We start from the raw sequence: 69,414 nt of genomic DNA on the forward strand, positions 1-69,414 counted from the left end.
CTGTGGCCAAGGGGGGGCCCAGGCTCCCTTCTCCCTCCTGGGGAGAGTAGGCCCCGAGGTTATGTAGCCCAAGATGGGCCCTTGCTCCCCGCAAGACAGAAGGAGGGCCTCGGCCCTCCTCTCCTCCCTCCCTCCCCCACAGTCCTCTCCCATCCCCCACTGCACCCAGAAAGGCCTTTCAGAGCAGGGGGAGCTAGAGGTGTCACGTTTTCCCAGAAAGGAGTGAGGAGCGAAAGCCAGGGCCCAGTGAGGCCCGGAACAGAGCTGCTTTCACAGGGCTTTTGGCTGAAGCTCCCCTCTTGGGAAATAAACCGGCACAAAAAGAAAGGGCTCCTTTGCCCGGGGAGCAGGAACGACAGCCTTGGGCCTCGAGGGAGGAAGGGGGGGACCTGGAAAGGAGGCTGGGTGCCCTCCCCAGCCCTCCCTGGAGGCCTCAGTTGCTGCGTGGGGAGGGGGGCCGGGCATGAATCACCCTCTTCACCAGCTGAGCGCAGGGTTTCCCATTGGAGGCTGAGCCCAAGAGCGAATCTGGGCCTGCCCGCTGGGCCGGGCTCCGGGGCTTGGGAGGGGCAGGAGAGCAGGAAGCTGGGAGTGTGCCCCCTCCCTGCATCAGGGCCGGGCGTGGGGCAGGGCGCTGACTTCCAGAGGTGCCGAGAGAGAGTCCAGGAAGCCACGGGGGGTTGCTGGACTCTGGGGGCTGGTTCTAGAAAAGGGGTCTGTCCCTCTGAGCCTCAGCTCCTAGGGGTTTAGAGACACCCCACATGCACCAAGCTGTGGGGCCCCGCCTCTCCCCTAGCCCAAAACCTAACACCCGTCTCCCAGGACCAACCTGGGGACACAGCTGGGGGTCTGGCAGCCTTTGAGAGCCCCTCCTCCTCCCCAGCTTTTCGTCCTTCAGGCCGGGGGTAGCCTTACTGCCCACCCCGGTGACACCACGTGCTAGGCAGAGCACGCTGGCCAGCGGGGGTCGGGGGACCGGCTGCAGGCAGAGTTCAGCCTGGGATGCCTCAGGGAGAGCTGGCGGGAGGCAAAGCAGGGAGGCGTCACTAATCTGGAAGGGAGGGGGACACAGCGCTGCAGGAGGGGGCCTGCGCACTTTCTAAACCCCAAGAATTGGTTTCTATTTATACAAACTACTCAGACTGAAATCCTAGAGCTCTGTGAGTAATATAAGGCAGGCCTGATTCTTCCCGTTTCTCAGGGAGAAATTGAGGCACTGGTGATTTCTCCAAGGCCCCCCTGGAAGTAAGTTTCTGGCCAAGGCGGGCTCGCTCTTTGATGTGATGTCAGGCTGACCCAAAAGGAAGGTACACTGGGCCTGTCCAAGAGGGCCTGCTTGGACAGAGAGCTTCTCCGTAGAAGCATCAGAAGGGAGAAGGGGATGCCCCCCGGGACTAGACGGGGCCACCCTTCACTCAGTCAACAGAGGCCCCATACTTCTGAGCCCAGAGCTGGTGAGGCAGAGTGAGGGGTTGGATGCGGTCTCGCTCTCTGGGAGCTCCCAGGCTTGTGGGAAGGCGGAGACACAGGGATGACCCACACTGCCAAGAGCAAGTGTCCCTGCCCTCCCTTGGTTTCAGGTAGGAGGTGGTTTCAGGTGTAGAGCAAAGAGGGCTTCACAGAGGGCGCGCCAGGTAAGCCGTAGCCAGGGGAGGACAGGTATTTCAGTTTACCTGGAGTCTTGGGTCAAGCAGAGGCTAGAAGGATCGTTCACAGCCAGCTCCCAGTGGGCACCAAACACCAGACGAAGGAGCTCTGGCTTGATCTGGCAGTAGGGAGCCAGTGAAGGTTTTGGAGCCAGGGAGTGCCAAAATCGGAGCTCACCCTGTGAGGAGACTCGGCTGGCTGTGCTATGGGGCGTAGCACGGCGCGGTGGAGCAGTCCGTGGTGGGGTACCAGGTGGCCCCGGACAGATGACTCTCTGGGGCAGAAGCTGGGCAGTTCAGACCCCTCTGCCCACCCTCCAAATTTGGGACCCAACCAAAGTGTTTAACCCCAGCATCGTGACGAGAGGCTGAAGGTTTGGGATTCTGAGAAGCCCACCTTGGTGTGGGATTACTTTGACAGTAGCCAGTCAGTGAAGCAGTGGCCAAAAATACAGGTAGCACACGTTATGTGGTCCGAGCCGGAGGGCCCACAGCCGTCCTGGAGAGAGCTGGACCCTTCCCCTCGAAGGAAGGCCGCCTCCTTCCCTGGGTGATGCATGGAGCCGCTATGTTGTGTCCTCAGAGCCCAGATAGCAACACCTCCAGCTGCTGGCAGTGCCTCCTCCCACTCTGACACAGGAGCAGTCCTGGCCTGTGCAAGGAGCTTCTTAACTCATTCTCAGCGCGTTCCTCATCCATCTTAGCAGAGGCGCATGGGGGCTGGGTGGGGGGGGACACGCCAAGATGACAGCCGAGATTGTGATTGGCTGGGTGGTGTTGAGCTCCTCCTGCTTGCCCCTCCTCCCAGCAGGGACCCAGCATCTGATCCACCCAAGGGTGCTGGCTGCTCCCGTGTATCACAGGCAAATGCTGGCAGGCCCAGGAAGTCCGAGGAGAAGACTCCCTGGGTTCCCCTTTGCCTTGGGCACTGAGTTGGCACAGAGGGCAGGACACTCCCTTATCCCCAGCAGGGGCTGAGTATTTCACTTGGCTGGAGGGAACCTTTGGCCATTCAGCAACTCGCACTGGAATCTGAGCTGGGTTTTGGCACCTGGAGGGCGGGCAGGGCTTCTGTTGGGAAGCAGGGGTGCTGCTTCCTGGAGACGGTTGGTGCCTGGTGGTCAGAGAGGGGCCCTGGGGGCCCCAGGTTTGTACCGTTCAGAGCCTTGGGCCAAGGGTCCACATGGCTGCAGGTGCTCAGCTTGGTCCAGAAGCCTTCCAGCAGGCAGCAGCTAGAGTGTCTGCAGGAAGGAAGGTGTTCTTGCAGGGGCCGTCTCTGGGAAAGGCCACGGGCCTGGGCACACAGGGAACCAGTGGGGGTGAGCGCGTGGCCCATGTTGTTTGGGCCACTGTCCTCTTGCAGCCTGTGGTGCCGGTTTCCGTCTGAGGCAGGAGGGCCCGCAGATGGACCCTGGAGTAGGGGGACACTCTCGTCACATCTTTGTAGATTCTATGCAGTCACAGTCGTCGTGGTCCTCTCTGCCCGGCAGGGGGCGCCTTGGGGCAGGCCAGCCACGGCGGAAGCTGTGCAGGGAGCGGCGCAGCGAGCCCAGGCGCTTCCAGAGCCGGAGCTGGGGCTCACTGGGGCTCCCCGGGTGGTGCGGCATGCACTCGCAGGCCCAGTGGCGCCTCGGCTCCAGCGCAGCGGGCTTGCAGAGGGTCATGAACAGCAGACAGGTGGCCAGCAAGAGGAAGATGCAGGCCAGGGCAATGAGCACGGGGATGGGGTCAACTGCCACTGAGAGCCTCCCCGGAGTGGCAGGAGCTGTGAGGAAGGCGAGGGGGCTGGGGCCCTCTGTGCTCATGGCTCCTGCAACAAGAATGGGACAGGAACAAATCAGGTGGACTTGGGACTGGAGAGGGAGGGGAACTTCGATGGACTCTAGACACAGCTAACCTAGCTGCAGATAGCATTACGGTCATTTTACAAGTTAGAACAATGAGGCTGGGAGAGGTAACAGGTCTAAGGTCACACACTGGGAAAGTGATGGAGCTGGACGTGAACTCATGGAGGAGGCACGAGGGTAGTGCCTTCCGGCATTTTAAAGTCAATTTTCATGAATTACAATAGTCTTAGACTGAAAACTTGGGATCTAAGACCAACTCCATCACTAAGGTGCTCTGTGACCAGGAACGATTCATCAATCATAGGAGGTTGCAGCAGGCAAGGACCCTAGCAGTTATCTAATGCCAAGACTGCAAACTGGGGACGCACCAGTGTGTTTTGTTGGGTTCTTGCAGTGTTTTTATAAATTTAAATTAATTGTGAATATTTTTAAAAAACAAAAGGAAACCAAGATATTTCACATAAATATCTGAACGTCTGGCTTCTCTTGAAATTTCAGAATTTCAACACTGGCAACATGGGGCCAGGCACCCAGTGGCCGCGGCTGAGCCGTAGCTGCCCCGTTTAGACAGGGTGCTGGCCCCAGCCCATCGCACTCCCTGCCCTCAGGCCCCCTGCACACCTGTGTCACCTGCCTGGCCCTGGGGGAATTTCTATTGGTGCTTCCTGAGGAAGACCAACCTGCTCCCTTGACAAGTGAGGAAACTGAGGCCCAAATAAGGGACTGCCAAGGTCACACTGTGAGCCAGTGGGCAAGCAAGACCAGGACCAGGTTTCCTGACTCCTGGCCCAGTGGCCTTGCCACCCCGTTGGCTCCCAACTCTCTCCCAGGACTCCCTGAGCAGCTCTGAGAACAGGTGGGGAAGAACCCACAGAGAGCAACTGAGTTGACAAGATGGGGCTCGAAACCCTGACATAGTCACCTGTTATCACTTAGGATCATCCCACTAGAGGGAGGACGGCAGGTGGTCCTTGTAGCTGGAAAGTCAAGCTGAGCTTCTGGCTGCAAATTAAAATGCTTACAGAGCGCAGATGGTAGATAACGTGTGACCAGCGGGACAGGTGGGCAGGCCTACCTGGAGAGCAGAGGCCGAGGGGCCTCGGCCAGGCTGATGGAATGCCGGAAGGCAAGCCCCTGTGGTCCCCTTCCAGGTTCCCGAGAGAAACCAGAAATCTGGACTTTTTAGGCAAACGTTCCTGATGTTTAAATATTGGCAACTAATTCAAATCTGGTTGAGAGAGAGAGGGGGGAAAAAAAGACACTGCAAAGGACAAACAAACTTGATTTTTTAAAAAATCGAAGTGAATTTTCAAATATTTAAAATACTACAACAGGCCAAACAAAATGCATAAGGAGGCTACATCTAGCTTCCAGGCCAGCGTTTGTGATCTGTGATTTCTACAAACACAGGACAGGAAATCCAAAAGGGGGGTCTAATAAGAAATAATCATCTATTTCTCTTTGACCTTGGAGACTTTCATGAGCCTGATGGGTAACAGATTTCCCTCCTTTTCCCAACTTGCAGCTTATGCTAACTCAGTCAAGGTCTAGCGCCAACACTAGACAGAAGGAAGGGCTTTAGGTCGTGCCCTGCCGAGGCTCTGCATGTGGGCTGCAGAGTCCAAATCAGCAGGCAGAGGGGAGTGGAGAGGGGCGGCCCAGCCCCACGCTGCCCAGGCACTCACCAGCAGCCACAGGACCTAACTCCCGGCTGCCTGTACACAGCCTCCTCCCGCCTGCAGCCTCTCCTGTGCCCGGCAGCGACTGAGGGCATCCAGTGCACCCCCACCCCCCACCCAGTTCCCACCACACTCCTTCCAGCATTTCCAGACAGGACATGACCTCTCCCAGCTCCCAGATGGAAACTCTCATGCCCAGCTAGCTGCCCAGGGCCTCTGCCTGTCGGGCATCAGGCCTAGAGAGTGCTCTGGCCGGGCCATACGTGGGTTGGCCCTTCCTTGAATCTGAGCAGGGAAGGAGGATGGGGTATGCCCACCACCGTGTCCCATGAGGAGAAAACTGCCCGTCCGTCTGTCCTACCCAGGGCAGTGCTTGGCTGGGAGTAAGAAAAGGGCATTCGGAAGTGGGAAAAGTCTCAATCCTACTAGTCCTAATGTTATTTCAAGGCCTTCCCATGGATCTGGAGACCCTCTCAGGCCAGCAAAGCAGGTCCAGGCTTCAGTCCTTGGGGCAGCGCTTTAAAAAAAGATAAGTGAGGCTATAATTAGCATTCGAGTATTTTCCTTCAAAGCAAGAGGTTCCAAAGTGCTTGAAAACATCAAGCCATCCCCCCGGGACGCACAGCAAAGCCAGCTGCAGGCCCCCTTGATACCCTCTCTGAGCAGCCAGCAGGGACCCGTCGTTCTGGGGAAAGGAGACCTCCATCAGACCAAGGCTTGGAATGATTCTGAGAGCGGCTGAAGCCTCTCCCTGCCTGTTGGAGTCCAAGGCATGCCGGCAGGCCTTGCTCTGGACATATCTCTGCAAGCTTAGTCTAGAACCTTCTTTCTTCATTCAGAGCTCCATAGAGCAGGGCACGCTGTGAGCAGAGGGGACTGATGTCAGCACGGCTTTCTGTATAGCCTCGGACTAACCACTGCTCCTACTGGGCTTTTCCGCTCTCCAGAAGAGTGGAGGGATTCCCCAGGTCTGAGCACGCCCTCACATTCTCCCTAAAGTACCCCAGGAAGGGTGCAGCCCCGCTTTCCTGCAGTCCCCCAGCACTGACCTCTGAGCCAGCCCTCAGCAGTCCCCAGCCGGGCGAAGAGTTCTTCTCAGCTGTCCAAGGGAGGCCCCAGGAGCACCGGGCACCACTGTGACCCAACCTGCCCTAGGCTCTGCCTTGCCCTGTGCCCCTCAGCCAGCCAGGCAGAGTGGCCTTCGCCCCTCACTCTCCAGTTAGACCTGGCTTTGTCTGGGAGAGCCTGGGCCCTGCCTTGAGGGAGGGGACAGCCAGGAGGGTAGGGATGGCAACTGGGCTGGGAGAGGGGAGCGTTGCAGAGGAGTTGGGAGCTCCCGAGCCTTCCCACGGCCTCACTCCAGCCTGTCTCCTTGGAGCCCTCTGGAGGGGCGGAGGCACTGGGGAGATGCAGGGGGAGGGTTTCCCTGCCTCTGCACCCACAGCTCTCACCTTCCTGTTGGATGTTTGAATAGTATGGTCAGGGGCAGCCAGCGGCTTGCTATTCAGTGCCTGCCAGCCTTCAGGTTACCAGGGAGAGGGGCTACAAGCCACACAGCGGGAGGGGAACAGGCAGAGAGATGGGCCCTGATAATCCCCAGGCCCCCCTCCCCTCAGCTTCCCAGCAAAGCACCTCCCTTTGAGGGCGTCTGGCTGCAGAAGTGAGGGAGAGAGGCATTTTCAAAGGTCAGAGAGATAACAGGGCAGAAAGCACAGGATTGAGAGACAGCCAGGGCTGTGGGGCTTGTAGTTCGGGTGGGCCCTTGGAGACCCTCCAGGTGGTGGCTGCACACACCTCCCCCTCCCCCTCCCCCTCCTCTCCCCCTCCCCCTCCTCTCCCCTCCCCTCCCCCTCCCCCTCCCCCAGCCTCCCTTCTTCCTGGAAGCCAGCACTTCCCTGGCAACCAGCTGCCTGCTTAGGAGCCTAAGTCTTAAGCAGCTTTCCCATCAAGGACCCCCAAGCTCCCAGAGATATAACACGGAGGTGGGGAGTTGTGGCTCTGCCCAAGACCTGAGCCTGGGCTCCACCTGCTTGTTTGGAGCCTCAGTTTTTGGCATTTAGCTCTTCCCTCCTGCCCTTAGCCCTTGACAACAAAAGAAGTATCCTCTGCATAGCCCCAAATGGATAGGATTGTCAAAGTCCATTAGACGACTGAGGGGTCATCTCATCCATCCCCCTGTCTCTCGGATAATGAAACTGAGATCTAAAGAGGTGTGGCCTGGCCAGGGTCACCCAGCAAGTTAGTGGTAGGATTTGGTGCTTTCCCTGAAAAGCGTGGGCAGGCGTGGGCACCAGGCATCTGGTGCTATGAGCTGCATCAGCCTAAGGATGTTCCCACTGCCCAGAGCTCCCACTGGGATTCCTGCATCTTACACCTCGCCCTTCAGTGAATCTCATTTTCCTTCACCTTCTCTTCCCAAGCTGACTGCACACCTCATCTATGGCCTTCATTCTTCTTAGATGGTAGGAGGCAACACTCCCAGGGTGGTGCAGGCTGCCAGGGGAAGTCCCAGCACAGATGGAAGACACCCAAGGACATCCACTGGACAGCTTGGCCCTCTCCCCTGTCCTGAGCCCTTCCAGATCCGGACTGTTGAAGTGCCCCACTACATCCCTCCACCTATTAGCTCTTAAGACTTCTCATGGGAGAGAAGAAGAACTCCACAGCAAGGGGCAACCCAGCCATACCACCTCCAGTATAAATCAAGAGGGCCTCCCAGGAAAAGGTGGCCTATCTCATAATGTCCAGCCTTCAACATCTATCTCTGCACCAGGCATCAGACCAGATGCTTTGCAGAGATTATTTCTAATCTTCCCATCAACCCCGCAAGGTTGGTTATCATTGTACCTACTGAGGCTCAGTGGGGTTACGTATCTATGGCCACATAGCCAGTAAGTGACAAAGTCAGGATTCACGCTTGGGTCTCCCTGACCCAGTCCCTCTGTTCCTTTCACACCAACAGACTTCCCCTTCTCCCCACCATCAACACACTTTTCAAAATCCTTAGACGCACAGCACAGGGTTGAAGTGATTGGCAGAGACAAGAGGGCAGATCCAGAAGAAGTGGGAGGGTCCCAGGCATTACAAAGCAAGTCACACGTACTGTGGCCCCATGGGAGCCTGCCCAGCCAGGCAGGCTCGGGCCTCTCTCTGTATCACTCTGCAGGGGAGTTCTCTGCTCCTTTCCGGTATGTGGCAGGTAGAGGAGGTGTTCAGCTCGCAGTTTGACAGGACACACCTCAGGGCCAGCTGTGACTGCCAACAGCCTCAAGGCCAGACTCCTTGTCAAAAGGGCTAAGCAGCGGGCATTCTCAGAGTGAGAACAGCATACCCCAAGTCCCCCTGGAGATAGTCCATAAGCCTGAGGTACAGCCGAGCAAGCTGGGTGGGCTGGAATGCACTGGAATGATCCTGGTGTGAATGGCCATGGAACCTTTGGGAGGTGGGATTTCTGGGTCTCCCCAGTGTGGCTGTTATAGTATACAGTGCCTGGTTGGGAGCCAGTGTGACTAGAATAGCTTCAGACCAAGGAAGTGTGGGCAAGGAGCAGTCATGCAATCCACCTACCCCAGGTGAGGCTCCTGGAATCTCAAAAGGCTGAAGGAGGGAACTGTGGAGGGCTGAGCTAGTCAAGCCTGGATCCAGAGAGCTGCAGTGCTGTCACCCACCTTCTCCTCCGTGCTCCCCGAGAACCTGGAGGAGGGTCAGGGAACAGAGCTGGCAGGTGCCTCGCCATGGACAGGGCAGCATGGGGCCACAACAGACAGGTTTCCTAGTGGGGGATGAGAAAGATGTGTCTCTCTCCTCTCCCACACCCCCAGCCTCGTGGGAAACCATGGGTTTAGGCAGGACGAGCTGGGAGTGGTGTGAGGGAAGGGGAGGGACTCCAGAAACACCTTCTCTGCCTGTGAGTGGAATTCAAGGAGTAACCACGTGTCTCATTCTCCCTCAGCTAACAGCCACGGATGCGGACGAGGGCGAGTTTGGGCGTGTATGGTACCGCATCCTTCACGGTGAGTGGGCTGACCTAGGATGGCGGGGAGGGGGCAGGCCCTCCTGCCTGGCGGGTAGCAGAGCTTCTCTAGGCTGCCAAGGGTTTGGGAGGTGCAGCCAGAGAGGCCCCAAGCGCTGTACACACAGGGCGGGCAGGTCAGAGGGAGGAACCAGGGATGTTCTACAGTCATCTGCGCCAAGTTTGTTGTATTCTAAGTGAGGATGCATTCGATTGCTATGCTCCCCAAGTTCCTCATGTCCCATGGCGGGATATCACCCTGACAGAGGGGGCCTTGGGGAACAAGGCAGCCCCTGGCAGTGAGCTCCCAAGAGACTGAGCCTCATTGGCCCAACATGTATCCTATGCCCATCCCTGAACCAATCACTATGGCCTGAGACACTAGGACAGCCCCCCAGTGAGCTCCCCAGAATGAGTCTCACTAGACCAACTGGAATCATGGGACCATGCCTGAACCAATCCCTATGGCCAGAGACTAAAATGTGCTGATCTGCTCACTTCTGCCGTCGGGTGAAATCACCCCTATGCAAAGCACACGGACTGAGAGTGGAGGTGGGTGGATCCCAAAGGAATAGCAGCGTCCACAAGATGAGGAAATGGGAGCTTCCCCACTAAACCCCCAACAGAGAATTAGATTTGGGTTCCTTTCTTTGTAATGCCTCAGAGTCCTCTGAAATATTGAATCTACTGACACCGCTGGGTATGGGAGTCTCAGGGGACATGCACGCCTTCCATAGGGGTCACAGAGTGAGCTTCTGCCCCGTCCCTCAAATCCTGCTAGGCCAGGGCAGCATCAGGCAGAGGCTTCTTTGCCACTTCAGGCTTCAGCCAAGCTCCTAAGACCTCGGGGCAGGGTCTGCATTCTGTGGGTCTGGGCTCCCCAGCTTCTCTCCCACCACCACCACGATCCCACAAGCATCCTACTCCGGGGCAGAGCCCATGCTTATCATCTATCCCTCCACGCAGGTAACCATGGCAACAACTTCTGGATCCATGTCAGCAGTGGGCTTCTCATGCGAGGGTCGCGGCCCCTGGACCGGGAGCGGAACTCGTCCCACGTTCTTATAGTGGAGGCCTACAACCACGACCTGGGCCCCATGCGGAGCTCCGTCAGGGTGAGGCGGGGGGCGCTCGGGCTGGGCGTGTGGGTGGTGGGGATGCACACGGGGACAGCTCTCGGTGAAGCCCTGCGCCCTGTTCAGCGCCGACCTCAGGGCTGGGCCAAGGCCTCAGGTGGGCCAGAGCTGGCCACCAGGTGGAACCCGGTGGGGGCAGGGCCACCCCAGTTTAGGTGCCACATGACGCCTGGAGCTCAGGTACGGTGGGGGAGCCTGGGATCTTGGACGTGTCCTTTTGCTCTAAGCCTCAGTTTCTTCAGATGTAGAAAGGGATCAGTGATACTGATGTCTATCCTAAGGGATGAGGTGTCCTTACTATACTAACCCTCTGCATCCACACGGCTCTTTAGGGTGGGCCAAGGAAATCTCACATACGTGATCTTGGAGCTGTAGCTGTTGCCAACTTCATTTTCCAAATGAGGAGACTGAGGCACAGAAAAGTCACTCGTGATAGAACCAGGACTTGAGCCCAGGTCTTTGGGTCCAAGTTCGGTGTTCTTTCCATTGGAAGTGTCCCCCAGATATTCCAGTCAGCGCTCCCAACTGCCCCAGTAGATATATTCGTTTCTGCCCACCCTCACTCACCTCGGGCCTCTCCACTATGGAGCTAAAATCAAATCGACCTTAATCTTCCCGAATGGTCAAAAATACGCACCCAGATATTCTGCCGGCTGGGCTGGTTGATGTACTCTCCTGCCCGTAACAAGGGGATGACTGAGATGAATGAGATACCTTCAAGTCACCCCCATCCTGCCCCCACTGCACACTCAGCAGCTCACAGCCCCTTCCCCTTAACCAGATGGAAAGTGAGTCAGACCCTAGAGGTGAAGAGTAGGAGGAAGATGGGAAAAGACGGGGTGGGGAGCAAGCAGGGACTTTCACCCAGAGCTGAGTGGGGCTGAATCAGCTCCTCTTATCGCCCCATCTCTGCCCCACTGTTTCCCTCAGGCTGGAAACAGTGAACAGAAGCCTGCCTCGGGTCACCATCACGAAGGAGGTGCTGGGGAGCGGGTGACTCAGCGTTGGCCCGTCTTCTGATGTTGCCCCCGCAGCTCTGCCCCAGGAGGAGATGGGAAGGGAAACCTGGGTCCTTTTAGGCTGCCCCTCTAAGTGAGGTCTTCCCAGATGGAGATGGCTGAGGGGGTCAGATCCCTCGGGTATTTATACCTTGGGACTGCTTGATTCCAGGGCCCTGGTGACTGAGGGTGAGACAGTTACCCGAATGTGCACCAGGGCAGCTCCACACAGCCACGCTCACCTGCATGACTGCGAGATATTAAATCAGCACGTGAATTACTTATTGAACTCATTTAAGCCTCATAAAAACCCCATGAGGTAGGCACTGTTATTATACCCATTTTATAGATGAGGAGACTGAGACAAGGAGGGCTTCGCCAATGTGTTTAGAGTCCCATGGCAGTAAGGGTAGACAGAGCCAGCCTTCACACCCAGGCAGTCAGCTCAGGGCTGTTCTCTTAACCATGGTACTACGCTGCCTCACGGAAGGTTCCAGAGCACAGAGGCCACTGCTGCCTTATCCCCAAAGAGTAATTTTTAAGGTGGGAATTTGGTCGCTGGCCCTAGGGCCAGGACTTGATGGCCCTTACAGTAGCCAGCTCCCACACCCCTGAGCCCCAGGAAAGCTGGGGACCCTCCTGAAGACAGTATAGGGACTCCCTGGACTCATTTTCCCAGCAGCAGCAGACCTGGCTTGTAGGGACAATCCATATTCTCCTGTTCCTGCTTCAGAGACCAGGACAGCACAGATGAGGGGCCAGGGAGTGTGAAGTGAAACGGTCCTCGTAGAGACCGGGGCCTCATGCGCACACCGCGCAGGTGCACACGCACACACATCTCCTGCCTCGTCGCCTTTGCGTGGCACAGCGTTGGACAGAGAGTGGGGCTGGGAACCCAGGGAGCCCGGCAGCTCAGTCGCTGAGCCTTGCTGCTCAGCAAGAACTTGGCAGACCTGGCTGTTTCCTGTACATCTGTGTCTCTCAGGTTTGCAAACCACACAGCATTTTACCTCCTGTCTCTGCTGCTAAAAACAAGGCTGAGACCGGTTAGAGGACAGTGGCATGCAGCCAGTCTCATGGAGGGCCACACCCAGGCTCCATGCCACCTCCCTCTGTTTATTGCGCTGTCAGACTAGCTCTGTGTTTTCCCCGCCACCCTTGGAGTCAAGGCCATTTGGACAAGCAGACTTGGGAAGGGGAAGGTTCACAGTTTCAAAAGATGGATGGGCAGCTTCTGTTTACGGCAGGAGAGTTCCTGAAGTTCATCCATGCAAATCCCCCCAACACCCACCCGCCCCACCCAGGATCTCCCCAGCCAAGTTCTTGGTGAAGCCAGACTTAGAAGGTTCTGGCTTGTGAGCAGCTGTGCTCTGAAGTAGGCACGCTAGTTTGCATAGTGGGTTCTGGGTGTCTGGACATGAAAATTCGATGACATAGCAGGGCTACACGGGCCCCAAGAGCAGGGAAGTAGAGAAACCTTAACCACCATAAACGTCTCCTCCCCGCTGGCTCTGCCACCCCACTCACCTCACAGTTCTCCACTGCTCAGGGCACCATTTCTACTTATACCAACAGAAGCCCCTTCCCTTCTGTCCAGCTAATTCCCAGCTAACCCTGGAAGAGAAGCTGGGGCTGATCTGAGAGGAGTGATCAGATCAGAAACCAAATATGTGTGCTCTCAGACGAGGCCTCGCACCACCATCAGTGCTGGTGACCACACCTGTGAAATCCACGCCACGTGATTGCCCCTACCCCATTGACTCCCCACCTGCTCTGCTGACCAGTTCCTGCTGGCCCTGGCTCTTCTAGACTGGAAGTAGGGTATCTCTCCTGTTTCGGGGCCAGCTCATCCCCAGGATATAGTGAAGAGTGGTAAGGTTGCTAGACCCGGAAGCAGGAGAAGCCCCACTCTCTTTCCAGCTCTCGGTGACCATGAGGCCTCGGGCAAGTCCCCCCATCTTTGGGCCTCTGTTCCCTCATCTGGGAAAAGAGGCAGGAGCCCTGGGCCTCCTTGAGTGCCACCACTCTCTGTTCTCTGCCTATAACTCCCCTCCCCACCACACTGATCCTTCTAGACATAGCCCTGGTCCTGCTCATACCTGGACCAGACCCTCCCATGCTCCTGTGTTGGGGGCGGGGGGGCGGATGGAGGTGCACAGAAAGAAGGGTGGGGTGCTGATCTCTAGCTATAACATCTCTCTCCATAAACATCTTTTGAACTGTTTTTTGTTGTTGTGTAAGACATACATGTTCATTAAAGAGAAATTAGAAAATGTAAATAAGCAGTGATGAAAATTATGCATAATTCCACAATTCAGACATAGCCACTGTCTTGGGCAGGGTCTGCAGAAGCAAATCCTGAGACAAGGATTGGTGTGAAAGTGATGAGTGGGAAGTATAGGAAGTGTTCCCAGGAAAAGCCGGAAGGGGCTTGGGACCCAGGAAGGAGAGGCAGCCAGCAAAGTGGAACACAGGAAACTGTGACTCAGTCCCACAGGGAGCCCTGGAGAGAGTCATCTCAGCTGCCCCGTCAGTCAGTGGCTAAGGGCTGCCTTAGCCAGTGTGGGACGTAATTCCCAGGCACCTCCGGCTCTCTGGGTGTCTCTGGCTCCGGCAGCAGCGGGGGCTGGGGTTAGTCCCCAACAAAGAACCACAGTTCTGGCCGCTGGCAGTGAGAGCACCAGAGAAAGCACAGGAGAATCTAGAGTAGTCTGAGCACCAACGTCCTCTGCTACCGCCATACTTAACGTTTTCATTTCTGTTCTCCCAGATGTATCTTGATAGTTGAATGGGGTCCCTTTAAACTTTTCAGGCGCTTTTGCAAGACCCTGGCTCATTTTGTCTTCATAATCATCCTAGGAGTAGGACAGGGCGTGAACTGTTAAATTGATGTTACCCGTTTCATAGCTGAGAAATTGGACGGCCCAAGTTTCACTAGTTAGCCACAGGTTCCCACAGGATTTGCAGCAGAGCCAAGAGCAAGACAAAGTTTGTTCTCTAACATGACATTTAAGCACCTGCCATGCGCCAGGTACTGTGCAGGGTGGGGGAACATGGTGACCAACCGGACAGCCCTAGGCCCTCCGTAGGGAGCTCACAGCTGGCCCAGGAGAGCAGTGACCAGACACGCAGGCTCGGGTGGGTGCAGCCCTGGTCTTGCCCAACCCCACCCCCACCCCCCCGACCTTTCATCCCTGGCCCGGCTCGTGCAGGTGATAGTGTACGTGGAGGATGTCAACGACGAGGCCCCAGTGTTCACGCAGCAGCAGTACAGCCGCCTGGAGCTTCGCGAGACGGCAGGCATCGGCACGTCGGTCATCGTCGTCCGAGCCACGGACCGAGACACTGGTGAGGCTGGCAGGAGGAAGCCGGGGAGTCCATTCCCCAGAGTGACCCGCCCCAGCTCATGCCTCCCTCTCCCGCGGGGCCTGTCATCCTCAGGATGCCTCGGCTCCCCCACTGAGTGGCTCCCAGGTGGGGAGGGGCTCATGGGACAGTCTTGGTGGCATCCCCACCAGATTCCCAGTCCCAGGAGGATGGGAGTCATGGGGAGTTGCTCTGATTTCTGGGCAGAGAGAGGAGAGGTCACAAGCTTGGGAAGTCCGGATTTGTCGTCCCAGAACCTGGCAGCTCCTGGCTAACCTTTGGCTAAGGGCTAGGCAGGGCTGGGGGGGATAAAGGACTTGTCCAAAAGCTGGCTGAGGCCTGCTCCTCCAGCCAGCGCAGCCCAGGGCCTGGCACACACACATTTCACAAGAGGCAGCGTCCTGTTCTACAGGGCTGTGGCCATCCCTGAAGGCAGCCCGGACCTCGCCGAAGGCCCCGAGCCCTAGAGGTGGCTACCGTTAGCAGCACAAAATGAAGGAGAAAGATGACCAGGTCACTGTGGGCCTCTTCACAGTGCCTGGCTGTCTGGGCCTGTGCCGCAGGCCAGGGATACAGCCAGAGAAAACCTCCTTCCTGTGCTGCTCATTTCCCAGCTCCTGCCCTTCTTTCATGTCAGCTGCTCTGGTGGCTCCCACCCCAGCCCCTGTCAGCACCCCCAGCTCACCTGGAGCACGGGATGGAGTAGAGGGAGAAATAGGCCTGAAAACTCCCGAGCGACTGTGCTCCCTTAATAAATGGCACCTTTATACAGTTCAGATCACGTACATGGCTGGAGGCTAATGGTTCAAGACATTTTCTGGGTCAGGAATCTGTCTGAGAAACTAGTGAAAGCTATGGGTCCCTTCCCAGCAAGAATGCATGCCCAGAGTTCTGCAAATAATTTCAAGGAAGTCTGGGATTTCCTGAGTGATTTTATAATCATTCTCTTTGAAGTATGTGGACTTCAGCTAAGGAATCCCAACTGTAGCTCCTGGTTGAAGCGTGTATTCCAAGGCACAGGAATTGGGGGTGGAGGGAGTGGGGAGAACAGAGAAAGGTGACCCTGGCACTGGAACCCTTTGGCTGTAGGGACCAGATGAAGGCTTAGCCACTTCTGAGGATGCTGCCCCGGTCGAACGCTTTCTAAATCAAAGCCTCCACTACAAGGGATCCCTAATTTCCCCACCCTCTCCTTGTGCAGATACCCAAGGGAGGTGCTCGAGCTTGAATTTTACAGCTCCAGGAGCAGAACCAACCCGCTCTGGCATATCTCTCATCTCAAGGCCAGGCCCCAGAGGGCGTCACCAGTGTGTGCTGGGCCTTGCCGTCCTTAACCTTGACCCCGTCCTTGACAGTTTCTCTTGGGACGATCGGACCCAGAGGCGGGGGGGTGGTGCACGCCGGGTAGGTGAGCCAAGGCCTCTCACCCTGTCCCTCTGGGACAGCAGTGGGTGTGCTGGGGCAGCTTGTAAAGCCACAAGGCAGCCCACCCCCACCCGGGACTGCATAGCCTCTTGTGCCCTCCTGTAGGGGATGGTGGCCTGGTGAAGTACCGCATCCTGTCCGGCGCGGAGGGCAAGTTCGAGATTGATGAGAGCACGGGGCTTATCATCACCGTGGATTACCTGGACTACGAGACCAAGACCAGCTACCTGATGAACGTGTCCGCCACCGACCAGGCACCGCCCTTCAACCAGGGCTTCTGCACTGTCTACATCACTCTGCTCAACGAGCTGGACGAAGCCGTGCAATTCGCCAACGCCTCCTACGAGGTTGCCATCTTGGAGAACCTGGCACTGGGCACCGAGATCGTGCGGGTCCAGGCCTACTCCATTGACAACATCAACCAGATCACCTACCGCTTTGATGCCTACACCAGCGCCCAGGCCAAAGCCCTCTTCAAGATAGATTCCATCACGGTGAGGGATGGCACAGCAAGGGTTCTCTCTGAGGGCAGGAAGCTCAATTCCTGTAAAGCTAACCAGCATTCATTGAGCTCCTTCTCTATGCCCAGCACTCTTCTTTGTCATAAACATCCCCGTAATACATCCCTTTAATATGCAGGGATAAGGTAAAGTTTATACACAGGCAACCTGCTGTCTTCTTGTTACTAGATAACGAAAGCTGTGCGAGTCATGGTGTTTCCCTTTGTACCGTGGCTCAGATACAAATTTCATGCCTCACTGCAGTAGCTAGTAGTCTTCGTTAGGTGTCTGGTGCAGCGATGTCTTATCTACTGCCTGGATCTTACTCCTCCATCTTTGCGTTAGTGTGTTTTCTCTCAGAATCTCTTCATTGAAAATAAGCACAGTAATAATTGCTACAATGTGCCCCACCTTGTTCCGGGGCATGCTGGGGACACAGAGATGAACAAGACCCTTTGCAGCCCTCAGAGAGCTCTCAGGCTAGGAGTAGAAGTGGGAATAATCAAGGATGCAGGTCAGAGCATCACAAGGGAAGAGATGAAAAGATCTACAATAGAGGTGTAATGGAGCGCCTTCGGGGCCCAAATAAAGAGAGCGATCGTACCTGGGTGGGGAAGCGGGAAGCCTGCATGGAAGAGGTAATATCCGAGTGGGATTGAGAGAGAAGTAGGATTTCAGCGGACAGAGCTTCACGGAGAAGTTATGCCAGCAGAGGGAGTAATGTGAAGGTGGGAAAGTGGACAGAATGTCCCGGGTTGGCAAGGAGTCTAGTTTGGCCAGGGCACAGGACTGCTTGGGATACGATGTCACTGCCCATCTGACCCCCTCCCTGCAGGGTGTGATCACCGTCAAGGGCCTGGTGGACCGGGAGAAAAGCGACTTCTACACCTTGACGGTGGTGGCAGACGATGGCGGCCCCAAGGTGGACTCCACTGTGGTGAGTGGATCCCCGGCCGAGAGCCCCACGGGTACAGCCTGTCACCGCTCCAAGTTCCCCCAAACTGACATCTTCACCAGCCACCCAGCATGCAGGCAGGCAGTGGGTGAGGGTTTAGGTAGCCCAGGAACGGCACTGCAGCCGTCCATGCCACACCTTCCCGGGCAGCCTGGGCAGGGCTGAGACCTCAGGTGGGGGGAGGGGTGGCATCCTCCACAGACCACTGCTTGGAGTGGGGCTGGAAGAGCTGGGACTGCTAACCGTCTGCATCTTTGCCTTTTCTCTCCCTTGGCCACCTCCTGCCGCCTCTGCCTACAGAAGGTGAGTAGCCCATGGCCTGGTGCCCTCCCCTGTGAGTTGTCTGTGGCCAGTGCTGGCTTGGGCGCTGTGTGGCACTGGGCCTTCCTGCCTCTCCTGGGGGAGAGGGCACATGGACAGGACTGCAGCTGGTCCCTGCTCAGACCCCTCCCAAACTCCCCCACCCATCCACTCTCACACCTGAGCCCAGGCCCCTCCCGAGCACGAACTCCACGTCCAGCTCTGTCCCCTCTGCCCTCCTTGTCCTGTCTAGCCCCCCCCCAGTGGGTCCTGGGGTGGGCACTGCACTAACAAGGAGTGTGTGGAACACACAATGGAGGGAACACTGAGGCCTCATCCCAGCTCTACTCCTCAGCGGCTGTGTGACAAGGCTAATTGCTCAACCTCTCTGTGCTTCCTTTCCTCGGGTCTAAAGTGGGTATCATACCAACTGCCCTGCCTTCCTCAGAGGATGTGACGGAGCTGGCCGATAGGAAGCCTTTGTAAACTAGGAGGGGTGATGGGAGCGGGGTCTGTAAGGGGGCCCCCTTCCCTCTCTTGGGGTCAGTGTTAGGAGTATGTTACAGTAGTCGTGTGAAGTGGGGCGCCAGGGCCAGGGGAGTGTGGGCAAGGGCAGCAGTGGGCATATGGTGTGAGTCACTGCCCTTGAGGGCTCTAAGTAAAGGCACAGAGACCTTGTGAACTTCGGGGAGGTTGACTGCTGAGGTCAGAGGTGCAGACAAGACTCCTAGAAGGGTAGAGAAGTGGTGACCTCAGGCTGGGGGTGGATATGAAGGTGGGCCCCAGGGGCGGGTCATGGGGTGGAATCCTGCAGCGATAATGAGAACATTTAACCATCGATTCGGCTTGGGCCCCAACCAGGCAGGTCTGAGGCCATCTGTAGACCACATGGGTGTCCAGCTCATCATCAGCCTTGGTTACAGCCACGTTTTCACCCCTGCTGAGTCCTTTTCACCTTAGCCGGAAGGGATAGACCAACCCGGTGTCCAGGCTAAGAGCCAAATGCAGCTGCTTGGCATCCTGTGCCCCATGGCTCCCTCAAGGTGCCGGCTCCAGTGGCCCTGGTTGTGGCTTGGCCGTACCCAAAAGGCCCCTCCATCCACGGGGCGAGCCGGGGGTGAGCGAGCAGCAGTGAGCCCCCACAGCTCCCCTCGACCCCCCCGGGTCCCTGAGGGCAGCCAGTGAGCAGGGCCCTCCGGTGGTAGATGGTGGGCACGTGCCCTGTGTCCCACAGCTCGTGGCGAGGCTCCTGGTCTTCCCCACCAGAGGGTCTAAGGCTCAGGGGGTTAAGTGGAGCCCTCTCGCAAGCCTCGACAGCCTCGTCCATAAAATGGGCCCAGTCTCCCCTCGCCCCTGTCGTGCGGAGTCGGGGGCTTGAGGCCAGGTAGAGCCTGGTGAGCAGTAGGGCCGTCCCTCCCCAGGCTGCCGAAGCCCCCCGTGGACCAGGCAGCCACTTCCTGTGCTGGGGCTGGCGAGGGCGTTTCAGAACACACACTCCTCCGTGGGCCCCTGTATTGCCCCAGTCCCTTCACCCTCTTCCAGGAAGCAGGACCCACCCCCCTTTGTTCTGCCCTGGCTTCCTCTCAGAGGCTCCCAGGGGCCACTGCCCCAGATACACCAGCCCTGTCAGTCCCAAACTTGTTGGAGGTGCCAGGGTGGAGGCAAGCTGAGGGACCTTTTAAAGGCACCACCATTTCCTCTGTGAGGCCGGAACCCCCAAACCACAGCTCACCTACACCTGATTCCTCCTCAGCGCCAGCAGCCCCCATGGCCCTGAGAGGGGTGGGGAGGCAGCAGAAGGGGCAGGCTGGGCGGGGGCGGCTGGGGGGTTACTCAGAGCCATAGGAGCTCTGAGTAACACCCCCGGGCTTTTGGGGGATCAGGGAGGGAGATTTGGGCCCTGAGACCCTGGGTGGGGACAAAGGCCCATAGCTCATTCCCGTAGATCTTGGTACCTGCCTTCCTAACGCACTCACTGATGCAGACTCCCCACTGTTGGGAATACCTCATCAGAGCAGCAAATGTGGAGGGAGCACCTACTGCGTGCCAGGCTCTGGGTTGGGCTCAGGGTACATACAATGGGAAACCAAAATCAGACGTGGCTTCTGCCTTCACAGGCATCAGATAGAGTAGGGGAAAGACACTGATCAAACTACCACACCAATAAATATATGCCACGAGAGAGTGGATAACAAGGCGTCGGGGAAATCAAGGAGGGCTTCCCGGAGGAAGTGACTCAAGCTGAGCTCCTCAGAAAGCATAGGAGTTTACACAGTAGAGAAGGAAGAGCATTTCAGGCAGAGGGAACAGCAGGTGCAGAGGCCCTGTGGTGGGAGGAAGCATGCGGAGTCCCAACAAGGCCTTGACCAGAGTGAGAGAGTTTGGGAGGGATCAGATTGCGGGGTCTTGTTTGTTTTCTTCCTGAGAACAGGGTGGTAGACATTATTATGCCCATTTCACGGGTGAGCAGACTGGGGCTCCGGGACTCCACAGAACTCCCTGACCAAAATTTATGATGGGTGGGCAGCGTCTTGGCCGGTGAGATCCTGCCTGTCTGTCAGGCCAGAAGCAGGACAAGGACCACATTTGTTGGCTCATTTATTCCTTCCAGCCTCCTGATTCTGTAGGTGTTCTCGTTCCTACTTTCATCTGAGGAAATGGAAAATCAGAGAGGTTGAATAACTTTTGCCAAATCACACAGCTAGTAAGTGGTAAAGCTGGTCCTGCTGTGAAGCCTGGATTTGTTGCCTACAGTTCTGACAGCTGCCTGAAATATGGAAGCGTGGCTAGAACTGAGAAGGGGATAGTCCTGATTAGGAAGGAGGGGGGATGAAGTGGAATTTTCTCTGAGTCGTGGTGAGGTTCCACAGGCTCCCCATGGAGTCCTGTGCACACCAGGAGGCAGGTAGGCCTGGGAGCCCCGGAGCCCCAGGCCTGGGGAAGGAGAGGATGGGATCTGGCCTGGAGCAGGGTGGTGGGAGAAGGCCTGGCTTGGGATTGCTAGAACCTGAGCCTCCTCCCCTCCCCCCACACTGCAATCCCCTCATCAGTGAACCCGAGGGGTACCTACGACTCTGGCTGTGTGGCCCATGGCCATCCATGGGCTGGAAGCTGCACCCCCAGCCAGGCCTTCTCTCCAGGCTTGCTATTCAAACCCTGCAGGAGAAGCCTGAGCTGCAGACACAAAACAATGTGTTCTTTGCGTGCAACTTGCATGTTCCCTGTTTTTATCTGGTAGTTGGAAATTCCCCTCTCTTCCCCATCTGCCCTCTCCCCACTGGGACCACCAAGCCACCTTGTGACCCCTCTCCTGCTCCTGAGCCCTGTTTCCTTTCCTCTGATCTAAAGGTGAAAGTGAAGAGGCCTTTGGGCAATATCTGGTTGCCAGATGTGTTTTAGCTGGCCCACAAAAAAAATTTTTTTTTACTATCACCACCTAATTCCACATAAAAATCTGGATTCCTAGTTCCTTTTGAAAAACAGGAAGCTCTGCCCGTGCCAGGCTGACACACCCTCACGGATCTGGAGCCGAGTAGCCTCCGTTTCCTTTAGCCAGGGCCCATGCCTTCCGGTTCTCCGAGGCCCCACCACCTCTGAGTCCCCCCAGCAGGCCCCAGCACTTGAGTGTGTGCAGCCCTCCCCCACCAGACTTCCAGAAGAAATGCGTTCAGGGCCTCCGTGTAAAGTCAGGGTTGGCCTAGGCAGGCTCCGAAAGCTTGCTGACCTTCTGGAACTGATTGGAGGTCCGGTCCCCACTGGGCCCACAGCGGGACCCTGTGTTTGGGGTCAGGGAGGGGAAGAAGGTGGGAGGTCTCTGGGCATGTTCACACGCAGGTCTACATCACTGTGCTGGACGAGAATGACAACAGCCCCCGGTTCGACATCACGTCCGACTCGGCCGTCAGTGTGCCCGAGGACTGCCCCGTGGGCCAGCGCGTGGCCATTGTCAAGGCCCGGGACCCCGACGCCGGCAGCAACGGGCAGGTGGGCACCAAGTGAGGTAGTCCAGATCTGCCCTGTCAGTAGGGGCTCCCACAGCCCCTCAGCTGGAGGGGACCTCCAAAGCCATCCCCTCCCTGAGCAGGAAGCAGAGTCATCCAGGCTCTGCCGGGCCCTGAGCAGGTCCGCCCTGCCCTCACCGCAGTCCATGGTCCAGGGAAGGAGACAGAGCTGTGCAAGCTGTCAGCCCTGCCTGTGTCCAGGGAACACGAGGCCCAAGGCTGGCCACAGCTCAGTCCCCGTGGCAGGCTGAGCACAGAGGGGGTTTAATTTCCCCAGTGACTCCTTGGTCACCTCATCCATGAACCACACAGCATCTCACCCCTGTGTGCCAGCCCTGGGCCGGCCCTCCCCACGAGGACCCAGGGCCCCAAGAGATCACACTCCTCCCCCTGCTTCTCAGGGCCCCCTCCCTGTCCCCTGGCAAGAAGTGCTCCCCACCACAGCAGGTTTGGGCACCCCCTGAGCACAAGGAAGAGGGGTGACAGAGCACACCAGTCTTCACACCACTTTGATCTGTCCTACAAATTGAGGTGTGTTTCAGGAGGTTTCCACTGGTTTTTATTTATTTATTTATTTATTTTGCGGTACACGGGCCTCTCACTGCTGTGGCCTCTCCCGTTGCGGAGCACAGGCTCCGGCCGCGCAGGCTCAGCGGCCATGGCTCACGGGCCCAGCCGCTCCGCGGCACGCGGGACCCTCCCAGACTGGGGCACGAACTCCCGTCCCCCGCATCGGCAGGCGGCCTCTCAACCACTGCACCACCAGGGAAACCCTCCACTGGTTTTTAAATGCTTGCACACCTCTAGGGGACCAAGAGATGCTGGCTCTGGAGTTGGAAGCCTATGGGTTCAAATCCTTGTTCTCTTGGGCCCTTGCAAGCTGTGTGACCTTGCCAGTGACTTCTTGTTCCTGAGCCTCCTCTCTGAGCTGAAGAGAACAGCTCCCTTTGACAGGGTCGCTGTGAGAGCCGAACAGAGCCCGTGTGACACCAGGGCCGCGCCTGCTCCCTGCAGGGGGGCTCAGTGCTTCCCTGCCCTGGGAAATCTCATGTGGGACTCGCACCTGGCCCCAGGCCAGTATGCTCGCATCCCCCCCACCCCTAGCCTGTCATAGGCCCTGCGCCCGCTCTGTGGACCTGCCACCCTCATTTTGAAGGATGTAAGCACTTCTGAATAAAACGCATTCTTCTCACTCTCCCAGGCTGAGCAGAGGGCTCAGGTGGGCGGGCGGGTGCTCCCTGGCCTGGCCAGCTGCTGATCCTCCCCGCTTCTTCACCCCTCGCCCCTCATCCTCTCTCTTCCCTTACAGGTGGTCTTCTCCCTGGCCTCTGGCAACATTGCCGGGGCCTTTGAGATCATCACCACCAACGACTCCATTGGCGAAGTGTTTGTGGCCACACCCCTGGACAGAGAAGAGCTGGACCACTACATCCTCAAGGTGAGCGCCAACTGCCTTCCATCCCAAGAGAGCTCAGCCCATCAGCACGCCCTGGCTTTCAGCTTCCTGCTGTCACCAAGTGCCGTGGGCAGGCAGAACCCCTTAGGACCAAGAGCGTGAGTGAGGCTGACCTGGAAAGGGCATCCTGGAAGGGGTTTCTGGACCCAGAGCAGGAAACAGCAGAGGTGTCTGTGCCTGCTGCCAGAGCCAGGAGAGAAAGCCTGGCAGCTGATAGAGCGACTCCTCCACAGACACAGTGTGACCTTGGGCAGGTTGTTTACTCTGTCTGGGCCTCAGTTTCCCCTCTTGTGTAATGGGCAGAAAAACCTGGCTTCCTCTGCTGAGGTGAGGAATAACGAAGACCACCACTGTTGCTGAATTGCTGAGGCTACCGTGTTTCCTGAGGGGTCTCTGGGGACCCCAGGGCCATGCTTCTGCAGGCGTCTGAGCTCTAGAACACTTTCTACAGGCCTCCAGGAAACATCAGGGCTCCTAGGGACAGGCTCAGGCTATGGTTAGGACTTCAGCTCATCGCCCAAAAGATTATTTGAGACTGTTCCCCTATTGGCCAGAGACCAGGTCTGAGTGCATGGAACAGAGGCCTTGAAGCCAAAGGCAGGAGCCCTGGGTCTGGTTGCAGGCCCAGGGTCACAGTCAGCAGCAGGATGGGGAGGTAAAGACCGTGCAAATCAGAGTCAGATTGCAAAGGACGGTTACCAAACAGACAAGTATTGGGCAACGGTTGTTTGCAGCATGGAGCAGAAGGTGAAAGCCTTGGGGAGACCCCAGGGGGCAGGGGGCAGGGATGGGCCAGCAAGTCTCTCTTGCCTCTCAGTCCCCCCCACACCCACTGAACAGGCAGCCCATTTGGACTCCATATTGCTGATCCTTTTAGCCCTGACTCCAGTCATCCCCCTCCTCGCAGGTTGTGGCATCCGACCGTGGCACCCCTCCACGGAAGAAGGACCACATCCTGCAGGTGACCATCCTGGATGTCAATGACAACCCCCCGGTGATCGAGAGCCCCTTTGGATACAATGTCAGCGTCAACGAGGTGAGGGTGGCTCTGGTGCCCATATAGCTGGACGTCTGGAGTGGACAGTGGGTGTGAGCCGACCGTGAAGCACCTGTTTAAATATCTGCCTGGGGACTTCCCTGGCGGTCCAGTGGTTAAGACGCCATGCTTCCACGGCAGGGGGCGCAGGTTCAATCCCTGGTTGGGGAACTAAGATCCCACGTGGTGTGGCCAAAAAAAAAAAAAAAAAAAGCATAATTATCTGCCTGATCCATGGTTTGTCAGATCACAGAGATGGGGTCTTGGCTTACTCATTCATGATTCTATCCCTAACACCTAGGCCAGGTCCTGGAATGTGGTAACTTTTTGTGGTTCAGATGGAAAGGAGAGGGGAAGAAGAAAGTGGCCTTTCACCATCAACAGGAAACTGAGGTTTACCCTGGGAGAGCTGCTTTTAAATAAAACAGCTCATTTTTTAAAAATGGTATTGGAATATAGTTGATTTGCAATGTTGTGTTAGTTTCAGGTGTACAGCAAAGTGATTCAGTTATACATGTATTCATTCTTTTTCAGTTTCTTATATAGGTTATCACAGGATATTGAGACCCTGTGCTATACAGTAGGTCCTTGTTGATTATCTAGCTTATATAGAGTAGTGTGTACATGTTAATCCCAAGTTCCTGATTTATCCGTTACCCCACATTTCCCCTTTGGCAACCATAAGTTTGTTTCCAGTATCTGTAAAAACAGCTCATTTTTTACTCGTAGTAAGATTGAGTCATGTCAGGAGAATTTTTGCCCAGGCACTGCTGGGTGTCATGCCCGGTTGGACATTCATGAAGGCCTCCCTCAATTCAGACCCTGGCTGTCCCACTGACTGGCTGTGTGATTTGCACGCATTCCGTCCTGGCGCCTCAGTTTTCTCATCTGTGAATGGAGTTGGCCTAATCTGTCGCATTATGGAGAGGATTTGATGCGTTCACTCAGGCCCCCGGCATGTAGCAGATACCCACCGAATGTTCGGCACCGTCATCTTTATCTTCCTCCTCGTTGCCCCAGGGTAGTCAGAGCAGAACTTTCTAGAGGTCCAGGTGCAGCCCTTGGGCTCTCAGGAACAGGAGCTAGACTTTGCCCCAAAGGCCTTGAATCTGGAATGACCGCTTTCCTGCTCTCCCCCCAGAATGTGGGCGGGGGTACCGCTGTGGTCCAGGTGAGAGCCACTGACCGTGACATCGGGATCAACAGCGTCCTGTCCTACTACATCACTGGGGGCAATGAGGACATGACCTTCCGCATGGACCGCATCAGTGGCGAGATTGCCACGCGGCCTGCACCACCCGACCGTGAGCGCCAGAGCTTCTACCACCTGGTGGTCACCGTGGAGGACGAGGGCACCCCTACCCTGTCGGTGAGTGATGGGGCGTGGCCTCGGGGAGAGAAGGGTGGGGGAGGGGCAGCTCCGCCTTCAGTGTGACAGGGACGAGATGGGTGGGAGTGGAATGCCATGCGCCGATGAGTCCTCCACAACTCCTTTATCGCGTCTTGAGTCCATCAGTCTACAAGTATTTATGGAGGGCCAGTGTGTGCCAAGCTAGGGTGTCGGTTCACCCACCTCTGCAGCCACTCAGCCTCTATTTAGCCGTGTTTGCTTGCCCAGTGCAGCTCTATGGGATGGTACAGATTAAGCCTGAACCTCAGGGCCTGGCCAGCCCCCACTCCGCCTGCCAAGCTGTGCCGTGTACCTGTGGGGCCTCTGTGCCAAATGGGAAAAGGTGCCCTCTGGCCTCTTCCCCTGCATCACGTTGGTGTGACACGCTGTGGCAACACATCAGGGTCGGAAAGCGCTGACGTCCGTGGTCCAGTCTGATGCGTGAATGGGTAGGGCCACTGCCCAAGGCAATGTGCAGGGTCCACAAAGTTGCAGAAGGAGGCGGGGCCTGCAGGGCTGGATGGTGACGCCGCTGTGTGGGGTGATGGGCTGGGGGATGACGATGTCTACTGTAAGCTGGCTTCGTGATTGTGAGCAAGTCAGAACCTCTCTGAATACTGGTTTTGTCATCTGTGAAAGAGAGATAATATCTCCTGCATAGGTGGTGTTTGGGGAATTGAGTTAGCTCTTGTCTGTGGAAGCGCTTGGTAAACCTCGAGGAAGAGGAGTGTATCAGCTACCTATCGCCACAATGACCCTGCATTATAAACCAAACAGAGAGGCATAAAACAACCATTGACTTAGCTCCAATTCTGCAGGCTGGCAATTGAGACCTAGCGGGGTGGTTCTTCTGCTGTCAGCTGGGCTCCCACATGTGTGCATGGGCAGCTGTGTGTCGGTTGGATGGCTGTTCTTTTGGGGGTTGGCTGCCCATCAGTTGGGATAACAGGGCAACTGGTATAACAGTTGGGATAACAGGGCAACAGGTGCCCTGGGATAACAGGGCACCTGTCTGTCCCCTTTCAGAAGGCTGGTCAGTGCTGGTTCTCATGGAGCCAGAAAAGGTCCGGGGGAAAGAGCAGAGCATGCAAGGCCTCTCAAGGCCCAGGCTTGGAACTGGAACAGGGTTATTTCTGCCACATTCTGTTTGCCAAAGCAAGTCACAAGGCCAGTCCAGGTTCAAAATATGGGGAGATAAACTCTCTCTTTTGAAGGAATGAACTGCAAAGTCATGTTGCAAAGAGTATAGATACAGGGAGGTGTAAGGATTGGGGACATTTGTATAATCTGTCTACCCTAGGGACCCTGATTGTAAATGAGGCCTCAGCTCTATCCTTCTGCCCCCAAAAGGTGACTCTCTTGGACCCGGTCCTCTCCTTTGGCAGTGGCACTGTGGACTGTGGGATCAGAGCAGGCCTGGGCGGGGCTTTTTATCTGGAGTGACTCTGGGGAGGATGGTGGAATGGGGTCAATCCCAGAAAACCACATTCTGAAAAGCCCAGGATAATACTAATCACTTCAGCCAGTCATACCCAGTGGGCCAAACGGAGACACATTTACAGGGCACATGTAACTAACTGAGAGGAGGACAGGGGTATCGTTTATTGTGGCGACATGGAGGGACTCAGTTTTGACATAACCCCTCCTTGCCTGCACCTAGCTTCAGAGTGAATCATCTTCTTGGTCATCTCTCCAATAGCATTTACAGATGTGTTTGACTACAAGTAACAGAAACTTAACTATGGATTCGTAAATAAATGAGAATGCATTTTTCTCGCATAACAACAATCCCAGAGAGAATTACAAACGTTGATTTCATGCTCAGTGATGTCAGAGCTAATGTTTCTTGGCCTTTCCTTCATGGTTGCAAGATGGCTGCTATAGCTCCAGCCATCATGTCAGAGTTCAAGGCAGGAAATGACAAAAAATAATAAAGAGCTATGCAAGCCACCTCTGCCCTTTGGCTAATTACTTGGGGGCCACATATAACACTGCCTCAAATAAAAGCAGGGCTCTGTTAGTGAAGAAGAGGTGGGCAACTCATAGCATCCGCCATGCTGCTCTTTTTCATCCTGACCTAGGCCAGTGAACACACCACTCTTACCCCCACTCCCCACCCTCCTCTATAACACATAGTCCTAGAGTTTTCCAGGGAGGCAGATGGTGAGACCCATAATATTCTAAGACCCTGAGTTCGGGAGGCAACATCTGGTTTCCTTTTGGTCCCCAGAAGAAATGAGAAATAGAGAAATGTGAAATCACCCTAGCCACATTTAGCCACCCTGAATGGTGGGCCACTCCCCAAGCAGTCCCTGCAGAACTTGGGACTAGTCCCCATGGCCAGAAGTTTCATCTGTTGACCAAACTCTCCTTAGAGATCCACCCTAGCCTGGTGGAGACCTGTGAACACTGCCTTCTCACACGCGGGCCGCTGACATTCTGGCCCTCCTTGAAGCAGGTCTTGGCCTGTTCCAGCTCCCTGGTAAGAGTGTGGGAAGTTGGGTGGTGAGAAATGCAGTCTCCCTTTGTCTACCTTCCTCATCTTGGTCATCACCGACTCTGCTCCAAGAAAACAACTTCAGGATGACCAAGATCAGGAATTGGGTATATGTATATGTGTGGATATGGTTCCTGGGCTGTACTATAATAACACAGACAAACAGCATCAGGTACCAGCTGGAAAAACATTTAAAGGAGAAAACTTTTAAGTCAAAAAGTATCCATCCTTGGGCTTCCCTGGTGGCGCAGTGGTTGAGAGTCCGCCTGCTGAGGCAGGGGACGCGGGTTCGTGCCCCGGTCCGGGAGGATCCCACGTGCCGCGGAGCGGCTGGGCCCGTGAGCCATGGCCGCTGAGCCTGCGTGTCCGGAGCCTGTGCTCCGCAATGGGAGAGGCCACAACAGTGAGAGGCCCGCGTACCGCAAAAAAAAAAAAAAAAGTATCCATCCTTTCCATTTTTTTTCTGCTTCTTCATGATGGGAAAAGATCACTTTTATTTGATTTTTGTTGGTGACACCACAGTGAAGAATTACAGGGACCACAGGGGCGTTGTTGAGAACTTAGCACTGGACCATATTTGTTCGTGTATTCATTTATTCATTCAGCCAGTGTTCCCTGAATACCCTCTATGTGCCAGGCCCCAGAGATACAGAGGTGAAGGCAGTGCGGGTCCTGCCACGATGAAGTGCAGCTGAGTAAGGAAGGCCATGAGGACATCCCTGTGCAGGGCCAAGGTGCAGATGGGGCACTGAGAAGGCCTCGAGGAAGACTTCCCGGGGCAGGTGATACCTGGGCTGTCTTGTCAGTCAGTCACAGTTAGCACAGCAAAGGGGGAAATCATATCCTGGAACTGGACATCGACCTGAGCAAAAGCCTAAGAGCAAGTGATAATCCGGGGTGGGTCCAGGGAGCTGCAGGTGGTCTAGACCCGTGGCAGCATTCAGCGCCCAGAGCAGGGCTCTGTACCTACATATCCTCACCACATTCTGTCTGTGGCAGGCCCCAGGGGCCGGTCCCAGTACTTTCCCAAGTGCCCCCTCCACTCCCTCCTGGCCCCGCTAAGCCAGGGCCCTACAGCCAGTGCCCCTCCATGATTGGCGTTTGTCTCCGAGGAGTGCTGGACCCTTGAAGGTTTGCTGCCACTGGCCAGGCTGTTACTTCTGGGCAGTGAACACTCTGGGGTCATGAGTGCCCCCAAGCCAGAGGGGACCAGAGGAGGGACCTTGTCTGCTACTGGGCAGATTTCACTGGCTGAGTGTTGAGGAGGTAGGATCACTCCAGCGTCTTCTAGACCAGCCAGAGCCCTGAGAAGCCTCAGACCAGCCATCTCGAGGTTCCAAGAGAGGTCACCGTGGTTTAATAGGGGTGCATACGTCTGTCCAGAGACGTCACACGCCGTCCTCTTGTTCCCACCTACAAGTACCTGCCTGGTTCAAGCAAGCCCTCACTGGCACAGGACCAGCCTTCCTGTTAGACAAGGGCAAGTAAGAGTTATTCATTCATTCATTCAACACCAAGTATGTGCCAGGCCTGTGCTAGAGGCCAGGAAGTCAGAAATGAGTTGGACACAGATCTGCCCTCAAGGAGCCTACAGTTAGTGGGGGAAGTGGACACATAACAGAGAGTTGACACTCTAGGATGTGATAGAATGCTAGGAGGTCAGAGCCAGGAGCTAGGGAAGGTTCTGGACAAGGCATTTGCATCATGTCTTAAAGGATGAGGCTTTCTAAGCAGCGGGGTGGGATTCGGCTACAAAGTCTCCCTAAAACCAAGAGAAATCCTATATCCGAGGCCTCCCATCTCTTCTTTTCTCCCTAGGGTCCCCTCCCCCACAGTTTCCTCAGAGCAGAACATTCCTGCAAGTAGCCCAGGCCATCCCCACCCAGCTCTCAGCCCCGTATCACCCAGAGCTCAGAACAGCTGTGCTGCAAGGGGCATCCGGGCCAGCCTAGGCCTGTCACACAATGGTGTGCGCCCAGCAGGGGAAGTCGTAGTACAGCCTCGGCCCTCTGCCTCACTCCAGGCCACAGACAGGGAGGGCAGGCTTGGGGGAGGGGTCCAAGTGGCCGTCAGGAGACCCCTGCAAGAGGAAGGGCTGGGCCCAGGGAGGAAGGACGGAAGGCAACTGGGAGGTCAGGAGCTGAGCCCCAGGCACAGAGGTACCTTGGCAGGGGGATGGGGAGACGGAGGTTCTCGAGGGGGGCCTCCCTGCCGTGCGAATCACAGCCAGAGGTTAGCAATCCCAGATAACCAGCCCTGGCTTCTCAGGCTGGTGGGGGCCTGCAGAAGACACCTGTCCAGGCAGAAAGACAGAAAATCTCCCACCAGCCGCTTCTGGTACAAGAGCCGGCAGCAACAGCCCCACGAAAGTCTGTGCGCAGGGGGTGCTGCTCTTGGCAGCTCACCTCATATTTTTAGAGCCGAGGCTCCTCTGTTGATTAAACTTGGACCCTGCTGCTGTTTGTGAAGCCCGCTTCCCCTGGCTCAAGCTCAGGAAACCCCAGCCCGGCCCCTTCCCTGTGCTGCACACCAAGTAAGCCGGCCTTCTCTGGCCCAGCAATGACTAAATTCAGACCCTTCCTGTAGCCCTGCTTCTTGAGAGTGTTCTGCAGCTGCTCAAATGCTACATATGCAACTGGTTCAGTTCCTCCAAGAGACCCTGGGGCTCTGCAGATAGATGAGTTTCTCCCTTCCCCATTCCCCTCCCGCAAGCAAGTGGGGTGCACGGGCCGCCATGCCCACCAGGAGTCCTGTGGTTTCAGGGCTGCCAGGCAGGAAGGGGAGTGAAAAGACTGATGTGGAAGGAGTAGAACCACGGGCTTGTGGGCACAGGTTCATCCCCCAGGGCCCGGTATGTACTGTGAGCAAGTCCAAGTCCTGGCCTGTGATGCCACTCGCTTCAGTGCAGAGGAAGGAGCGCAGACCTGGGAAGCAGGAGACCCAGGCTTCAGTCCCAGTTCCGCATTCAACTGTGACAAGACACAAACCTTTTGGAACCTCAGTTTCCCTATGCATTAAATGGGACAATAAAACCTTCCAGGGTTTTCCAGGGGAGGGGTGGGGAGGAGTAGGAACCAAAGAAGTAATAACACCTGGTAAAGCATTTTGGAAAGCACAGTATTATCACAGAAGAGGCAAAGATATGGAACATGTACTGCCCTTGCCTATCCTGTGCCCAAGGCATGCATTGCTAGCGGATGTCAGCACTTTCTCATTAAACTATATTGATACTTCAGAATCCCTCTTAACATATATTCCAGGAAGCCATACCAAGAGATCAGAATTGCAAAACAAAATGAAACCCATGCCCGTTGCCCTGCAAAAGCTCAGGGCATCATTGCTGTCGAGGAGAGAGCCCAGACGAAGCTGCTGGGAACTCGAGCTAGCCGAAAGGCAGAGGTGACCCTGCAGATCGTGCGTGGTCCAGAGGACAGAACCCTGGCATCCTGGTTCAGCCCCTCACCCAGTGGCTGTGTTTCAGTCCTCAGCTCTACAACCAGGTCCAAAGGGCAGGCTGTTATTGGATCCCTACCATAGAACTCACAGAATAGTTAGGGAGCCACAGCGTCCGTGCAGGAGAGGTGAGCATGCAAAGCGGGTACAGTGAATGCCCAGTGAAGGGGCTAGATGGTCAGTGCTCTCAGTGGGCTGGACAGGTGGTGATCAGGGCTGTGAGTGTCAGGTTCTCGAGAGGACTTTGCACCTAGCCTCCTGGCTGCCAGGCCCAGTTCCTCTTTCTGCCATTGTTATTCCCTCTGAGTTCCCTGAGCAAATCTTAGCCCGGCCCCCAGCACAGTTAGGCCAGCCCTGGAGAGCTCTAGCTGTCACCCAGGAAGGCCTCTTCAAGGAGGCAGGGCCGCAGAGCCCCAGCTGGGGTGGAGAGTGATAAGACCTCTGTAACCCCCAGCCCCACCTCGTCTTCCCAGTTCCCTCACCACAGAGCACTCCGTGAAGAAGGCGACGCATTAGCCCCTCTATCCCAGGCTGCCGCGTGTAGGAGGGAGCTCTGGCCAGGCAGGAGCCAGGGTATCCCCAGGGCTGGTCTTTACAACAAGTGGCCCGGGGGTTCCTGCACACCTACCCCAGTCCATCACCACAGACCCCCAGGCAGGGCCAGCCTGATCCAACAGCAGCATATCCAGTGGCCTCTGCAGTATGTTTTCAGAGAGGGTCAATTCCATCCCCTTAGTTTATCACTTGACGGAAATAAAGGCTGGAGATCTTTATTAAATGTGATCAGGAGATAGGTTACAGGTCCCAGAATTCCTGATACATCTCTTAACAATGACTTAGTGCCTAACAATGACTTAGTGCCTAAAAGCACAAATTTCCCTCCCACGGCCTCAGGCAGTGCCATGATCCGTGAGCTTCCTGCCTCAGTTGCACCCTGCCCAGAAGGCCCAGGGCTCCTCCCAGCCCCCTTGGAGGCAGGCACCGTGTTCTCGCTCCCCTATTCCGTGCCATGCACCCCAGCCCACAGGCACTGAGCCTGTAGGAACCGGCCACCAGAGCTGGCATCTCCAGAGGCGCCACCACCCTAGGGCGAGCACAGAGGGATACCCTAGTGCCCTGCCCCTCCCCACAGCATCAGGGAGGGTGCCTTTAGGGTTGCTAGGGGCAGGGCGTGTTGTCATGGATGAAGATGGAGCCTGGAGCTCAGAGTAAATTTCGCTGAAAACAGGAAACCACGAAGCGATACGTTCACTAGTAAAGGGTCCAGAGAAGGAGAACTTGAGGCCATGCAGGAGGAAGCTGGGGAGGAAGTGTGGTGTCTTTCTGCTGCGGGGCCTCCGCCCTCCTCCACACAGAGCAGCTGGCCCTAGGGTCTGGCAGCCAGTTTCTTAGAAGTTGTCTCTGCCTTGAGGTCAGAAGCTGAGGTTTGGGCCAGGCCAGCCTCCCCACTGGGCAGGAGCATTCTTTCTGCGCTGGGGCGTGAGGAATCTGGTCCATGGGCTTGTCCTTCAACCCTAGGGGTAGCCTGGCCCTGCCTCTAGCAGGTATCAGCCTACCCATCCCTGCTCCCTGGGCCCCCACAAGCTGTGAGAATAGCTCCCTCTTTCTGCGGCAGCTGGCACTAAGAGTCCACAGCAGCAGATGAAACCGAGGGGTAGATCCCCAGGGACAAAGCAGGAGCCAGGGTTTGGCATTCCGGCCACGGGAGGAGTCAGTGCAGAGTCCTGAGGCCCGAGGCCCGCGCCCACCTTCTCCTCAAGGCCCCCGGGCACAGCTAGAGGCCCACGTTGACCTATGGTCTTGGGCCTGAGAAGGGAGCGTTAGGAGGCAACCAAGGGGCTCCCTGGCTTCAACTGCAGGCCCGGGGCTCACTGCTGCTGGAGAGCCTCGAGCTGTTCCCTTCTCCCACCCCAACTCCCATCCCCAACCAGGCCAGGCGGGCTTCTCCCTGCCTGCTGGGCCCTTAACCCTGGCCTGAAGCCCTGGCTCTCAGCACCCAGGCCTGGCTCAGCAGAGCCAGCGTAGGCTGCTGGCAGATGAATGCCCAGTTGAAATGACGCCCTCCACAGTGCAGTGCCCGGGGCTCCTGTCCAGCTCAAACTTCCTCCTCCCCTTCTCAGGCCCCACCACCCGTTTTCACCCCACAGTGTACAGAGACCCCTCCCCACGCCTCTCCATGCTCTAAAACTCTTTAATCGAAATTCCACAAAGGATTCCCCTCATATACGTGTGTAAAAACAAACTGGGGTCATGCCCTGAAGCAGAAGATGGAGCAGAGGGTCCAGAGCAGAGCGGGCATAAGACTTTCTAGGGACACGCCTGCTCCTGCCACCCGGCAGGATCACACTGCAGTGAAGGCTCAGCACAGATTGACTGGAACAGAGGACCAAAGACTGGGCGGTGGGGGAAGAGGGCTCCCTGGGCCTCAGGCACCTCGGAAGCAGGGTAGGGATTTCAACCCAGCTCTTACGATCCACCCACAGGTTTTGCACTGTTGCACAAGTAGTTTTGAATAGCACCCCAAGAGTGTCAGAGGTTGAGCAGTACATTATGTGGTGACCATCTCTCTTGACCGCAGGGGGCAGGCGGTGGAGCCCTCTCCTCTCACCTTCCCAGCAGGCCCCTGGCTCTCCCCTCCACTCCCATCTGTGGTGGGTGGTGCAACCTCTGGCCTGGTTCCCATTGCCCAAGATGCCAGCTGGCTCACAGTGGCCACCGTGCCGCAGCATATACTTCCTGTTTTGGGGCTTCTGGCCAATGAATCCTGGGGACCAGAGTGCAGGCAGTGGGAGCCCCAGATTTGTGTAACCTGCTGACGGCTCCTCAGAGTTGGCTGCTAGAAGGCAGCTGGGGAAGGCTCCCATGGCCCAGGGTCATGCAGGCCCAGCCCCAGAGCCTCATGGTTACAAAGAGGTTTGACAGACGAGCAGTCTCAGGAGAGATGGGGGAGCTGGGTCCACCACAGTGCGGAGGAGTCTCTCCACATCTTGTCCTATCTTGTCCCTCATGCCTGGAGGGTGGCACTGGGGAGTCTGCCCAGTGCCCATCTCTGCTGTCAGGTCCCAAGGCTTAGGTCCCGGGAGAGAGGCTGCCACACAGCTGGCAGTTCTGGGGCTTCTAAGATGGAGGTCAGGTGGCATCAGTAGCTGGTGAATTTCAGGTCTCTGCGGCGGGATCCCAGCACCCCACCATCCTTGAGACAAGGGCTGAGCCATCCAACATCTTCTCCCTTCTGCCACGTAGCATCCAGGGAGGCTGAGGGTCTGGCCATCAGGGGTATTTCAAAGAGTCTGAGCTTAGAGCAGGAGGAAAGAAACCAGGGCCAAGGCCGAGGGACCACTTAGAGGGCCAGCCCTAGCTCAGATGCACCTGCCCCAGGCCCAGCCACAACTGCCCACGGCCCCCAGCTGGTCTAGATGGCCTCAGAGTTTGGAGAGTCAGGGACAGGGTCTGCAAAGGAAAGGAGAAGCAGAGTGAAGTGGGGGTTCCTCTGTCCTTCATCCCCCCAACCCCACACCCTGAGGCTGTGAGGACTCCCCAGGGAGGGCGGGGAGTGAGGCTGATGGCCTGCACGCCATGGAGAGGTCATGACCTTGCGGGCCATAGAGCCGTGAGGGAAGAGAAGCACTTACCTAGGGAGGGGAAGAAGACATCCCCGGGGCCTGGTGGAGACAGAGGAGTGTTGGGCTCAGAGAGCAGATGCCGCCCAGACTCAGAAGGCTGCCTCCGGGCCATGTACGTCAGGGGTTGCCTGGGCTTGGTCTCTGGCATCCCATGGGAAGGTGGAGAGGTCTCAAAGCCGGGGTTTTCGATTCCTTGAGTGTTGTTGCTAGAGAATCAGAATTGAAGGTCATCCGTGCTGCCTGGGGCTAGGCCTCTGCCCTCCCGCCTGCCTGCCTTCTCTGCTCCCTTCCCCTCACCTGCCTTCCCACCCCAGGCGTCAGCAGCCTCTCCTAGCAGGAAGGGAGGATCCAGGGCCAGAGAGAAAAGGCCATGGGCTGCCCTCGCCACCTGCCCTGAGCTGAGGGCATCTGACCCCAGCTCCACCCTGTGGTCTGACCATCTGCCCCAGGCCCAGGAAGGAAGCCCAGGGTCAGAGGCGCCTCAGGAATCTGGGGACAAGTCTCTCTTTGGTCAGTAGAGTTAATGGCATTAGCACTGAATGTCCCCACAGCTTGTCTTGAGCTGAAGGGAGGCGTTCTTCCTGCTTGGGAGTGGGACAACCTCTGAGGACCCCTCCAACTCTAAGATTCTAGCAGGACTTCCTGTGACCCGTCTTGAATATCATCCCTTTCAAACATCAGGGAGGAGCTCTGAATTTAGTGTTGCATGTACCGGGGCCAAATTTCTAAATGTGGCTCATTCCCAAGCACGCCCTCCGTGCCAGGCTCCATGCCAGCTTCCTGCCCAGAGTGCACCAACACACATTCCCTTTCTACTCTATCCCCAACCTGCCGCCTCCATCTGAGCCTGGTCAGCCTCTGCCCTTGTAGCCTGACAGCCTTCTCCTTGGGGTGCCCTGCAGGGAGGGGCCACAACTCCAGATGTGCTGGCCTCCTTTGCATGTTTCAGTGTCTGCCTGGGCTCAGCTGCTTCCTCCCCTCCCCCACCCTGGCCTGGCTGACCACTGAGGCCCGAAGGTGGGTGCGTAGTTCATCCAAGCATCCTGGAGCTCAGACTGCTGGGTGAGGGGTGGCAGGGAAAACAGCCAATCAGCACAGATGTGTAGGCCTCGGTGGCAGGTGGCAAATGCTCTTCTAACCAGCTGTGCCAGGCGGCTAAACAGGGGCCCTGCTGCCCAGAAATATCTCCTTCCTGACAGCTGGCCCAGAGCACAGAGAGGACCAGGGAGGCCACACCTGTGTTCTCAGCCCTGTCGTGGTATAAGCAGTGACCAGAGAGGAGAGGGGAAGAGATCCTGGTGAGGGTGGCAGAATCAGTCTGTCCTGGCTAAAAGATCCCCCTCCCCCTTAACTGCTGCAGAAGGAGTTTGGGTGTAGATGCTGCCCTTCAGAGATGACAGCCCAGGGAAGAGACACGGCCTGCCAAACTCTGAATCGGGGTGGCACAGCTGCTAGCAGTGTTCTCAGGAAGGTCTCCATGGGCCTTACCTGTCCATCCGCACCAGCTCCTGGGCACCTAGGGACAAACAGACAGAGAAGCTAGTCACAAAGGGAAGGCTTCCCTAGACAGCATCCCTGCCCTCACTGGCCAATGTCCCTCGGGGAACAGGAGCAATCCTGGACAGGGCCGTGCTCAGCCCTGGATCCCACTTCTGTTCACTCAGGAAGCCCGTATGGCAGGCAGTGCTCTGCGTGTCTACCCAGCAGGTGAGGCCCCAGTGAGCGGCCCCTTTTGACCAGTGATAAATGAAATTTGGGCTGCATTTTACAAGTGTCTGGGACAACATTTGTTGCCAGGAAACGAAAGGCAGCCAGTGATTTCTCCCATGTCTTCACTTGGTGATGTTAGACATTCACGAGCAACCCAAGGCCTGGCTCCTGAACTTGCCGTTTCCTGTTTGGCCATTTGTCACGTTCTGGTCGTCAGCCATGATTTACTGGGCAGGAGTGTCGGAAGGTCAGCTCCTAATTAGAGTTCCTGGTCCTCTCTGTCCCGCCCTCTGCATTGCCTCATAGGGTGGCTTTCAAGGCAACATCTCTTAGAGGAAACTCAGGGGGCCTGAGACCCTCTCACTTCCAGCCATGCTACTACTTTCTGCTCTGCAGCCAAGCTGCTGCCACCCTGCCCCGCTGTGCGGGTTCCCCACCCCCCAAACTGGCCACCAACCAGATGCAGTGACCCCAACTTCCCTCTTTCTTGCAGCTCCCCACGTACTCCCACAGATCTTTCTCGTCTTTTACGGGCTTTGCTGCTGATTACGATGGGGAAACAAGCGGTAGGGGAGGGGCACAACACCACCCACGGGAAGTTGCACACAAGTTCCTGAAATCTCTGAGGTATCAGAATCATGGCTCCTTGTTTACCGAGTGACTGCGTGGGGCTTCGTGCGGGTTTCTGCGTCCCCTCAGCTCATCCTCTCCTCTGTCCTGGGGACACCGAGGCCCTGATACTAGAGAGGTTGCAACACCCATTGGCCTCCGCAGCACGCTGCCTTCCTCAGTGCTCCCAACCCTTTCTCTTTCTTTTTTCCTGAGTTTGGCTCATTCCCAAGCATACTTTCTGTTCCAGGCTCTGTGCCAGGCTCCGTGCCATCATCCTGCCCAAAGTGCACCACACACGCTCCCGTCCACTCTGTCTCCGACCTGCCTCCCCGCTGCCCCGCTCTGGGCCACTCGGCCTCTGCCCTGTGGCCACACTCCTGGCATGTCCCAGGTGACTTCTGTTGCCATAATTCCAACAGCTGCTTCTCTAGAGTCTAGATCAAGAAGAATGACCTGAATCTGCACTCCCTCTCCATTTCGCACCTGGTTTCTCTAGCATCGTCCCCTCTGGCATCTCTTGTGTCTGTCTCTAAGCCTTCGACCATGCAAGTCATTTTTTTTTCTTTGTGGAGAGGACAGAGGACTGGCCTCAAAAATACTTTTTTTTTTTTTTTTTTTTTGCGGTACGCGGGCCTCTCACTGTTGTGGCCTCTCTCGTTGCGGAGCACAGGCTCCGGACGCACAGGCTCAGTGGCCATGGCTCACGGGCACAGCCGCTCCGTGGCATGTGGGATCTTCCCGGACCGGGGCACGAACCCGTGTGCCCTGCATCAGCAGGCAGACTCTCAACAACTGCGTCACCAGGGAAGCCCTCAAAAATACTTTTATTAGGAGATAGATGATTGATACCTTCCTGTTACTGCATATATTAAACCTGGGGAATGGTGCTATGAAGTGGCTTCCCATCACAGAAGTGGGGCTCGTTTAGAGTTTCAGAAGATGTGCTCAACAGCCCTAGCCGGCCCACCGCACCCCCTTGAGCCTTCTTTCAGTGCAATTCTTCAGCACCCAGCTCATCTGTCCCTTCCTCTGCGAAGCCCTCAGTCTGCAAGTGTCCCAGTGCGTGGAATAGGAGATACTGGGGGCTGACCCCGGCTCCCCGTGTCCTCAGGACACCCCACAGTGTTCTGGCCTGGGGATCTCCCCTCTCTGTTTTTCCTTCCTCCAGCCCGGGACAGGGGCAGAGCCTTGGCCAACCCCCTGGAGCCCTGTAAGGAAGGCTGTGAGGCGCCAGAACAGGGTCAGCAGTGCACCTCCTCCACCCAACGCCGTCCTCTGCCAGGAATTTGTTTCCCAGTTCCCGTTCCCTGACGGAGACAGCCCTGTGGTCTGGAGTAAGGGGGACAGAAAGCACCTCTTTTGCTGGGAGCCAAGCCTAGCTGAGCGTGGCCCCCTCCTCGTCCCCTTCCCACCTCCGTGGAAGTGCTCCACAGACGAGCAGGAGCTGAGGGCAGCTCTGCAATGATTTCTCTCCCTGATTGACCCCCGGGGTTCCTCTTTCTACTCCAACCCCTTTACCCTCCCCCACCCCGGCGCCAACCCCAGGGTATCTGTGTAGATAGACTGTGGTGGATTTCATGAGAGGAATAAGGGCGTCCTGAGAGGAAGGGAGAGGTGGCCACAGCCTCTGAGTGACCCAGTGACAGAGGGACAGAGGGGTGTCAAGTCGTTACAGTCCAGCCGAAGGCAATCAGGTGTAAGCCAGAGCCTTCCTGCAAAGGACAAGAGGGGAAGAGGTGGGGGAGGCGAAGCGAGGGCCCACACCCTCCTGCTCTTGGAAGACTGAGACAGGACGAGGCTCATGGGTGGAGTCAGAGGAAGGGCAAGGTGCACTGTCACCCAAAGAGACGGGTGAAAAGGTATTTGTGGTCACAACTTGAAACCTGGCTCCACCACGTACTCGCTGTGTGGTTCCTTAAGGGAGTTACTGAATGGCTCTGTGTCTCAGTTTGCTCAGCTGTAACATGGGGCCAATGGTAGGAGCAAACTCTTAGAGGGGTTATGAGGAATATGTGAGAGAACGTATATAGCAAGCTTGGCGTGGTACCTGGCACAGCAGTCCTACTGGTTAGGGGTCGTCTGCTATGACGCGCATGCTGACGAGTGTTTTTATTATGTGGTGGGACTATATTCCCTGAAAAGCGTGAGGTGAAAAGCTCTGAGTCTGAGTCTTAGCTCTTCTGCTTACTAAGTTATATAACATTGGGTTAGTTATTTAACCCTGCTGATCTTAGGTTTCTCACCTGTAAAACGAAAGAGCTGAATCAAGTTATCTCTAAGCTCCCTCGCAGTTCTGATAATCCAAAGGTCATTTTGTCCCAACAGTTGCTACCAAGACAAGCCTACCCATACATTAAAGCAGGGCCCCAAACAGTCTCCAGGCGGTAGCACTTTTATAAGCCAATTTCAGCTACTCCGTATGATTATTCATTCATTCAACAGTTATTCATTGAGCGCCAAGGGGCTAGTGGATCCCCTCCTCTCTCCACCATTGAGCCCAACTCCTTGCAAGACCTGTAGCAGCTCCTGTCTCTTGAAGAGCAGAATTGTGCCTGCCTTTAGCCTTTGCTAATCCCCGTGGCTGGAGGGGGGGGGGGCTGGGGCAGGTCACTCACACACCCACCTAGCCCAGGCGGGCAGGGATACTCACGGCGGTTGGAGGCCACCTGCCTTTGCTTGTAGACCAGGAGCAGGATGAGGGGGAGGCAGAGGATGCCCACGATGCAGGCGCTCGTAGCCAGGGCAGCAGCCGTGATGCCTGAAAGGACAGAGGCGGCCAAGGTGAGGCCCCGTTCCCACTGCACCTCCTGAGGGGAAACTGAGGCCCAGAGAGGGAAGGCCTGGCAACAGGGGGACCCACCTTTACCCACGCCCCACAGCCAGACCCTCACTGACTTGCAGAGGCACGGAAGGTCTGGGGACCCCGGGGGGGCCAGAGCACCAGAAAGCAGGCCAGGCGCTTACAGCTGAGGCAGCTCAAGCGGGGAAAGAGAAGGGTCCTCATCCCAGCCCACGGGGAACAGCTCGACCACGGGTGACAGGCTGTTCCCTGAAAAGGGAGAGCAGGCCCTTCACAGACCTCACGCCACAGAGTTCAAGGTCAGAAGGAGCCCGAGACATGAAAAACTTTTGGAAATAGTTAGTGGTGATAATTGCACAACACTGAGAGCATAATTAATGTCACTGAATCAAACACTTAAAAGTGGTTAAAATGGGGCTTCCCTGGTGGCTCAGTGGTTGAGAGTCCGCCTGCCGATGCAGGGGACGCGGGTTCGTGCCCCGGTCCGGGAAGAACCCACATGCCGTGGAGCGGCTGGGCCCGTGAGCCACGGCTGCTGAGCCTGCGCGTCTGGAGCCTGTGCTCCGCAACGGGAGAGGCCACAACAGTGAGAGGCCCGCGTACCGCAAAAAAAAAAAAAAAAAAAAAAAAAAAAGGTTAAAATGGCAAATTTTATATATGTTTTATCTCAATGAAAAATAAATGAATAAAAAGCCCTATTTATCCCCAGAGAGACTCCTTGGCTCCAGGATGGGGCCTCTGAACTGATCTCACATGTACAATTCACGGGGAAAACTCTTGGGGCAGGAACTAGGGAAATGGGAATCCTTGTCCAACATTTAAATTTTTTTTAAACTTTTGAAATTACACAGAAAAACATTTACAAGTTAAAAAAAATTCAAAAGTTTCTTCCTCCCCCTCTACCCAGGTCCCCTCCAAAGACATAATCCCTGTCAGCAGTTTTTTTGTGTTTAGTCTAGATACATTCCCCGCATGCAGAGCATACATGGGATCACAGGACAGTTGCTTTGCCCACTTAGCACGGCTTAGACACCTCTCTGTATCGGCGCAGAGATCTACCTCATTCTGCCTAGGGCTTTACCACGTGGCTCACCCAAAATTTATCGAAACAGTCCCCTACTGGTGCGTAGGTAAGTTTCTTCCATTTTCAACATAACTAATAAAGCAGCAATGAACTTCTCGTGTAGGCATCTTTGCTCACTTGGGCAAGTACATCCGTACATAAAACCCTAGTAGTGAAAGTGCTGAGCCAAAGAGTAAGTGTATTTTCTTTGAGGCTATTGCTAAATTGCCCTCTAAAACAAACTCGTACTGCTTCACGACCCCATCAACAGCATGGGAGGTTTGGTTTATTTCAGTCCCTCTGCTGACTCCAGGAGTTTGGCTGGGAAAAGACGTGCCCTCAGAACCACAACCAGTGTAAATGCATTTCCTTCCCAATTTCAGCCCTTCCCTCTGACAGAAAAGCCACGGGCTGGGATACCTCGTCACAGCGTCAGCTTGGCTTCAGGGAGCTTTGGGGAGGTGAACGGGCTCAATGTTGCCTTTGCACTACTTATTTGGGAATAAAGGCTGTTTTCATCTCATTGTATTGCTGAACAACCTGACGGTGTAAACAAGCTTTCAGGGAGTTTGTTCAGACCTCAGAAGAGAACAAGCTGTTTTCAGGCGCTTTAGAAGTACCCGCTGGTACAAGAACAGTCGCTGTGCTGTTACAAAGCAAGTTCGACTCCACATTAAAGCAGGTTCCCCACAGATCTTAGCGAGGCTGCACTTTGAGAGTATTGAAAGTTAAATGTTCTATAATTCAGACATTTGAGTATCTCTGAACCCCATCACAGGACCTTATTGTGGGCACTGAGAAACCGGCTGCACGGCGCTCTTTTATGGTCGTCAAAGCAGGTCTCCTCCAGACTGGTACTAGGCAGCATTTGGTGTAGTCAGTCAGTGATCACTGAGTCCAGCTCCCTGTTGGCTGTGGGTGGCTTGGCCCAGCCTCTACCCGACTCCTGTCCCCAAGCAAAGACTCCCTCTCTTCGGCCCCTCCAGGGGATCAGGGCTTGGTTTACTTACAGCCTGGCCTGGGAGTTGAGGCTAGGGCCAGGGGGCAGGGTTTGGGGAGAGTTCTGTGGGCCAGTTGCCCTCCGACACCGTGGGCTCCTCTGCAGAGCACAGCCTCTCCACAGCTCCCCAGCCCTCCCGCTACGTGTGGTCAGTACCTGGGGGTGAGGTTGGGGGCTCCTGCTCTGTAGCCATCCAGAGCCAGACTCATGCTTAGGAGGTGATCAGGCACCGGCAGAGGCACCTGCCTGGCGAGCAGCAAGCAGTGTGCCAGGCCCTTACACAGCGGGGTGGGATGGGAGGGGCCCAGCGAGTCTTTGTCCAGGGCCTGCCAGTAGTACCCCGAGGGTGTTTATGGAGGAAGGGGGAGTTCAGTAGAGCTGCCCGGTTCCAGGGACGGGGCTGGATGAAAGCAAAACATACGTCCTGCTGTGTTGAGGGGGGGAGGTTGCTTCTTAGGGAGATGGGCTGCCCAGCCCCCTTCCGAAGGTTCAGTGAAAAACCACAGCCCCCAGCAACTCGGGGCTCCTGGGCTTCTTGGGTACCACCTTCCTCAGCCCCACTCCTCTCATCACCTCCCCTGCCACCTGAAGCTGCTGTGAGCATTCAGAAGATTTCATAGACCAACTACCCTCCTCCTCCCCAGAGATAACGCTAGGAGGCTGGGGCTGCAGTCAGAGCAGGGAAACTCAGAGAGCTGCTTGGCTGAAGCATCATTAACTGATCAGGTACCAAGACCGGCTGGGGGGCACCTGTCTTACAGCAGGGACTGGGATCTTTCCAAAGGCAAGTGGCAGTGGAGGGCAGTGCCCAGCAGTCAGCCCTGCGGCCTACTAGGCACATGGGTCACCAGGCAAATGTTTCGAACTGTTGGAAAACAGGATATGTGTCCACTGCTGCTGCCATCTACTCGCCATCCTGCCTTGGCACAGGGGAATGGATGAGATGACGGGAAGCCAGGCCTAGAAGTAATAGTAGCCAACACATACACAGCACTTACTCCGTGCCAGGCACGGTTCTTAGCGCTTTCTTTACACAGAGGACCTCATTTTAGCCTCATAACAACCTGGAAAGTATGATTGTAACTGTCATCTCCATTTTACAGATGAGAAAACTAAGGCACAGGGAGGTTAAGCAACTGGGCTGATTTCAGGATCTGTGCTCTTACCCACTTTACCACACTGCCTTTCACTAGAATGGACTCAGGTTGCAACTATGGCCGACACAGTACTTAATTTTTATTTAATTAGTTGCCAACATTTTAAAATTCAGGGAGTTCATGTAAATTCTGGACTTCTGACTTTGCTTGAAAATTCAGTGGCTCTGGCAACCCTGGGCCCCCTTCCTGGCATGTGGTGGTTGGAACTGCAAGTACAGACTGGCAGCTGGGTGCTCACCACAGTCTCTACCCCTCCCTACTGTCCTACCCACCAGCTCCCGGGCCCTGCGGGCATTTAGTTTTTGAGCCCTGACTCAGCACCTTAGATAACACAGGGGGCCTCCCTGTTAGTTGGAAAGGGACACAGTTGCTCATGTTGTTCAGTGGACACACGATACCCGGAGAACTGAAGTACTGTCCGAAGCCCGCACACCCCACCCAAAAGCAGAGCCGGGTTTCTCTTCATCTGAGACCACTTCCGCCTTAGCGCCAAAACTCCACCACAGCTGTAGTCTGCAGACCTCCAGAACCAAGGGCCTGGAAGGGGATCGAAAGGGGACTCCAGAGATCATTGACGCTATCCCCCTGCCCTTGATGCCGAGACAGAAGCAAACATGTCCCTTTGGCCTTTAGCCAATTCCCTGTAGATAGTAGTTCAGGGAAGCAGGGAGCAGAGTGAGCTGCACATCCCGCAAACTGGAGAGGAGGAAAATGTCAAAACCTGAGAGCAGAGGTGCCCGGCAAAGGAAGCCTGACCCTTAACAGTCAAGTTCAAGGTTCTGCCTCACTCTTGGGCGCTCCTCAGCCAGACTCCTGGGATTTCCCGGGTGACTCCTGTTCCTTAATTCCAGCAGCTGCTTCTCGAGTCTAGATCAAGATAAACGACCCAGATCTGCACTCCCTCTCCATTTCACGCCTGGCTTCTCTAGCACCATCCCCTCTGGCATCTCTTGTCTCTGTCTCCAAGACTTAACTCATACAGCTAATTTTCAGGAAACGAGTGTTGACAGAGGGGAAGGCCCCAGTGCTCAGGCAGGGTTTGCACACTGAGAATCAGGCACTCTGGCTTCTCCTCTTGGCTCTGGGAGACTGGGAACAAGTCCCTTCACCCGTGTGAACCCTGGTTTCTCCATCTGTGAAATGGCGGCTGTGGCGGAGGTGTTTCTGCGGGAGCAGAAGTGGGACTAGGGGGTTGCTCAGAGTGGAAGGGGCGATGGGGAAGTAAACACGCAGGAACCCCACCACGTGAGGCTCACCCTGTCCTGTGCACAGCACACGTGTGCGCACACAGTCATGAGGCTGCTGCATGGGAAGGGAGGGGCTGCTCGGGGTGGGGGGCCGCCTTTCCACCCTCCCCAGGGAGCTGCCAGTGGAGGAAGTGAGGAGGGGCAGCGGCTTGGTACCGAGGCCACACACGAGCTCTGCGGTGTGCAGGAAGAGGGGCTTGTTCTTGGTTCCGTGTGGGTCTAACTCAGACCCAACTGTGCGTTCTAATTTTGTTCCTGGCTGGTCCATTTGTTGCTTCAAAAAAAATGAGTAGTTCGAATAGAAAGTCACCACAGCCTTTGAGTGGGGCCTTGGCCAGGGCCGTAGCTGAGCTCTTCCCATTCCTGGCTTCAGTTTTGGTGTATGTCCTCCTGGAGGGCAGGGAGGAGGCCTGCACTTTTGTGTCTCCAGGGCCTAGGCCGGGGCTGGTCCACACTGGATGCCTGATAAATACTAACAGAGAGAAGGCTGAGGAAGCCAAGACCCCTCCTCTCAGAAGAGGGGGGTGTCCCTAAGATGTCCTCCCTTTGCCTCCTGCTGTCTCCAAGCTGCTGGGCATTCTCGCCTGGCCTCCTAGTGCCCAGGCACCTCTTTTTTTTTTTTTTTTTTTAATTTTATTTATTTATTTTTGGCTGCATTGGGTCTTCGTTGCTGCGTGCGGGCTTTCTCTACTTGTGGTGAGCGGGGGCTACTCTTCGTTGCGGTGCGTGGGCTTATTGCGGTGGCTTCTCTTGTTGGAGAGCATGGGCCCTAGGCATGCAGGCTTCAGTAGTTGTGGCTCACGGGCTTAGTAGTTGTGGCTCGCGGGCTCTAGAGCTCAGGCTCAGTAGTTGTGGTGCACGGGTTTAGTTGCTCTGCGGCACGTGGGATCTTCCTGGACCAGGGCTTGAACCCGTGTCCCCTGCATCGGCAGGCGGATTCTCAACCACTGCGCCACCAGGGAAGACCCGGGCACCTCTTGAAGCTGTGCCCCCGTCCCCTGTAGGGCACCTCTGGGCAAATACCAGGGGGCTGACTGACACCCACCACACTGTGTGTCCAGTCTCCTACCCCGACGTGGGAAAAAGGTGACGTGAGCACAGTCCTAGCTGCACTTCCCTTGTCATCTGTGTGAACTGAGGCAGTTATGTCACCTCTCTGGGCCTCCATTTCCATGCAGGTAAAGTGAAGTTGGTGACACCTATTTCACAGGATTCTTATAAGAAGCCACTGAGATACCAGTACTTGGAAGGACTTAGCACAGTCCTGGCACATAGTAGGAGCTCTAGAAAAGGTAGTTCTGTTCCCCTTCCTGAGCCTCTCCTTCCTACCTCCCCACAGAGAACAAGGAGATTTTAAATAGTTGAGTCCAAGCCAGGAGGACCCCCACCACAGCGCTCCAACCTTCGCCTGTGGCAGAGGGCTACTGTGCAGGAGCCGTGCCCACTGAAAGCAAGCTCGGCAGCCTGTGGCACCCAGTACCTGTCGCGAGGTCACTTGGCCAAAGGTCACTGCCAGGGCACAGCCCCACTCAGAGAGTCAGGAGCTGGGACTCCAGGAGCCACCTTCCTCAGGCTTTGGGCCTTGGAAGGGACATGGGCTTCTGGGGGCTGCAGCCCAGTGGCTCAGGTGAAGGAGGAAACAAAAGGGAAAGGCAGCAGCAAAGGAGGAGGAATGGGGGTTCCGTGGGCTTGGGGTGATGAGGTCAGAGTTCAGAATGAGGTCTGGGTCCAGGATGAGGACAGAGGAGAACAGAGAACCCAGAAGAGCCAAGAAGCTGGTTCCTTACTTTCACTCTCCTTGGAGGAGGGCGGGTACACAGTGCACTTGGATGGTGCTTCTTCGCCTGTGGGAGCAGAGAAAAGGTCATTACGTGGGTATCAGACCCAGGAGACCAGGAAGACTTGTCCAGGCTGGCATGCCCCACCCCCCGTCACAGGTACTCAGGCTAGTGTCCCCTTGGCAACATTGGCCCAGCTGTGCGCACACACACGCATACACACACACGCACGCACACACACACACGCGCGCATGCACACACACGCACACACACACACATGCACACACGGAGGCATATTTTCACTGCACAGCCAGGCATGCCCTGCCCATTGTCATGACACATGACACCCTCAGGGGCATGTCGATACCTGCCCATACCCACACGTCTATCTACTCTACCACCCCTTGCCTTCTCACCTAGACACACACACACACACACACACACACACACACACACACACACACACACACACACACACGTACACTCTATCCTGACACCCCAGGTGTGAGCCGTGGAACCATGGTGAGCAGTCACACTCCCAGCCCAAGTTCATACACCCCCTCCCGTTAAAAAGTCCCACTGTCATAAACAGAGCCACGTACGCCCTTCCGTCCATCACACCCAGCTACCCAGAGAGACACGCACACAGCTCCCCACACCGTGCCACCCCTGTAGTGCCAGCACCGCCCATACAGAATCACACAGCCTCCGGCACAGTGTCGCACCATCAGATGCACAGCGCCACCCCGCAGCCACGCCGTCCTCCTCTCTGCTCCCCCTCCCAGACAAGCACAGGCACCATCCCCAGCTGTCCCGCAGAGGCAGCCCTCACCTCTCTGCACCTGCAGCTCCATGGCTCCGTAGAGCCGCTGCTCCGAGTGGCGGTGCCTGATCTCCACCACCAGGCAGCAGTAGAGGCCGCCGTCCAGCAGGGTCAGGTTGCGCATGGTGATGGTGAAGTTGCCGTGGTGGTCAGAGGCTGACTCCAGCCCATGGCGCTGGGCCAGATCCTGGCTGGAGTTGGCCTGGTGGCCGCCGTGGTGCAGGTGAAGGTCCTGGAACGTGAGGTTGCGGATGGGCCGGCGCTCCGAGCAGGCCTGCACCTCACCTCGTGAGCTGCGGTACCAGGTCTTGTAGAAGGTCACGTCGTGCCCTTTGGCCAGGGGGCCCAAGAGTCTGCAGGTGAGAGTGACGTTCTGTCCCTCGGGACACACATACAGGGAATACGGCGTGGCGACCTTGAATGCTGCCACCAGACCTGCTCAGAGAGACGAGAGCTTGTCACCCGCCTGAGCCGGCACCACTCCCAGTGCCCCCAGAGTAGGGAAGAACCTTGGTCTGGGGCTTCAAAGATGCGGGTTCCCCAGCCACAAGCTCCAGGCAAGTCAGCTGACCTCCCCAAGCCTCAGCTTCTTCTTTAGTTCACGAACCCGGCTCCGCCCCAGGCTGTGCGGCAGGAGCCACAGGAGCTTCTCCAGGTGTAGCTGGGTGAGGCACAGGAGAGACTCCAGGCAGGCAGCAGACTGGACCCGGCCAGCGCGTGTCCCTCTCCCGGGGGGCACATGTGCTCCAGCCCCGGCTCCCATCCCCCTACTGCAGGCACCACGGCTCTGCCCACACCTGGCCCCTGGCACTTCCAGCTTCCATGCCCAGTGCCGTCGGGTGGGAAGCAGGGTGAGGAGAGGAAGGCTGTCTGGGAAAAGCAGCGCTTGGCCCTTGACTGCCCCTCTGGGGGCCAGCGGCTCCCGGGGCTGGCCTTGCCTTCACGTTTCCTCCTCCATGAGCCCTAACAGAGCGTCTACCTGCGTGAGGCCTGTGCCAGGTGCTACAGCTCACCTGGAGGGGCTTATGGCCTAGCTGGGTAGACAAGTCCTGCCTCTTGACAAAATAACCCCATAGGCTAAAGGGCAAACCCGTACCAGCCTTCAGGGAACTTGGAGAAAAGAGGGCACGACCTTCCTGGGGGTGGGCAGGAGACTTCTTAAAGGAAGGAGGGTCTTTGGGGTAGACGGACAGAGAGGATTCCAGCAAGTGGAAGGTGGTAGGGAAGCAGGAAAACCCAAGGTGTCCAAGGGTCAAGGACAGGCAACGCAGAAAAGGTCGTCTCATCCAGGCACCCGCCTGCCACCCAGTCTTCTTAGAAATATTTTCTAGTTCATTTTGTTTTCAATAAGCAAATGAAGCCATGCCCCGGTCCTCTTTACCCTACCCCAGCCTCCCAGCATTTAACCAGGTTCACCCCCCAAAGCGCTGGCCCTTCAAAACAGAAAATTCTGTCTAGCTATGAGCCTCAGTTCCCTCATGTGTGCAGTGAGGAAAATATTAGCTACAAGAGGCTTGTGAGAGGACAGGATGACGAAAAGAGGAGAACGCGAGAGGTGAGCTCTCATGCCCCCTGCAGACATAGGAGGGATAGCTATAGTTATTAGACATTAGTGATATTTTGATTTTAATTGGCTAAAATCAGGGGCTGTTGTGGGCAGACAGGGAAGGAGGACCCTGTAAATGTGTACAGGATCAAAATGGCTATGTCTTTTCCATGGCCGTTGCCTGAACCCAGGATAACAACACGACTTCTTCCTCCAGATGCCCCTTCCCTATTTTACAGCCCATCCCCCTCTCCCCTCACCTGGCAGAGCTGAAAGCCTGGCCCAGTCAGGAGAAAGGCAGCCTGGGGTAGCTTTGGAATTAGCCCACCTTGCATTGGAGTCCAACAGCTGAGAGTTACATAGACCCTGAGCCTCAGACCCCTCACTGTAAAACATAGAAGTGAAACAGCTACCTGCCGGAGTTGAGGCGGAATTACAGATAATTTACGTGAGATGCTCTGAAGGTTGGTGCTTGATACCTGGGAAAGATAGGTCTCTAACTCATTTCTGCAGTTCAAGAGACGTTAGGACATTAAGAGTGAAAAACATCCTGCACGATAGAATGGAGAAGCCAGATTGAGATTCTCTCCCACTAAGGTGTGAATGACTGGTAACAGCTGTGGTCCGACCTTGGCCTGCCTGCATATTTAAAGCACAGTGTGAGGAGGCAGCAAAGCCATGGCCCCAAAGGATATGTCTGCAAGGGTGGAGTTTTAAGCCCCAGAAGGTAAACAGGACAGACACACACCAGAGCCTCCCACTTACAGCACCCACATGTGAGAGGGAGCCGTGTCTGGGAGCCCCAGATTTTTGGAAAGTCATTGCCAAGGTAAGCAGGGATTTCAGAACTTCTTTAGCGAGATGCTGATCTCCCTTTCCAGCAGAAATATAGAAGCCCAGAAAGGGAAAGTGGTTTGCCTGACGTTCCAGAGGGTATAAACTCAGAACCTAGAGCATGGGGGCTTCAGGTAAAGCAGGATCTAGTTAGAACTAGAAGAAGGAATAGCATGGACATGTCTAACAACCCAGTAAGGCAGGTGTTCTTTTCCTTCCTGTTTCACCAATGAGGAGACAGAGGCACAGAGCTGTTAAGTAACTCACCGAAGTTCACGTAGCAAGTAAGTACTAGAGTCAAAATCAAACTTAGGCACTTAGACTCTGTATTGAAAGAAACAAATTGCAGAAACTGGCAGCCTACCGGCCATACTCAGCCTTCAAACATACGTTATTTGATCCTCAAAGTATTTCACTCTTTTTTTTTTTTTTTTGAGATCACCAAAATTTAAAGACCGGGAATTTGACATGAAAATTCTGACTTGTAGCTTCTCTTTGAGAGTCAGTAAATTAACGCTAAAGCAGCTCTCCTACGAGGCAGCCACCCGCTGGATCTGAGCAGCAGCCTCCGTTTAGATGGGACACTGGTGTTCTCGCTGCTGCGGTCCCTCCTACTTACTCCCTAACTTCCCACCTGGCCCGCCTCATTCCCTCACCATAAATGTCCCGTGGGCATCTGAGTTTCTGATCCATGAGTGTGGCTTCTTGGTGTAACCAGGGAGGGATTCTACTCCCCAAGCCCACTGTTCTACAGTTGAAACCCTCAGGCTCAGAGAGGAAATGATCCTCCCAAGGTCCCCGGTGGAAGCCTGACTGCCAAATTTTGGTTGTGCCAGTAAATGGAAGTGGGGAGTAGCTACAGAAAGGATCCTCTAAGGGAGAATAAAAACCCACCCAGAGAGTGGACCCTGGATTATTTCTGCCCTCTACTCCCCCTTTCCCCAGCAGGCCACAGGGCAGCTCCCAGCAGCATCTCTCCCAGCTGGTAACTGGTTTCCCCTTTTCCCAACATTATCTTCAGCCCCAGAACTATCGCCAAGGGTGAGAGCCGAATCCACATCCAGCAGCATTTGCAGGAGCACACACACCTTGGGGGCCACGGGGAAGCTGGCTCAGTAGAGGCCAGGGCCGCAGGTCTGGGGTGGGCAGAGGCAGACGCAAGAAGTGGAGCACAGAGCTGAGCAGGGCGGGGAATGCTGAGTGGACAGAGGTGTGGATGGGTTGGGGCCAAGATGTGGCAAGACTGAGGTTAGCTTGTGGGCGGGGTAGGTGTGGGCAGGACGGGAGCAAGCAGCAGGGCCTCCAGTGGGGCACCAGCCCAGGGCCTCCAGCAGGACGTCAGGCCCAGAGCCCCCTGAGTCCAAGCAGTGGTGTTAATGACTGCAGAATTGCCCAGGAAGCAGTGGAGAGGGGATTTTCAGCCCGAGGAGCGATTTCGTTGAAGACCCACAGGGGGGACACACAGAACTGGGGTTCAGAGACAGAGTTGGGGAGGGGGCATTGCTCAATCCCTTACACCCCGCATGCCCCAGAGGGACCTCTTCCCCTTTTAGAAAAAGGAGAGGCTACCCTGGGCTTCAGGTTTGGGCGTGGGTGAGAGGATTCAGTTTGAGCAAAAGGGCCAGACGGGAGTGGGCCGGGCATCTACAGGTTTTGTCCTGGGGGGAGAGAAAACATCTTGTTTGTGGTGTCTGAGACTGCAGCCAGGACAAGGCCCACGGGCAGCCTGTCCTTAGGAGGCACGGCGTTAGGGAAAATAGCGCACATGCCCCATGCCTTCCGTGACTGCGCATGCGCACGTGTTATCGGGGGGCTAGAAATAGCCCAGCTGGAAGTATAATTATTTGGCGGGAGGATGTTGCTTATTGTCAGGGGCAGATCCTTCTGGACACCTGGGGCATTGTCGGAGACTGGGGAGGAAGGCCCCTGGCTCCAGGGTGGCCGAGAGCATGTGGGACAGGAAAAGGCCCCCAGCCCTGGGCTGAGCCTGTGCCCATGTGGGAACCATCCATCATTGTGCTGCTCTTGGGGCCCTGCATCCCCCCCACCCAGCCCCCACCTGCTGCTGGGTAAGATGGCAGAAACACCTGGAGGAAGAATGCTGTGATCCTGGGAAATGTGAGGTCTCAGGATTCAAACTCTGGCCTGGGCAGGCAGATCCCTGGGCCCCAAACCCCACTTAGCCCTGCCCTTACTGTGTGCCTTTGGGCAGGTTCCATCCTTCTCTGGGCCTCCCTTTCCTCCTCCTATCTGGAGAGACTCCCCACATTCCTAAGCCCCTTCCAGCTCTGAAACCCTGTGGCAGGTGAGAAAGTCTGTCTTAGGGCAGAGGAAGGAGGCAAGAATGGGCTACAAAGGTGATCACGGGCATTTATGAGCCCCTCTTACATGTTAGGACTTGCTGAGCACTTTATACTCGTTTAAGTCTCATGACGCCCCTGATGTAGGTCTCATTATCCCCATTTTAAAGATGAGGAAATCAAATCAGAAGTCAAGCGATTTGCCCAAGGCCACACAGCCCTACGTGGCTGCACTGAGACCCACACCTTGGACAAGCCAGCACTACAGGCAGCAAGAGCCCTCCACCCCTCCAGCGGGCGGGGCTGAAACCTCATCCTCCAGCTACTCAGCGAGTAAACTGACCTCCAGTTGACGTCTGTGCTCTCCACGCAGCCAGCCTTGCTCTGCCTCAGACCCAAACCGAAAACATCATTCTTTCATTCCACAAATATTTACTAAGGTCCCAACATGAGCCAGGCCCAAGGCAGAAAGGCCGTGGGGGTGCAGAGTTCCCTAAGGGACTTCCGCTCAGAATTTAGCCCTGCTGCTGCCACTTTCTAGCAGTGGGACCCTCAGCCTCAGAGGGGCTCAGCCTCTTGTGAAAGCTCCCGTGTAGGGGAAAGGAGTCCTTGTTCAGCTTCATCTCAGGATGCTAGTTTTTTGTGACCTCTTTCCGCCCATAAGCTCTCACCTCGTGAAACCCTGTGGGTGTGCATGGGATGGGTGTGCGTGGGTGTAGACAGGCCTGTGTATTTACCCTGACCCGGCATGAGCTTACTCCACAGTCGCCAAGGCAACGCCCCAGCCTTTGGAGGTGGGTCCCTGGCTTGATTGGTCAGGCCTAGGAGGCCCCACCCAAAGAGCTGGACTCTGTCCAGCTGCTAGGGGCTGTAAGCAAACAGTTACTGATGGCCTGCTATTGCTGGCCCTGTGCTAGATGCAGAAGGCCAGGCCCTCGCCCTCAGAGGGGGCCCCAGACTGACATGGACCTCGTCTCCAGCTCCCTGCCAGACCCTGTCCTCCAGGACAGTCCATGGAGGGTATAAGGAAAGGCTTGGCTCTGTCTTTATCAAGATGGAGAGCACAGAGGGCAAGAGGCAAGGACCAATCAGGACTGGTCCTGATTCCAGTGCTAAGCTCCAGGAAGTACCTCCGGGACAAAGGGCTGAGGGCCCGGAGCCGGCAGGTCCGTCCATGGGGCTCCGTGGCCAGTGAGGACAAAGGGCATCTCAGATGTGTTTATTGATACCTGCTCCTGCAGGAAGTGTCCATTCACATTGGACCAAGGAGTCTGGGAAGGGGAAGCCAGGCTCTATCGGAGGAAGCGGCACTTCCAGCACATTGGGAAAGCATCAGTGCATCTGGGGCTGGAGGCTGTTGGCCAGCACACCTCCCCAGGGAGGGCCTGGGCGGTTGGCCAGAGCCGCACCAGTGGATGTGTCTCTGGATGGCTCGTTCCTCAGCTCTCCCAGGCCCTCCCTGAGGACATTGTATGTAGCCCAGACTACCAGCTCCAGCCAGCTACCCTCAAGATCCTGTGCTGTGAAGACTTCCTAAGGTTCAGATTCAAATCTCTTTGTGCCCCACCCTCAGTGCAAGAGGCTCGGTGGTAATGGTATAGTAGGAGGCTCTTAACTCTGTGCCAGGCCTCATTCTAATCACTTTTATATGGAGTTGCTTATTGAATCCTCCCTCCCTATAAGGTAGGTACTGATATCGTCTCCACTTTACAGATCAGGAAACTGAAGCACAGAGAGGTTAAGTAACTTGTACAGAGTCTCATGAATAGCAAGTGGTGGTGCCAGGATTTGAACCCAGGTCGTCTCGCTCCAGGGGTCTGGGGTGTAGAAATAGCCAGGGATTGACCAGAGGCCCCACCTCCTTCTTGCAGATGGACAGGCTGCCCTGGCCAGTGAGGCTGCAGGCTCCCTCTCCCACTCTCTCCGTAGTTGTTGGGACAGCCTGTTGGTCCCAGCATGAGAGGACCCAGCTAGAGCCACCGTATTTATTTGGGGAAGGCAACGGGGGCTGGGAGAATTTGGGCCTGGAAGAAGCCCAGAAAGGCCTTCTGACCCTGTCCTGGCCTCTTAGGATGAGCACTGTCATCTCTCCCTTCTTCCAGGAGAGCTGAACTGTCCCCTGCCCCCAGCCGCCACTCCTCACAGTGGTGAGTTTTCTTTTTCAATGGAGAGGAGCTGACGGCATCTACAGCACAGGTAGTTTTACTTTCAGTTTTATGGCATTAAATAACACTGAATCACATAGAGAGAAGGTTATTCCCTTTTCGATTCTCTTTCAGTCCTGATTACATCAAAGAGAAAGTCCCAGTTTGATGCCAGTGTGTCTTCAAAACATCTCTATTATGTGCTAAGCTCTTCTTTTTTTTTTCTTTTTCCTGCAAGGTACAGCAGGCTTGGAGCCTTCCCCAGGCTATAGTTTCCAACTAGAATTTACCTTATTTGGTTTTCCTATTATGTACTTTTATGATTTTGTTCTATTTATGGCAAGTGACACTGGCTTTCCATTTATGGCAGTGATACAAAGTTTCCTTTTAAAATCTATTTACTTAAGTCAAAGAATGAGTAGATTTAAAGAGGGTACATATGATGATGGGCAGACACTGGAGAAATCCCCAAAGTGGTGAACAAACGGACTGAAGGTCAGGAAACACCATCATGGGATTACCCTTGCGAAGTGAGTGGTCAGCGTTGCCGAGACCCAGTTACCTAGCCTTCCCAGGCTTCAGATAAAGGCGGCGTGTGTGTTTGTGGTCCCACAGTAAGTGAACAGCAGAGACAGGGCTTGACCCCCGGTCCCCATGGGAAGTAAGATCCTATGTAGAAAGGCTGAGGGACTAGGCTGGCTCGGTCAGGAGCAGAGCAACTTCATTACTGAGTTACTGATGGACACAGTGGTGGCCATTGTCTTTCTCTCTGGGGATGGTCAGCCAAAGTCAACAGGATGAATGTTAAGCTCAGTGGCAAGAAAGACCCCAATAAGACAAGGAAACCCTGAGCCCGGCTTGCCTTGAAGTGGCAAAGTCCCCATCTCTGGAGCACTTTAAGAGGAGAATGTACAGGCACCTCCATGGGCATTACAGACTGTAAGTGCGTAGAGGTGCTACGGAGGGCTGGGCCCAGCACTTCAGACCTCCAGGATTCTAGAGAGTCCTGTCCCAGTGAAACCGGTCAATGCCTTCCCATGCTCTGGGCGCTCTACCGGACCCTGCAGGAAGCAAGGAGCTAAGATGGTAAACCAATGGCGTGTGGCCTCCAAAAGCCAAGAGGCAGAATAATACTACACAGCCAGAGCTCACCAGGCGCCAGGCGCTATGTTATGCCAGGCTCTGTGTCACGTGTGCACCGAATATTCACAGCAGCCCTCTGAGGGAGGTGCTGTCGTCATCCCTATGGGAGAGATGATAGAACTCGCTCACGGATGCTGAGTAACTTGTGCAAAGTGACAGAGCAGGAAAGGACCATCTTGGGATTTGAACGGAGCTCTGATTGACTCCCCAAGCCAGACTGTTAAGTGACAGGGTTGAACGGGAAGCCCTGGCATGCAGGGCACACAACTCCAGGTCCCTTCCATTCTCACACAGGGTGGCATCAGGAAGGCCTTGGTCATGACTGCGCTGCTGCTAAGGGGATCCAAGGGTCCATCAGAAGCTTCACAGCAGCTCCCTGGTGAGGCCAGACTGCTCCTGGATGAACGGTTGGCTTAAAACCTGGCACCTCAAACTCAGTCTTTGGGGCTTGGCCAGTGCTGGTGAGGGGTCACGGCCAGTATACCCGATGGGCACGAAGGACCCCTTTCTTCCTCTCTTCTTTCCCTCTGTCTGCTTGGGCCTAAGACCCATATGTGTGTGCATATAGGGAGGTGGCCTTCCAGCGGTGTACCACCCACCTGGGCCACCCTCTCCTACGGAGGTCAGGCCCCAGAGGGAACCTTTGCCCTACTTGGGGGAAAGAGAGAGCAACCAGCCCAGCTCAGCAAGGGGCTCCCCAGTATCGCTGCGTACCCCTGACGTTGGGTAGAGGCTCCCTTATGCCCGTGGGCTGGCCTCAAGCCTGCTTCGCTCCACCTCAGGGCCTCTGGGCAGCGGACTGTGGATTTCCTAAGAGCCGATCATTGCTGCGTCAGAGGCTTGCACCATTGGGTTACTCAACAAGGCCCTGCAACCCTGCTTACCATACAGGGGAAGAAGGGCTCTCACCTCCCCAGCCCCAGTGCACCTCCATGGGCTAGTCCCAGAGTTTGGGACTCTTGGGTCAGCCTGTGAGGACATGGCAGGGACAGTAACTTCCACAGGTCCTGGGAAGGCCAATAGGGGAAGAAGAGGCTCTGCCACCCTTGGGGTCTGCTGGGTCCTGGCTCCCTAGGTGCCTCCCTCCACCCATTTCAACCTGGGTCAGGCCCAGGAAAGGGGTATCTGCAACTTTTCCTAGGCTGCTGTGCGCCATTATCACCACCACCATTCTCCATGGTGCTGGCCCAGCCCCAAGAGCTAGAGAACAAACAGGTCTGCACTAGCCGCCTCCATCTCACCTTCCCACAGCATCAAGGCTTTGACAGTGAGCAATCCTGCCCAGGGCCACCTGGCACCTCAGCAGGCCGGTGAGCACGTCTTTCCAACTCAGACACCCTCTGGACCATGCCTGCAACCAGGCCTCCCCGTCTCTTATCCCCCTTCTTGCACACTGTACTGGGTAGCAGCATGAATATTCATTAGCACGCCCATATTACAGTTAGGAATACTGAGTCCCAGAGTAGTTCAAAACTAAGAGAATTCTCCTGACTCAAACCCTAACCATCTCCTTGAGCTGGGCCCAGGGAGAGATGGAGCACCAAGCTGCTGAAGTAGCCAGGACCTCTGGGGGTGGAGCCTCCTGGCTGAAGAGACAATATGGAGTGAGGGGCTCTGAGCCTCTCTGCTACTGGCTCTGTGAAAGCTGGCTCTCTATGCCCTAGTTCTCTGGAACTCAGTTTCCCAAACTGGGGCTGCTGAACAGAGAGCAGCTCAGCCAGAGGAGGACAGGGTAGGGGTAAGAAAACAGAAGGGCCTCTTGGGGTCACTTGGAAAGGAGGGGGCAGGGCAGGCGGTCTGTAGTGGGTGGGATGCTGGCCGGTCCTGCCTGCCACCATCCACTGCTCCTTTGGGAAGCCCTGTCTGCCATGAGCCATGGCCTTGGTGCCGAGACTGCTCCCCCACCTGCTTTGGCTCTTCCTGGGGAGCATCCAGTTCAGGGCTTAGGCATCTCTGTCTGTGGGGTGTGGGCTCCCTCCTCTTTATAGGAGGCCCAGGCCAGCCTCCCAGCGCTGAGATACCATGCTGCCTGCAGGCTCCCCAGTTTCTGAGGCGTTTTCCAGGTTCTCTCAGAACCCTCCTCTTGCTCTTACCCTGTCTTCCCCTTCCTCCTCTTCTGACTCACCCACTGGGTCCCTTGCCAAGCTCCCCACCTCCCTCCTGCCTCCCTCTGACTCCCTGCTGACTCACACTTTCCCTGAGCCTTCCCAGGGAAAAAGTTTAAAGTTTAGTTCCATACGCTGCCTGCCGGCCCCCTCTTCCCTCAAGATCCAGCTGCTTCAGTCCTGGACAGGCAAGAAGCAGGGGCCAGGCTGTGGGTCCCGGGCCCTTTGCCCCCCACTCAAGGAGCCCCTGTGTCCTGACCAGGATACCACCTAGAGTCGTGACAGTCTGGACTTTGGAAGGGGAAAGTGACACCTCCCTGTGTATGGCTTCTGTGTTTGAGCTGAGGAAACTGAGGCCCGAAAGATGCTATAAGTTATCCAAGGACCTAGGAGGGGCTCACAGCCAAGCTGGGCAATGTCCCACATTCTCCCCAGTGCCGGCCCTACACCAGTCCCTGGGCTGCAGATTTGCTACGATGCTGGGAATCAGCTGACCACTCAGCTCTCAGCCATCAGACCCTCAGGATAAGGACCAGAGGGCACCCATGTCCAGCTGTGGACCAGTGCCTGCACTGACGAGTGCCCACCAAGGCTCAACCAAGAGTGTCACCAGGGTACGGGACACTGGCTGAGAGTATACAACCTTGGCGCCTCGTGAGACCCTGGGGTCCTGGGGTGGTGCAGGGAGATGCCACAGGTGTCAAAAGCCAGTGGCATCCACTAGAACACACTGGGCTGTCTCCACCGTGTTTATGTCCTGTGCTGCAGCAGGTACTCGTGCCTGGGCTCTCTGGGTCGGGAAGGGCTGGACAGGCAGCTGCTTGGGCAGCTGTCGGCATACACGCGTGCCCACCACCCAGCCAGGGCACTTGGCAGAGAGCCGCCGCCCCTGCCAAGCCGTCCTAGCGGCCTCCCTGCCGCGGGCTGGGGTCACGGCAGGCTGAAGGGGGCTCCCAGGGCGCCCCCATCCGACCTGGGACCCCCCACCCTGCCCCGCTGTGCTCTCCCGTTGCTCCTCCCTAGCACCCAGGCTCCGCCGACCTTACCTCGGGAGGCAGCCAGGAAGAAGGCGAGGAGCACAGGCCCCCGGCGCCAGCTGCCAGCCTCCGGGACTGGGGGGACGCCCATGTCGCCGTCGGGCAGAGCTGCGTCTGGCACAGCCGGGCCGGAGCGGAGCCCGGGGGCGCGCAGGGGGCACTCCTGGTTCGCAGGGAGCGGACGGGACGCGGCCGGCGGGGAAACCTCCGCGCGAGTGAGCGCAGAGCAAGTGAGCGCGGCCGGCAGCCCGAGAGCCGCCCGCTCCCAGGGGCCCACAGCGCCCCCGGGCGGCCAAGGCTGAAGCGCTGCCTCTCCAAGGGCCCCCGCGGGAGGGGCTTCCCGCTGACTCGCACCCGGCTGGCCTTGTAGGTGGGGGAGCCAGTCAGTATGCCAAGAGTCAGCGCCACTTGATCGCCCGTTTGAAGCCTTTTCTTCTCTCCCCTATTACTCTTTGCAGAGGATTAGTATTGTTGTAAAGCCTGAGAAGTACATCTGCGTCTAACTTAGCGCGATATTATCATCATCATCATAGATTGTATCAGCCCTCTCCCACCAGCAGAGGCTTGTACCTGACGTCCTCCAGCCCAGCCCGGGTCCTGGCACTCCCAGTAGTGGAATGACTGACTGACTGACTGAATGAATAGATGGACGGATGGATGACATGTAACTTTTGTAAAGAGCTAGGTGAGTGAGTTGGGGCAGGCTTGACTGTAGATTCCAGAGCCTGCAACACCCTTGTGCATGTGCACACACATGTGTGGCAGCTGCAGGAGTACCCAGCAGGCTTGGCACACCCCTACACTAGGACACACACACGTGTGTGTGTGTGTAACACCAGGTAGTGTGTCCCACAGGAAATCATTAGTACTCCTCTCACCCAGGCCCCAGCCTCTCTTAGTCCCTGCACCCTAGATGTCTGCAGGATGCTCTCACACACACACACACCCTCTAGTCCTCTGCTCTTGCACCCCACCCAGCACTGACACCGCTGGCAACATCTTTCTCCTCTTTCAAGTCCTGGTCTCAGAGAGAAGGGGCTCCGTGGGACAGCACTATTAGAGCCCCCCACTCTCAGCCCCTGCAGCCTGGACGATGGTTAAACCCACTTCCAGGAGTCTGGGAAAGTAGGAAATGTCAGTACCACCACCCGCATTGGTGAGGCTGGAATCCAGCCCTCTCCTGTAGGGCGGCACTCGTGTGCTCTTGCTGGCCGAAGGGGCCCAGGAGGATGCAATGCTGGACTCCTCGCCAGTGGTAAGTGCTCAGAGCTGTATTTTTTTTTTTAACATCTTTATTGGGGTATAATTGCTTTACAGTGGTGTGTTAGTTTCTGCTTTATAACAAAGTGAATCCGTTATACATATACATATGTTCCCATAGCTCTTCCCTCTTGCATCTCCCTCCCACCCTCCCTACCCCATCCCTCTAGGTGGCCACAAAGCACCGAGCTGATGTCCCTGTGCTATGCGGCTGCTTCCCACTAGCTATCTACCTTACGTTTGGTAGTGTATATGCGTCCATGCCTCTCTCTCGCTTTGTCACAGCTCACCCTTCCCCCTCCCCATATCCTCAAGTCCGTTCTCCAGTAGATCTAGTCTGTCATACAGAGTGAAGTAAGTCAGAAAGAGAAAGACAAATACTGTATGCTAACACATATATATGGAATTTAAGAAAAAAAAATGTCATGGAGAACCTAAGGGTAAGACAGGAATAAAGACACAGACCTACTGGAGATCAGAGCTGTGTGCAGAGCCACAAGATGAACGCGGTGGCCTTCCTTGACAGTCATCTTTACTCAAATATTTGGGGCCTCTACCACCATTTTTAATGGAAACTAATGCAAACACGTTATGGAAAAGATTGCAAAATTTATATGCGCTTTCAAAGATAACAGGAGGGATTTCAAAGGTATTTCATTCTTGAGACAAATGCTTCAGGTTCTTCCCCAACTCAGTGCAGGTTCCCTCTCCACTCCGGGGGGGAAGTTTGAGCAACGTAAAGCTAATGCGTTCTCCCTCTCTGTGTGATTGTTATTTTTATGAAGATTCATTGAGACTCTAAGACCCAAAGGAATACCTCCCTGATGGAGGAGGGATTCAGACTGATAATGGCACACCAGATCCTCGGAATGTCTGAGCCAGAAGGGATGTTAAAGAAAAGTCAAGTCCCTTACTAACAGACAGAAAAGGTCCAGAAAGGACGTCTGTGACATGTCCAAGGTTACAGAGCCCCATCTCAAGGCTGTCAGGCCTACCTGCTTTGGAAACAGTTCCAGCAACCACCTAACATGCCCCGCCCCCCACCCTCCCCCTGCCAAGATCTAGAGCTGCAGCTCAGGGCACTCATACCCTCCGCAGGGGCAGTGACAGTCTTCTGTCCATCTGTCCGTCCTTCCACAGGTGGTTCCAGAGCCAGCCAGACCCCAGAAAAGGTGCACACAAGTTGTCTACATCCAGCTTTTTGCACCACCTGCTTTCTGTTCCCTGCCCTTGGCAACGGCCTGGTCACATTCTCTCTACCCAGATGTTTTTGAAGTTGTTATAACCTTATTATTTTATATTAGTCACTAATTACAGTTTGTATCCGTCAGGGTCCTGGCAGGAAACAGAGGCACACTCAGAAAGGGCTCAACTGAAGAAAGTTTAATGGAGGGACTGTTTACAGAGGGCTGGTGAAGCACCCGTAGACTAAAAACTGCAGGAAGCCATTACCACCCACGGGTGCAGAAGGACAAGAAGAGGGCGTGAGGTGACTGGAGCCCAGTGAGGGCCAGAGGCGTGAAAGAGGGGCCACCCAGCAGGAGAAACACAGCCTCCGGCAGAACTGCAGTGAGGAAAGGAGGGAGTGAGGGAGAAATGCCCCCCCCCCTCCTCCTGTCTTCCGCCAGGACCTCGCATTGGCCAAACCATCTGGAAGCCAGATGGCAAGGGAGCCCAGGTGAGGCCGTCCACAGAGGACATCCTCCCAGGTGGAGAAGCAGAGAAGAGAGGAGGGCAGCCGAGGGACACAGAATACCAGCACATGGCTAATTTCTTCCTTCCATTTATCTCCTCTGCCTGGGAAGTGCCACATCAACCATTTCTCAATGGTTCTTGAGTGCTGCTTGCTGAGTTTCGATTGGCTGAATATTACCTGTGGTCTGATTGGACCAAGCATCAGCCAAAAATGGCCAATCACAGGAGAATATGGAGTGAAATTGTCCTTGCAGTGAAGTCATGCGCTATGAGCTTTATTTTTCGCAGCTCAACAAATTCTGCACGTGTAGTAGCCCCAAACCCCATGTCCTTCCTCTCAAAAATGCTGAAAATAGGCATTGCTTCCAGTTACATGGACAATGGGTGAAGTTTAAACGGGTGGGCTGAGTACATCACATTCTTGCTTTTTGTGATCTGGAAGGAGGCCCAGGGTCAGTAAGGCCCTGGCCCAGTCAAAGCTATGGGCTGGAGAACGAAATTGGGCCATTTGTAGAGACGTGGATGGATCTAGAGACTGTCATACAGAATGAAGTAAGTCAGAAGGAGAAAAAAAATATATCGTATATTAATGCATATATGTGGAACCTAGAAAAATGGTACAGATGCAGGACAGAAATAGAGACACGGATGTAGAGAACAAACGTATGGACACCAAGGGGGGAAAGTCGCGGAGGGGGGTGGTATGATGAATTGGGAGATTGGGATTGACATATATATACTGATATGTATAAAATGGATAACTAACAAGAACCTGCTGTATAAAAAATAAATAAAAATTTTAAAAAAGCTCTGGGCTGGAGGCAGTTACTGGAGTTCATTTCATATGCCAATTGTAATCACTAGAGCAACGTGCTAGCAAGGATCCTGAGGTTGCATCCGGCCTCAGCAGTGCCGTGATCGGTTAGTGATGTCATGGACGATAAGAGTGGTGGTGCGAGTGCCATCCTGGACCTAAGCAGTTGCCTAGCTTGGCTTTTGACAGAGCCTCTGGGACTTCCTCTGTCAGCCTGGGACTTCCCTCGCTCTCATCCTTCCCCCTTTCCCTCACCATGTTGGATCACGCTGAGTAAGTGCAGCCTAGGAATGCATCCAGCTGGCTCCACCTCAAACCCTCTAGCCAGCGGACCAAGGAACCTGATCATGCTCTTCTCCACAGGCCACCACCCACGTGTATGTGACCATCGTGGACGAGAACGATAACGCGCCCACGTTCCAGCAGCCCCACTACGAGATCTTACTGGATGAGGGCCCGGACACAATCAATGCCAGCCTCGTCACCGTCCAGGCACTAGACCCGGATGAGGGGCCCAACGGCACAGTTACCTATGCCGTCATTGCCGGCAACATCATCGACACCTTTCACATCGACAGGCACACGGTCAGTGGCTGGTGGCGGGGTCCAGGAAGAGGGTCAGCTGGCCAAAGGGATTGGAGGGGAGCTCAGTGACATCATGGGGGTGGGAGCAGAGCAAAGATGGAGTCCGGGAGGAAACTCGGGGGGCAGCCAGTACGGGAGGATGAAAAGGTTGGGTGGGGCCTGGTTTAGAGGACAACAGGGGCTCCCTGTCATGGCCAGGATGTTAGGGCCAACCTCCCTCCTGGGGTGGTCAGAGGGTGCCCCAGACCCACCACCTATTGATCCACCCTCGTTCCCTCTACTTATCCTGCAGGGAGTCATCTATGCTGCCAAGGAGCTGGACTACGAGATCAGCCATGGCCGCTACACCCTGATCGTCACCGCCACGGACCAGTGTCCCATCTTGTCCCATCGCCTCACCTCTACCACCACGGTGGGTGGGTGGGTAGATGGGACAGAGCCCCAACTTGGGGGTGGGGTAGGACAGGTCACAGAAAGGTCCTGTGGGGAAGCGGGGTTTCCAGGAGAAATGCCTAAATCCACGAGCCCTGTCCTGGTCTCAGCAACTCACCCAAACTTGCAGTGTGACTTTGAGGAGGTTACTGAACCTCTCTGTGTGGCTGCAGCTATCAGATAGATGATGACACCTGCCTTGCTCCCCTTCACGGGAAGGGCACAAACTCCAGTCAGACCGACAGGGGTTCATGTCCCTGATCTTCTACTTCCTAACTGTGTGACTCTGGGCAAGTCACTTAACCTCCCTGAGCTTCACTTTCCTCCTCTGTAAAGGGGGGATAATAAAAAACTGTTTCAGGGTGTGGGAGGAGCAAATGAAACCAGAAAAACGATGACCATAGTACAGCAATAAACAGGAGTTCATAGCATTATTATTAATAATATTATTATGCCTATAGAGAGACTTTGACAGTAACAATAGCTTATCCACGTGAATAGCTTAAAAAGCCCTCCCACATCCGTTAACCAGTATGATTCTTCCATCATCCTATGAGGCAGGATTATCAGATCCAGTTTACAGATGAACAGGGCTGGCTGGGGTGCGGTCCTGACTAAGTTCGCTCATCATCTCAGGTGCTTGTGAACGTGAATGACATCAACGACAATGTGCCCACCTTCCCCAGAGACTATGAGGGACCATTTGATGTCACCGAGGGCCAACCAGGACCCAGAGTGTGGACCTTCCTGGCCCATGACCGGGACTCGGGCCCCAATGGGCAGGTGGAGTACAGCATCGTGGACGGAGACCCTCTGGGTGAGTGGGGCCTGAGCTGGGTGATGGGGGTGGCATGACCCAGCGGGCCTCTCCCCGACCCCACTCAGGAGCAGGATGAAAAAGGAGGTCTCAAGGCAATTAGCCCCACCATTGTGTGATGGGGCCTCAGTTTCCCCACCCGTAAGATGATGAAAGTAATCTTCTCCCAGGAATATGGTGAGAACACTCTGAAATCTGGGAGCAGAGGCTGGTAGCCTTGGAAGGTCACAGACTCATTTGAGAATCTGATAGAAAACACCCCTGTGTCATACCCAGAGAAAAAGCTCCAGGCAAGAGGAAAGACGGGCATCCTTGCCCCAGACCTTCAGGACCCCCCAAATGCACACATGCAGGGAGCACCCAGATTTTTCTGCACATCTCATCATCCCTTAATAGCCTTCACAACTAGCCCGACTGTTCTCCTCAGTTGAAGAGCAGGGCTTGCCTGGCCAGAGCAATTTCTCAGGATAGTTTTTACTCACTTTTGTAGAGTAGGAATCCCAAACTCAAGGCCTGCTGGGGCCATGCAGGGAGCACACATGGGAGAAAAGGTCTGGGCAAGAGAAGAGGGAGTGGTGGGGGCTGCAGCAGCCACAGCTCCGCTCTTGCCGATTGTGGTCAGGTTGAAATGCGGGCCCCGGAGCCCTTCCCATTTTTAAAAGAAATGCTGGAAATCCAGACCTTTGTGAAGCATCCTGATTTTTAACTGAGCGCTCAGTAAGTATGTGTTGGGCATTTGCTGACCACATTCCAGGCGCTGAGGACACGGAATGGTAAAACACAGATACAAATCCCTGCCCTTATAGAACCTATGTTCCAGTTGGAAGACACAGGCCACGAACATAGCTGGTTAAGCAGACGACTTAGTCTATTGGGTGGTGCTAAGCGCTACGGAGAAATATAAAGCCGGGAGATGGGGAATGCCAGGGTGAAGGCTGCTCAAGGAAGACCTGTGCAAGGAGGTGACATTTGAGCAAAGACCTGAAGGAGGTGAGGAATGGGTCATGTGGACATCCAGGGGAGAGCATGACAGACAGAGGGAGCAGCAAGTGCAAAGGCCCTGAGGTTGGAGTGTGCCTGGCTTGTTCACAGAGGAGCAAAGCGGCCCAGTGGCTGGCATGAAGCCAGGCAAGGGGAAGAGTAAGAAGAGATGAGATCAGAGAGGTAATAGAGACAGATGTTGGGTCTTGTAGGCCATTATGAGGACTTGGCTTTTTCTCCGAGTACCATGGGAACCATAGGAGGGCTTTGAGCGCAGGAGGGATGTGATTTGACTTAGATTTCAACAGGAGCACTCCATTTCCTGAGCTCAGACCAGACCATGGAGGTTAGGGAATGGCTGGTAGGAGCCTGTTGCAGTCACTGGGGCTAGAGATGGTGTAGCTGGGACCAGGGAAGCGGCGCTGGAGATTGTGAGAGTTCTGGTATATTTCATAGACGGCCAGTAGGACATGCTGACTGATTGGATGTGAGATGTAACCTAAAGTCAAGGATGACACCAAGGTTTTGGCCTAAGCAGCCATGCTGTTAGCAGATGGGAAGACTGCAGCAGGAGCAGGAAAGGTGGGGCGATGGGGAGGAGGGTGAGGTTAGGTTTGAGATGTCAGATAGGCCTTGGATATACAAGCCAGGAGTTCAGGAGAGAGGTCTGCAGTGGAGAGATGTATTTGGGAGTAGTCACCCCAGAGATATTTAAAGGCATGAGATGAGAGGACTGCACTGACACAGCAGGCAGAGGAGAGGTTATAGAACCTGGGATGAATTTTCAATTAAGAGGCTACAAACACAAACCCACTTCTGTAGGGCCAGACTTGGAGCCCCTGCTGTCCAGAGCTTGCGGTGGGCCACTCTGTTCTGACATGTCACCCTTTCATGTCCCGAAAGTCCTTTCCCTGGCCAAGCACTGTGCCTTCCTGCTCTGCCTCCAGGAGAGCGCGGGCCTTTCTCCTGTGCTCTTGTCACACACACGCCCAGCGGTTGTATCATGTCACGGGAGCCCTGCTCCTGTTCGGTAGGATGCCAGAGTCTGCTTGACAGGTGGCTGCTGGGTGGGCAGCTGAGCGCCTCCCAGGAAGGGACCCTCTCTGCACCCGCCTCCGGGGTGCGGGGCTCACACTCATGCCCAGCGGGCCTTTGCTGTCCTGAGCAGAACCTGCCAGTTTAAGTGCACACAGGATTGGGGCCAGCCTAGGGACTTGCGGCCTCATAGGGGCAGGCAGAGAGGCAGGCCCCTGGGGCAGTGAGAGGGGTCAGGAGTTTCCCCAGGCTGACCCGGCCTGGGGCTCCCTCCCCCTGGAAAGGAAGAGTAGACATTCACAGCCCAAAGATAACTTGGGGATCACCAAGAACTGCCCCCACTCCAGAGGAGATAAGCAGAGGCTGGGCGGGGTGAGGTGGGTGACCTAGTGCTGTGCTGCAGCGGCTCGCGCAGGTCGCGACATCCACTCCCCACCTCTCTCCTCACCTGCGGGTTCCCTGACACCATGTTGGTAATTTGAAAAACTGACAAACACTATAAATTAGGGCTGTTTTCCTGGAAAGCCAGTTGAGCAACACCATGGGTGAAAGGATGTACTCCAAGCCACCCGGCTTCAAGGTCACCTTCCCACCACTGCAGCCTGAACCTGGAGGGGGCTCCTGCTGGTGGGAAGACATCAGGGCTGCCTGGGCTCTTATAAGCCCCACTAAGCTGCGAGGAGGCACATGGTCAAAGAGCAGTTTGGAGGACTTCCCTGGTGGCGCAGTGGTTAGGAATCCGCCGGCCAATGCAGGGGACATGGGCTCGAGCCCCGGTCCGGGAAGATCCCCCATGCCGCAGAGCGGCTAGGCCTGTGAGCCACAACTACTGAGCCTGTGCTCTAGAGCTCACGTGCCACAACTACTGAAGCCTGCGCGCCTAGAGCCCGTGCTGCACAACAAGAGAGGCCACTGCAATGAGAAGCCCGCGCACCGCAACGAAGAGTAGCTCCCGCTCAACACAACTAGAGAAAGCCCGCGCACAGCAGTGAAGACCCAACGCGGCCAAAAAAAAAAAAAAAAAAGAACGGTTGCGAAACAGGCCATGTCACTTGCGCCTCTCCCCCCTCTATCCTGGCCTTCTCAGAACCTCCAGCGGCCCTTTCTGGTCAGGTCCACTCATTGGACCCCTTTCTTACATCCTCATCTTCCGTGTAAGCCCCCAGCTCCTTCACAGGGCTGCCTGGGCTCCCTTTCAGGATGCCCCTAATGATACAAAGAGCTGCCGTGGGTCCAGCTTACACGAGGTGAACTGGGGCTTGTCCAGTACCAGCACAACCCTGCTGTGGTACCTCTTTATTAGCCCATTTTTCAAATGAGAACATCAAGGCGAGATTTAATCACACGCCCAAGGGCACATAGAGCGAAGTCAGCATTGCAGACCGGGCTATGACTGATGGGAAGCCTCTGCTTTTGACCCTCTGTCTCCAGAAGGAGTGGAGTGTTGGGGGGTTCAGGCCCCGGGGCAAGCTGCTGAGGAGGGCATTTTGCTGTCTGGGGGCCTTTGACCTGCCTACCTCCCCCACTGAGCTGACCTTGTGGGGGTCTAGCCTGGGCCCAGCCCCCAGCACCTCAGGCCTGCTCAGGCAGGCTGCCTTCGGAACCTCTTCCCTTCCATCAATGGGGTGGTTCGCTTTGGAGAGGAGGCAGCTGGCCATCTGCTCGCACGTGGCCAGGGGCTGAGACAGGGCTGGGAAACCCCTAGAAAGGGAATCCCCTGTTCTTTGGAGACCTTGGATGATCAGCTTCAGGAAATCCTGCTTCAAGTGGCTTCCGCCCCTCTAAGCAGGGTGTAGCCCATAGGACTGCTGGGAGCGGAAGGGCTGGTGGGAAATCCCAGCTGCAGGTGGGCCGCGGAGGGGCTGTTTCGGTAAATCAGAGCCGTAGGAGCTGGAGGCAGGGAGTTGTGAGGTAGGTAGAAGCAGGCAGAGAAAATTGCTGGGGAGCTTGGGCCTCTGTCCTCGCTGCACCCTTGCGTGCTGCGTGTCTCTGAGCGAGTCATGGCCCCACTCTAAGCCTTTTCCCCCAGATGCCAAAAGGGAAAGTGAAGGAAGTAACTTTCTCGCTGTTCCCAGTTCCTGGGGGAGCGCAGAGAGGTGACCCCCTCTTCCTCACACTCTCCCCTCCTCCCTCGTTCATCCTCCCTCACTTTCCTCAGCCCCCTGAGCACTCCTGTCCAACTGGGAGCCCACTGGCGCCCCTGTCATCCTGCCCCTCTGCTCTTTTCCTCCACCCCTACCTGTTCTTACCCCTCCCACCCTGGTCAGCTCTGAGTGGTAAGTCCCATGGATGTAGTGAGCTGAGATGCAGAGCCCTAGGTTCGAGTCTGGGTTCTACTGTTTACTTGCTATGGGGGCTCTAACAAGTCATCACCCTTCTCTCCCGTTTCGTTTTCCAAAGGACATGGGATGGTCTCTGAGGTCTCTTCCACTTCAGAGCCTGAGAATCTGAGGTTCTTGCTCTAGACATCCTCAGACATCTGGCCCCTCAGCCGGGCCAAGACAAGGATTGAAGCCAAAGGGCCAGCTGAGGGTCCTCAGCAACCTCAAAGAAAGGAAATCAGGTCCACCTAGGCGCCAAGGGATGGCCATAGGCCTGGGAGAGCCCTGGCTGCGCTCCATGTGGCTCCATTCAGGGCTGAATGGAGGGCAGTTGGGGGCTTCCCTGTCCCTAATCCCTCCCGCTCCGTCCTGCCCCGGTGCCTCACCACTAGCAAGGAGTCCCTTTGGGGTTAGCTTTGCCCTTCCCCAATATGCTGTTTTACAAGATGTGGTATCTGGAAAGGATCGCACCTGACAAAGCTTCCGACACCTTCGTTAATTGATTTCAGATCAATAGTGGTGACAAAGAGAGTGCTTGTGTAGAAAGGGAGCCCTCACTTTTTCGACATAACCGTCCTACCCAAGGTGGGTCCCTGGCCTGGCATCTCAGGCCCAGCAGGGCATGAGTGGGCCCCTGCCCGCTTGTACCCCTAGGAGTTATCTGTTCTCCTGCCTCCTGCACTTCCCAGCCCTTGGCAGGTCCCACGAGGGTCTGAAGCCGGGGGTGCTGGAGGGCCCACGCCCCAGCTGCCCCTGACCCTGGTGAGTAAGGCTCAGTAGAGGAAGCAGGGGAAGGCCTGGGCCATTCTCAGCTGACCCTGGCTTCTCCTGGGTGACACCAGGGGAGTTTCTGAT

At 55.8% G+C, this 69,414-nt stretch overlaps 3 protein-coding genes across 3 annotated transcripts in view; 1 reads left to right on the forward strand and 2 right to left on the reverse strand.

The window, feature by feature from the left end:
• The window catches only part of LOC309834716 (cadherin-23), a gene marked incomplete at both ends in the record, with an annotated part of 313,077 nt that extends 296,323 nt beyond the window's left edge, over positions 1-16,754 (forward strand). The window contains 5 exons of the mRNA XM_082673735.1: positions 9,125-9,185; positions 10,151-10,299; positions 14,531-14,666; positions 16,215-16,603; positions 16,749-16,754. Of these exons, the coding sequence (XP_082529861.1) occupies positions 9,125-9,185; positions 10,151-10,299; positions 14,531-14,666; positions 16,215-16,603; positions 16,749-16,754 (741 nt within the window). The remainder of the gene's footprint in view (positions 1-9,124; positions 9,186-10,150; positions 10,300-14,530; positions 14,667-16,214; positions 16,604-16,748) is intronic.
• Positions 3,080-3,451, reverse strand: LOC309834893 (uncharacterized protein C10orf105; the record flags this gene model as incomplete). Its single annotated transcript, XM_082674079.1, has 1 exon — positions 3,080-3,451. The coding sequence occupies one exon, from the start codon at positions 3,449-3,451 to the stop codon at positions 3,080-3,082; it is 372 nt and encodes a 123-aa protein (XP_082530205.1).
• Positions 16,755-32,544: 15,790 nt separating the features above from the next.
• VSIR (V-set immunoregulatory receptor) lies at positions 32,545-58,874 on the reverse strand. The gene is made up of 7 exons (XM_082674258.1): positions 58,629-58,874; positions 47,520-47,945; positions 46,697-46,753; positions 40,293-40,400; positions 36,809-36,836; positions 35,330-35,526; positions 32,545-35,147 (listed from the first exon to the last, which is right to left on the reverse strand). The coding sequence occupies exons 1-7, from the start codon at positions 58,708-58,710 to the stop codon at positions 35,110-35,112; spliced, it is 936 nt and encodes a 311-aa protein (XP_082530384.1). The 5' UTR covers positions 58,711-58,874; the 3' UTR covers positions 32,545-35,109.
• Between the last annotated feature and the right edge of the window lie 10,540 nt (positions 58,875-69,414).

The sequence above is a fragment of the Grampus griseus genome, assembly GCF_964374135.1.
Source record: "Grampus griseus genome assembly, chromosome: 16".
Lineage (NCBI taxonomy): Eukaryota > Metazoa > Chordata > Mammalia > Artiodactyla > Delphinidae > Grampus > Grampus griseus.

What these genes read in the sequence shown, in the direction of transcription:
- VSIR (XM_082674258.1), bottom strand. Translation starts at nt 58,710, where the DNA reads ATGGGCGTCCCCCCAGTCCCGGAGGCTGGCAGCTGGCGCCGGGGGCCT. An exon ending in GCAGGTGGCCTCCAACCGCC is followed by an intron (nt 36,837 to 40,292) that starts GTGAGTATCCCT and finishes GTTTGTCCCTAG; the next exon opens with GTGCCCAGGAGCTGGTGCGG. An exon ending in GAGCTGGTGCGGATGGACAG is followed by an intron (nt 35,527 to 36,808) that starts GTAAGGCCCATG and finishes CTGATTCTCTAG; the next exon opens with CAACAACACTCAAGGAATCG.